The sequence below is a fragment of the Protomyctophum parallelum genome, assembly GCF_964188405.1.
Source record: "Protomyctophum parallelum genome assembly, chromosome: 17".
Taxonomy (NCBI): Eukaryota; Metazoa; Chordata; class Actinopteri; order Myctophiformes; family Myctophidae; genus Protomyctophum; species Protomyctophum parallelum.
The window spans coordinates 44695601-44767689 of NC_139719.1; the positions used below are offsets into that span (position 1 = coordinate 44695601).

General features: G+C 42.5%; 1 protein-coding gene across 1 annotated transcript; it reads right to left on the minus strand.

The window, feature by feature from the left end:
* Positions 1-28559: 28559 nt before the first annotated feature.
* On the minus strand, positions 28560-30860 carry LOC310874791 (caspase-8-like; the record flags this gene model as incomplete). Its single annotated transcript, XM_083787655.1, has 4 exons — positions 30753-30860; positions 30341-30468; positions 29658-30043; positions 28560-28686 (listed from the first exon to the last, which is right to left on the minus strand). The coding sequence occupies exons 3-4, from the start codon at positions 30014-30016 to the stop codon at positions 28560-28562; spliced, it is 486 nt and encodes a 161-aa protein (XP_083643781.1). The 5' UTR covers positions 30017-30043; positions 30341-30468; positions 30753-30860.
* Between the last annotated feature and the right edge of the window lie 41229 nt (positions 30861-72089).

Sequence of the window (72089 nt, forward strand, 5' to 3'; positions counted from 1 at the left end):
AGAGCGACTTACATTAAGCAAGAACAAAAAAGCATGGGAATACATCACATAAAACATTTATCATGAAACATGCGTAAGCTAAGAAAGTAACAGTGGAATATCTATATAATGAAACTATACATGTAAACTATACATCTATACTACTATGCTATACATCTGTACTATGACTACATACAATGCAATTATAGTGCAGTCTACATAACATGCTATAAGTCTGTATCAAATGCTATCTAATTCTACAGAAATGCTATCTAAGGGGGTGGGCTAAGTGCTATGGGCCATGATGGAGTCTGAAAAGGTGGGTTTTCAGACTACGGCGGAAGATTGGGAGTGATGCTGCAGTTCTGACTGCAATGGGACGTGCATTCCACAGTTTTGGAGCCAGAAGGGAGAAGAGTTTGGGACGCGTGGAGCGTTGTCCCGGCGTTTTTAGTAAGGGTACTTCCAGCTTCCCTGCGTTGGCTGATCTGAGTGCGCGGGAGGGTTTGTAGGGTTCGATCATACTTGCAAGACATCCATGATCACAGCATTAAACACACAGCTTGAATAACATCCATGATCACAGCATTCAACACAGCTTGAATAACATCCATGATCACAGCATTAAACACACAGCTTGAATAACATCCATAATCACAGCATTAAACACACAGCTTGAATAACATCCAGAATCACAGCATTAAACACAGCTTGAATAACATCCAGAATCACAGCATTAAACACAGCTTGAATAACATCCATAATCACAGCATTCAACACAGCTTGAATCACATCCAGAATCACAGCATTCAACACGTAGCTTGAATAACATCCATAATCACAGCATTCAACACATCTTGAATAACATCCATAATCACAGCATTAAACACAGCTTGAATAACATCCAGAATCACAGCATTCAACACAGCTTGAATAACATCCAGAATCACAGCATTAAACACACAGCTTGAATAACATCCATGATCACAGCATTAAACACACAGCTTGAATAACATCCAGAATCACAGCATTCAACACATCTTGAATAACATCCATAATCACAGCATTCAACACAGCTTGAATAACATCCATAATCACAGCATTCAACACAGCTTGAATAACATCCATGATCACAGCATTCAACACACAGCTTGAATAACATCCATAATCACAGCATTCAACACAGCTTGAATAACATCCATGATCACAGCATTCAACACAGCTTGAATAACATCCATGATCACAGCATTAAACACACAGCTTGAATAACATCCATAATCACAGCATTAAACACACAGCTTGGATAACATCCATGATAACAGCATTAAACACACAGCTTGAATAACATCCATGATCACAGCATTCAACACAGCTTGAATAACATCCATAATCACAGCATTCAACACACAGCTTGAATAACATCCAGAATCACAACATTAAACACACAGCTTGAATAACATCCAGAATCACAGCATTCAACACACAGCTTGAATAACATCCATGTTCACAGCATTCAACACAGCTTGAATCACATTCATAATCACAGCATTCAACACAGCTTGAATCACATCCATGATCACAGCATTAAACACACAACTTGAATAACATCCATGATCACAGCATTCAACACACAGCTTGAATAACATCCATGATCACAGCATTCAACACAGCTTGAATAACATCCATAATCACCAACATTCAACAAACAGCTTGAATAACATCCATAATCACATTATTCAACACAGCTTGAATAACATCCAGAATCACAGCATTCAACACACAGCTTGAATAACATCCATGTTCACAGCATTCAACACAGCTTGAATCACATTCATAATCACAGCATTCAACACAGCTTGAATCACATCCATGATCACAGCATTAAACACACAGCTTGAATAACATCCATGATCACAGCATTAAACACACAGCTTGAATAACATCCATGATCACAGCATTAAACACACAACTTGAATAACATCCATAATCACAGCATTCAACACAGCTTGAATCACATTCATAATCACAGCATTCAACACAGCTTGAATCACATCCATGATCACAGCATTAAACACACAGTTTGGATAACATCCATGATCACAGCATTAAACACACAGCTTGAATAACATCCATGATCACAGCATTAAACACACAGCTTGAATAACATCCATAATCACAGCATTAAACACACAGCTTGAATAACATCAATTTACAATTTAGGCATTTAGCAGACGCTCTTAATCCAGAGCGACTTACATTAAGCAAGAACAAAAAAGCATGGGAATACATCACATAAAACATTTATCATGAAACATGCGTAAGCTAAGAAAGTAACAGTGGAATATCTATATAATGAAACTATACATGTAAACTATACATCTATACTACTATGCTATACATCTGTACTATGACTACATACAATGCAATTATAGTGCAGTCTACATAACATGCTATAAGTCTGTATCAAATGCTATCTAATTCTACAGAAATGCTATCTAAGGGGGTGGGCTAAGTGCTATGGGCCATGATGGAGTCTGAAAAGGTGGGTTTTCAGACTACGGCGGAAGATTGGGAGTGATGCTGCAGTTCTGACTGCAATGGGACGTGCATTCCACAGTTTTGGAGCCAGAAGGGAGAAGAGTTTGGGACGCGTGGAGCGTTGTCCCGGCGTTTTTAGTAAGGGTACTTCCAGCTTCCCTGCGTTGGCTGATCTGAGTGCGCGGGAGGGTTTGTAGGGTTCGATCATACTTGCAAGACATCCATGATCACAGCATTAAACACACAGCTTGAATAACATCCATGATCACAGCATTCAACACAGCTTGAATAACATCCATGATCACAGCATTAAACACACAGCTTGAATAACATCCATAATCACAGCATTAAACACACAGCTTGAATAACATCCAGAATCACAGCATTAAACACAGCTTGAATAACATCCAGAATCACAGCATTAAACACAGCTTGAATAACATCCATAATCACAGCATTCAACACAGCTTGAATCACATCCAGAATCACAGCATTCAACACGTAGCTTGAATAACATCCATAATCACAGCATTCAACACATCTTGAATAACATCCATAATCACAGCATTAAACACAGCTTGAATAACATCCAGAATCACAGCATTCAACACAGCTTGAATAACATCCAGAATCACAGCATTAAACACACAGCTTGAATAACATCCATGATCACAGCATTAAACACACAGCTTGAATAACATCCAGAATCACAGCATTCAACACATCTTGAATAACATCCATAATCACAGCATTCAACACAGCTTGAATAACATCCATAATCACAGCATTCAACACAGCTTGAATAACATCCATGATCACAGCATTCAACACACAGCTTGAATAACATCCATAATCACAGCATTCAACACAGCTTGAATAACATCCATGATCACAGCATTCAACACAGCTTGAATAACATCCATGATCACAGCATTAAACACACAGCTTGAATAACATCCATAATCACAGCATTAAACACACAGCTTGGATAACATCCATGATAACAGCATTAAACACACAGCTTGAATAACATCCATGATCACAGCATTCAACACAGCTTGAATAACATCCATAATCACAGCATTCAACACACAGCTTGAATAACATCCAGAATCACAACATTAAACACACAGCTTGAATAACATCCAGAATCACAGCATTCAACACACAGCTTGAATAACATCCATGTTCACAGCATTCAACACAGCTTGAATCACATTCATAATCACAGCATTCAACACAGCTTGAATCACATCCATGATCACAGCATTAAACACACAACTTGAATAACATCCATGATCACAGCATTCAACACACAGCTTGAATAACATCCATGATCACAGCATTCAACACAGCTTGAATAACATCCATAATCACCAACATTCAACAAACAGCTTGAATAACATCCATAATCACATTATTCAACACAGCTTGAATAACATCCAGAATCACAGCATTCAACACAGCTTGAATAACATCCATAAGCACAGCATTCAACACACACAGCTTGAATCACATCCAGAATCACAGCATTCAACACACAGCTTGAATAACATCCATGATCAAAGCATTCAACACAGCTTGAATAACATTCATAATCACAGCATTCAACACAGCTTGAATCACATCCATAATCACAGCATTCAACACACAGCTCGAATCACATCCATGATCACAGAATTCACATCCATGATCACAGAATTCACATCCATGATCACAGCATTCAACACAAGCAGAAAATAAAATGATAAACAAGGTTCGTACCCTGAGCTGTCTGACACCACTGATGACAGTGGTGTCAGTGATGACCAGGGTCAAACTTCGGGGGTCGACTCGTACCAACGCGCTGTGCTGCCAGCCAGGGCTGCTGGGTGTGTTCCGGTCTTCTTCTTCTTCCGTGTGTCATCACCAGGATGTCCAGCTCAGTAGCGTACAGCCATGGCCTCGTCTCAGGTCCCGCATGGAAGAGGCCCGGCCTCCCTCCGAGGGTGCTTTATACAGGGAGGGGACAGGCCTCCGAGGGTGGTTTCTACAGGGAGGGGACAGACCTCCGAGGGTGGTTTCTACAGGGGACAGGCCTCCGAGGGTGGTTTCTACAGGGGTCAGGCCTCCGAGGGTGGTTTCTACAGGGGTCAGGCCTCCGAGGGTGGTTTCTACAGGGGTCAGGCCTCCGAGGGTGGTTTCTACAGGGGACAGACCTCCGAGGGTGGTTTCTACAGGGGACAGGCCTCCGAGGGTGGTTTCTACAGGGGTCAGGCCTCCGAGGGTGGTTTCTACAGGGGACAGGCCTCCGAGGGTGGTTTCTACAGGGGTCAGGCCTCCGAGGGTGGTTTCTACAGGGGACAGGCCTCCGAGGGTGGTTTCTACAGGGAGGGGACAGACCTCCGAGGGTGGTTTCTACAGGGGACAGGCCTCCGAGGGTGGTTTCTACAGGGGTCAGGCCTCCGAGGGTGGTTTCTACAGGGGTCAGGCCTCCGAGGGTGGTTTCTACAGGGGACAGGCCTCCGAGGGTGGTTTCTACAGGGGTCAGGCCTCCGAGGGTGGTTTCTACAGGGGACAGGCCTCCGAGGGTGGTTTCTACAGGGGACAGGCCTCCGAGGGTGGTTTCTACAGGGGTCAGGCCTCCGAGGGTGGTTTCTACAGGGGTCAGGCCTCCGAGGGTGGTTTCTACAGGGGACAGGCCTCCGAGGGTGGTTTCTACAGGGGTCAGGCCTCCGAGGGTGGTTTCTACAGGGGACAGGCCTCCGAGGGTGGTTTCTACAGGGGACAGGCCTCCGAGGGTGGTTTCTACAGGGGACAGGCCTCCGAGGGTGGTTTCTACAGGGGACAGGCCTCCGAGGGTGGTTTCTACAGGGAGCTGCGGGGAAGACCAGGGCTTGTGTGGAGATTGGAAGCACCTTGGCGGAGGCACCCCAGCTGGTACCAGCGAGACGTCGGCTCGGTGTGTTAGCCTGGGGAAGGAAAGAAAGAAAGAAAGAAAGAAAGAAAGAAAGAAAGAAAGAAAGAAAGAAAGAAAGAAAGAAAGAAAGAAAGAAAGATCATGATTGTTTGTAGTGACATGTACAACGTGAATATTTAGGCTATTCCTACAGTTTGTCAGACAGTTCGTGGCTTCATAATTGAGTAAACACCTTGACAAAAATGCAAAGACATATCATCAGACATATCTCCCTCTAACAGGTGATAACTGATTATCCCCTCAATTATTTGCGTCGGGCGCGTCGTGTGTGCGCACGCACTCACGCACGCGCGCACACACACTCACACAGTAGGCTATGGCTTTAAGTAGGCTTCTTCACAGAGATATACTGTCATAATACATTGAAAAAATGTGGAAATGCTACACGAACAATTAGACCAAACTTGAATGACACACTTAACCCTTTAACAGTTTACTCGACCAATTGGTGGAGCACATTTTAAGTCACTATTTCTCATTGAAAACAATGTTAGAAACTGAACTCAACCTGATTGAGCCATTTCTACCATTCAGTTAAGGTGTGTTATGCAAACAATATCCACTAGATGCCACTGTGGCGTCACACACCATGCTTTACAAGGCAGGTGGCAATAAGGAAGTCAGACAGAGAGAAATCACTCCTGACATCTAGGATCTGTTTTGCCACAGATTTATTTGGCATATTATCATCGCAGAGATGTTACATGATTATGTAACTTCATACAATAAAAATAATGCTCAAATAATTTTCATGCAAAACATGCTCTACCAAAACGGGTAGTGCAAGTTCAGTTTTCTTGCACGGTAAAATGATTTAATCTCCATCTGTTTAAAGGTATATTCAGTGATTTCACTCAAAAAACCTTAGGTTTGTTTTTGGCTGTGGGACCCAGCCTTTCGTCCAATCAGGATAGAGTCAAAAACGAAACCTAAGGTTTTTTGACCCCCAGGGGTTAACTGGGGGACAGGGAGGAACTCCTTATATGGCCAGCACACTCTATAGTAGGGAGGATTATCACAACAAAACAAAAAAAATAAGTGATATTTGAATTAAGTGAAATCACTGAATATACCTTTAAACAGAAAGAAAGACCTATAGGTAATAGCAATAGCGGATGTTCAAAAGCTTTTCTTTTGTTGTGATTTCAGTCATTATTATAATACTGATGCTATATAAACCCAGGCTTGTTTCCATTCCATGCCAGCTTGGAAAATCAACAATGGCAAAGAAAGTGGAAATGTAAGTTTGGAACTGAAGACTGAAGAGGGGGAGGGGGGGGGGGGGGGGATTATAAAGAAAGCAGGGTGATACTGATGACATCACGCGTACGACCAAATCAGTTGAGCTGTTCCTGAGAGCAATTTCCATAAATGCCCCTATAGGCCTATATGATGAGAAAGACTGATTGTGTGGGGATAGAAAACACATAAGGGAGCCCATTTTTATTAGGTCCTTTAATGTTTGTTTGTTTACTTTAGAGTACGTAATGGCGTAAATCGTTTGCCAGCCAAGTCTATGGACTTGTTTTTGATATGTAAATGAGGTGGGCTTCAAATTGGTCATCCATGTAAACAGTAAATTATAAATCACACAAATACCAACAGTTTGAAGTTTTAAGTTTCTCCAAAATAAACACATCTAAACTAAACTGTGAAAGACATGGTTGGCCCGCGCGGGATCACATGCTGGACAACCACTGCAGTGGTCCATGGACCACCTTTTGAAAACATCTGCTTAACCCATTCTGACCTGAGATCAGATTCACACGAGGTTTCCACTGGACACACGCTGGTCTAATTAACCCATTCTGACCTGAGATCAGATTCTAAAAATGTCAGTCGTTCTTCGATTTTTCAAAAATGGCAGACCTACAAGCTCGTATCGCGCCACTCGGTGGCGCGATATGAGCTTGTAGATCTGCTATTTTTCAATAGCTAAAGCACGACATGATGCCAACACCAAAATGGGTGCCCGTTCAGAATGGGTTAAATGGGTGCGAGATGGATGGATGGATGGATGGATGGATGGATGGTGTGTGATAGGTGTGTGTATTGTATAAAGAAGTGATGCCAGTATTGTATTGTATTGTATTGTATTATATTTCCTGTAAAGGTTTGGTAGTGTAATGTATTGTATTGTATTTATTCTTTTCTTGTCTGGTTTTGTTTCATTTGTTGTCTTAATTGTTTGTATGATTCTTTTATGTACATTCTCAGTTATTCCTTTGTGCCAAACTGAAAAAGCAATACAAATTTTAATCATGACAAAAAAGAAGTGAAGCCATATGAATGAACCGATACAGACACCCAGCTGTCACACCTCAAACAAGAAACACACACACACACACACACACACACACACACAGAGTGAAGGCTGTCACGTCAGAGCTGGAATCCTCTACAGTAGTTTGAACCTTAAAGGAAATGCAGTAGAAAACCACACACACACACATAGCTGTACCACCGCACCCTGTTTAGAGCTCAGTTTAACTTGGACACCATGCAGCCACAACAGGCATAACATAATGTAGGCTGTTGTGTGAAACACCAGCAGACCTCGATGGCGTCGACTGACTTTAAAGGGAATAGAAAACTCAACTCGCTACCTTCCAACAGCAGAAACAACACAATGCACAGACACGCTGTAGATTCACATCAGCCTTCCTTCAATTCCAGAGCAGAACACTGCATGGGCCCCAATATGACAGAAGTAGTGTAAATATTTTACCTAAAGATACAGCATGTCACGAGGAAAACTGGAGAGAATATTTGTTTCCATTATTAGGACAGACTGAACTATGCAGGGAGTTCAAACTACTTCCCTCTGGTAGACGGTACAAAGTACCAAAAGCTAACCGTAACATTCTTTTTAATTCCTTCATACCAAATGCCATTAAGGCACTAAATGATACCATGTCTCGCTAGATTTGTTGTTTTTCCAGTGTATTTGCCACTGTTGTCCTGCACTTTTTTTGCCATGAGAAAATAATTGTGTTAAGTGTTGTTGCTGTTGTTGTAACTGTTTGTTTTTTACACACGTGGACAATAAATGAAACTAACTAACTAACTAACATACATCCCGGAACATTCACCAAAAATAGCCTTTCTAGATCTGCTATTTTTGTTGAAGAGACCCATTCTGACCGGGCACCCATTTTGGTGTCAGCATCATGTTATGCTTTAGCTATTTAAAAATAGCAGATCTACAAGCTCATATCGCGCCACCGAGTGGCGCGATACGAGCTTGTAGGTCTGCTATTTTTGAAAAATTGAAGAGCGACTGACATTTTTAGAATCTGATCTCAGGTCAGAATGGGTTCATCAGACCAGTGTGTGTCCGGCGGAAACCTCGTATGAATCTGATCTCAGGTCAGAATGGGTTAAACTGTACATAGAACACAAGCAGCAGCAGCAGAGAATAATAATAATAAAAAACGAGGTTCCTACTTTGAGCCGTCTTCATCAGTGGTGTGAGTCTCACTCCTTTGGACTGGAACCCATACAGAGAGATGTGGACGGTTCTGGGTCTTCATCAGTGGTGTGAGTTGGACTGGAACCCAGACAGAGAGATGTGGATGGTTCTGGGTCTTCATCAGTGGTGTGAGTTGGACTGGAACCCATACAGAGAGATGTGGATGGTTCTGGGTCTTCATCAGTGGTGTGAGTTGGACTGGAACCCAGACAGAGAGATGTGGACGGTTCTGGGGCTTCATCAGTGGTGTGAGTTGGACTGGAACCCAGACAGAGAGATGTGGATGGTTCTGGGTCTTCATCAGTGGTGTGAGTTGGACTGGAACCCAGACAGAGAGATGTGGATGGTTCTGGGTCTTCATCAGTGGTGTGAGTTGGACTGGAACCCATACAGAGAGATGTGGATGGTTCTGGGTCTTCATCAGTGGTGTGAGTTGGACTGGAACCCAGACAGAGAGATGTGGATGGTTCTGGGTCTTCATCAGTGGTGTGAGTTGGACTGGAACCCAGACAGAAAGATGCGGACGGTTCTCGCTCTGTCGACTCGCTCCAGGGCCGGGGGGAGAGAAGCCATACGCCTTGAGTATCTGAAAGAAAGAAGTTCATCATTAATGTAACATTACAATGAATGTAGGACCCCTGGGGGTGCCCAGAACCCACTTTGAGAACGACTGGACCCATGTAGAGCCCGACCAATGTCATAGTTCTGAGTCCGATGCCAGTCTCGATTTTGCAGAGTCCTATAGACCCCCGATGTGCAACATTAGCTAATCAATTTGAAAGAAATCTTAAATTTGTTTGAGTGAAGATTGTTTTTGACAACATCTAACTAGAATAGCCGATACCGGCTCACAATTGTGAGCTGGAAGATTTGCTATCTTGGAAGCGTAAGCTATGAACATTTTCACAAATTACATGCCCGAAACATATCATATCATATCATATCAAAGTGGTGCTAAAAATCATCGTCAATGCGTTTACTAAACCAACTTTGAACTAAAGACAAACATCAAACCTGTGAGCTACTGTAGGCTGCCTGCTTCACTGGGGCTTAACCCATTTTGAACGGGCACCCATTTTGGTGTTGGCATCATGTTATGCTTTAGCTATTGAAAAATAGCAGATCTACAAGCTCATATCGCGCCACCGAGTGGCGCGATACGAGCTTGTAGGTCTGCTATTTTTGAAAAATCGAAGACACTTTTAGAATCTGATCTCAGGTCAGAATGGGTTAATAATGAAACTGTCAGGATGTAATAGACATTTTTAGAATCTGATCTCAGGTCAGAATGGGTTAATGTTGTGTCAGCATGGCATACATCACAACCTATAGCCCTCCAAGCAGGACCCAATGCTACTGAAGTTTCTGACTTTTTGACGACACAGAGCATTGCGTCCTGTTGCAGCAGTATCCTGCCACCTGGTACGCAGACTACATAAAACATAAACAACGTGTTTATGGCCTGTCTGCGCTCTTTGACGATTTGTTTTCGTGTGAGGGTTTCTGAATCTGTGAAGTATAAGTACCCATACATGCCGCTGCGAATATCTCCTGTGGCGCGGAAGCCGTTAAGTATTTTTAATCTTTGTTTGACCGATTTGGTCGCTTTGATTCTTCTCTTCCTTCCTTGTTTATTGACACCTCATTGTACCGCCTATCTGGCTAGCTAGTGGCGCTATAGCTATGACAGAGCAGATCAGAGGCAGGGATGTAGCCGCACAAGCCAACCGCACACCGGGAGGCGGTACAATAAACGGTGAACAAACAAGAAGAAATAAAGCGACCAAATCGGTCAAACAAAGATTAAAAATACTTAACGGCTTCCGCGCCACAGGAGATATTCGCAGCGGGATGTATGGGTACTTATAGTTCACGATTTCAGAATAACACAAACAAAAAAAGGACGTCAAACGCCGCGGATACGATCTCAGAGAGAATATTTACGTCCGCGTTCCAGAATTCCCATACGAACATATAGTCATGAACAGGGACCCTACATAAAACTCGTCCAAATTTCAGAAAAGCTTTATGGAGGGTCCCGAAAGGGGCTAATCACAACCAAAACACAGCTCAATGCAACACTATGATTCACTTCACAACATCACACAAGAATGCTTCATCCTGATGAACGTGTTTTTGCTTCACCATTCCTCTCAATGTTTGACCCATTTTGGGTAGCAGATCTACAAGCAGATCTAGAAACATATCTTTTTCAGAAAACTGTCAGGATGTAGAAGGCATTTTTAGAATCTGATCTCAGGTCAAAATGGGTTAAATAACAAGGGTGAAATAAGACACAGATCACCTCTATTGCCTGTAGGCCTAAAAGTTCATGCTAAGCAGCTAACTTATAGGCAGGTAGAGGTAGCTCACCTGGAGAGAAACCAGCAGACAGACAGCATTTGTCATCATGCATTAACTTCTCTCCCTAATTATCCATGCAGACTCAGTCACACTGGACACTTTTCACAGTCTGGTACAACAACCACAACTCTACTGCTTTCTTGTGGTATGGAACGTTAAATTAGAAGTGGTTTGTTATAGACTTCCAAATCAGACAAAGCTTGTGTACAAACGTCTGTCTGTCTAGAGCAGGGGTGGGGCTGGAAACAGGATGTCATCTGGACACATCAATGTAAAAATAATGCCTATTTTGTTCAGAATGGTAAAAAATATAATAGTTGGAAAATGTAAAGTAGCCTATATACATGCTTAACCCATTCTGACCTGAGATCAGATTCATACAAGGTTTCCGCCGGACACACACTGGTCTGATGAACCCATTCTGACCTGAGATCAGATTCTAAAAATGTCAGTCGCTCTTCGATTTTTCAAAAATAGCAGACCTACAAGCTCGTATCGCGCCACTCGGTGGCGCGATATGAGCTTGTAGATCTGCTATTTTTAAATAGCTAAAGCATAACATGATGCCGACACCAAAATGGGTGCCCGTTCAGAATGGGTTAATATTAAGGTCTAATATTTCTACAATTCCTACAGTTAAAATATGATTATTATGGGGGGGCCTCACCCCTTTTGGTGTTTCAGTTACCTTATGTTATACTTTAGCTATTGAAAAATAGCAGATCTACAAGCTCATAGCGCGGCATAGAGTGTAGGGCTTGTAGGTCTGCTATTTTTGAAAATTCGTGAAATGTGGCCCAGATGCTTGAATGATTTTAACTCAAATCTTTGCTTCTTTTTAACTCAATTTTTAACTTAAATCTTAACTCAAATCTTTGCTATCTTTAAAGATAAAGAAAACTTTATTGTCCATTAAATTGACATAAAATGGAAATTCATCTTTGGCACACCGGCAGTCATGTTACAACAATAAAACATTACAAAAAGACACAGGTGCATTAACCCATTCTGACCTGAGATCAGATTCATATGAGGTTTCCGCCGGACACACACTGGTCTGATTAACCCATTCTGACCTGAGATCAGATTCTAAAAAATGTCAGTCGTTCTTCAATTTTTCAAAAAATAGCAGACCTACAAGCTCATATCGCGCCACTCGGTGGCGCGATATGAGCTTGTAGATCTGCTATTTTTAAATAGCTAAAGCATAACATGATGCCGACACCAAAATGGGTGCCCGGTCAGAATGGGTTAAAATACTATATACAATGCATTCACATTAACACAGCAACAGTGATCATGAGCAGTGGGGATTAGACTATTTAAAAATATATATATTTAAAATGTCCACAGCAGTTGGCACAAACAAAGTTTTGTAACCCTTCTTTTTAGCAAATTTTTCCCTAAGCCCCCTGCCCGATGGCAACAAGTCAAATTCAGAGTGAAGAGGATGGGTAGAATCATTGTAAATCTGAATTGATTTTTTGGTTATATATATATATATATATATACAGTTGCAATTGTTTGTCTCCAATGATCTTACTTGCAAATATTGCAAAAAGGCATGGGCTATGAACTGCCCACAGCCCTCCTATGAGACAGAAGACTGAGTAGAAAAAAATGTGGTATTTCATCATGAACATTAGTGAGGACCAATTATATGAAGATAGGTTGAAAAGTGGTGAAGTGGTCCTTTAGGCAGTGTGAAAACTCTTCATTCACCTTTCATAATATAGAGACCTGCCATACTACATACATTTTTCCCCTTTTGCTTCCTTTATGATGAATTCCTGTTCTGTTCTTTAACTACATAGAAGTGTCTATTTGTATGTCTCTAAATGTTTTGATGAATTGAACAATGTGGACCCTGTTGTAAACAAGTGTAATGCTTAATTGGGTCGTCCACTCACAGTTAACAGTCTTTGTATTGAGTTTGTGCTTGAAATGTACTGTAATTCTACAAACTGTTAATAAATATTTAAATCAATCAAAAAACTACTGCACTCCACCCCGCTTCCCGCTAGGTGGCAGCAGAGTATCTCTCATGACGGGGCAGTGGAAACATAGCCTGGTTACCAGACTGGCAGGCAAATCTTTTTTTGCCAAAGGCTGATTCGGTCTGGTTTATTAACCAGGCTAGTGGAAACATTGCATGATCATTGTAACGTCTTCTACTTTATCTTATCACTTTGCTTGATCTACCGTATATTAATATTAATGAAATTGATTGAAAACCACATGCTTTAGACACACCAGTGCAACCAGTGTCATGTTGAATGACCACTTTGACCACTGAATAAATGTGTCTGTGATAAATGTAGGCCTATACGGCCTAAAATGTACACCAATAGCAGTCTAATAATAATAATAACATATCAATAATATGAATTATTAAATAATATTATAATAATGTGTTTACATTGTCCAAACAGAGTCAAGAGTGCTGCGTTATGTCAAGTTTCTTCTTATACATTATGGCTTTCCTTCTCTTCTGTATAATTATTATGCTTTTAAGGAGAACCTCACCCAAGTTCAGCTGTTCAGACGACTGAAAGGCATGAATATACTTAATTAATGCCATAAGTCCCTTCATTTATGGATATATAGAAGCTATAAACTCAACTTGTTAATCTTAACGAGCTGGCCTCGTGCAAGCAGGTGGTGGTGTGTGTTTGTTGCGCAGTTACAAATTGGCTCGCTGTTGTTCTCCATTCGTCGAGTGCTTTAATTATGTTTATGGAGAAAACATTTAAAATTAAAAGTTATCTTTTTAATAACTGACCTTTATCTCCTCCTCTGCTCGCACGGTGTGTGTTTTCCCTCTTCATTTCCGCATCTTTTCTTCTCTTCTCTTCTCCTCCTCCTGAAACATCAAACAAATAAACTTCACTGAAGGAAAGTGGCAGGCGAGACGAAAACATCAGAGCTACAAGCCTACAGCGCGCAGCGCATACAACGCTGCGAGGGCTTGTATGTCTGTGTTTATTAGGCACGCAGCCAGTGAAAACCTCGCGAGTTTTAATATCTTTGTACAAAAAAAGGGGGGGAAATAAATAGGCCTAAAGGACAAGGCACGTCCACCACCTTGCCATGAAAGTATAAAACGATGTAATATAGTTATTATAAATGTTTGTATTTTTTATCTATCCCTCCCAAAGTACACTATATTGCGATGTATACTTCATTATATTAATTAATGAACCGTGTATGTCATTGTATTGGGTCCCAGAGGGGCACTAATAAAGTGTTGCCACAGAGATGTGGTCCGTATAGGCTACTCTGTAGCTAGCCAAAAATATATGTTATTGAAATGTAAAACCCCCAAAAGGGTTACCGTCATAAAAGTTAGGCTTAAGGTGTTCAATAGGCCACAAAACATTCAATAGGCCACAACTTTTTTTTAAACTCACGTCTTTATCTCCTCCTCTGTTCGCACGGTGTGTTTGTAAAAAGAAAAAAGAAAAAAAAAGCCTAATATAGGCATAAATGTACTGCATTAATGTCATAAGTCCCTTCATTTATGGACTCAACTTGTTAAACTTAACGAGTGCATGGTGGTGGTGTGTTGTTTGACTCACGTCTTTATCTGTGTGTTTTCCCTCCTCTTCTCCTCCTCCTCCTCCTCTCTGCATCAAAGTGGTGGTGGTGGCGGCGCGAGAGACGAAAAACATCAGAGCTACAAGCCTACAGCGCGCAGCGCATACAACGCTGCGAGGGGCTTGTATGTCTGTGCTTTTTAGGCGCGCAGCCTGAAAACCTCGCGAGCTTTAATATTGTCGCGTATGTGGTCAGGTTGAACTGACACACATCAATCAAGGGTATATGCAATGCAGCTGCGCAGGACCTAAGAGCACCCATAGCACAAGGCAGAGTGGTCTGCCACATAAAGTAGTCCCTGGAGAAGCAATGCACTACAAATATCTTTGTAAAACGATGTATGTAATAGAATAATTATTTTAAGTATTTCAGAAATGCTGCAGCTTCTTTGCTATTTGTGTTTGTTTTATTGTGTAGGCCTATAGGTCTACATTTATCATACAGTAGGCCTACATTTATTTCTATGCAATATTTAGGTCCAATATATTCATAACAAAAGCTTGCAGCTAAAGTTTAAAAGCTCAATCTTTTCTGATGTAATAAAACCATGTATGTCATTTGATTGGGTCCCAGAGGGGCACAAATAAAGTGTTGACACAGTCACACAGAGATGTGGTCCTTGTATGTGCCAATTGTCAATGTTTTTATGTGTAAGTGAATTCATGAGTAAGGTTGAATAATGTTTTTTTGTAAAAAGCTATGCTGGTTATTTGATTGCATCTCATGAGTGTCATGTGTGTTTAAAAAGGTCTCGGTGACCTGACCTGAGTGTGACCTAATTGTCCTTTGAAGTTAATGGGAGCCAATTTGGACCCGTTTGAGGCACCTGTGTGTATTTCTGTCTTGTAGTCAGTTGGAGTCAGACACAGAAGGAAGCAACACAGTTTATTTGACCATACATTGGACTCTGTAACTGTTGGTGTTTTTTTTCCCAGTAAACCTTTTTAAGAAAAGTTATTTTTGTCTTGTCGTTTGCGTACGAACTACTGTTTAGTGTTTTCATGAGGTCTAATCCACCAAGTGGAACATTTAGAGGGAGTTCCACTACAGTCCTCATAGGCTCAATGTCACTGTTCACTTTGTGGGCCACTTACCAAACAGTTATGTTGTACTGTACATGGCTAGCCAAAAATATAGGTTCTTGAAATGCAAAACCCCCCAAAAGGGTTACCGTCCTAAAAGAGTTAGGCTTAAGGTGCAGGTATTTATTTTTTACTTTTATGTTTTTCAATGTATTTTTTACAATATACGATACAGCCTGAGGGGCTGACAGACAACACAACAATAACCAAATAAAGAAATGGACCTACTCAGCAACACAATCAATACTAGCCCATTCTGACCTGAGATCAGATCCATACGAGGTTTCCACTGGACACACACTGGTCTGATTAACCCATTCTGACCTGAGATCAGATTCTAAAAATGTCAGTCGTTCTTTGATTTTTCAAAAATAGCAGACCTACAAGCTCGTAGCGCGCCACTCGGTGGCGCGATATGAGCTTGTAGATCTGCTATTTTTCAATAGCTAAAGCATAACATGATGCCGTCACCAGAATGGGTTCCCGTTCAGAATGGGCATAAACAAAGGAGGACAACTGGACAAGCAAAAATAATTAACACTAATTAGCCCCTGTTAGGACCCCTGTTTATAAGATATTAAGATATGCCAGGGACCCCCATGAGAGAAAGCTCTATTCAGTGATTCTCAACCAGTTTAATTTCAAGGACCACCAGCTTGACATGCATTAGCCTACGGACCCCCTAATGGCATTTATTTTCCTAACTCTGTGACGGTGGGAGTTTATAATCAATGTTAATTTAACTCTGAGAGTGTACAAATGGACCCGGCCGTTATGGTCCTTTTGGTTCCATTTGTACACCATCTGAGTTACAAGACCCCACGAGGGTCCATTTGGTTCCTAACTATCATTTAGCTGGTCCCCCTTGAAAGCGAGGGAGGGAGGGAGGGAGGGAGGCTGTCATTACTTAAGCCATTATCATAGAGAAGAAATCTTTCCCACTTCAGTGGAACTGGTCTGTTGATCTGTTGCTCATTCATCATCATGGAACTGGTCTGTTGATCTGTTGTCCATTCATCATCATAGACCTGGTCTATTGATCTGTTGTTCATTCATCATCATGGAACTGGTCTATTTATTGATCATGCATTTTGTACGTTTGGGTCCCATGATATAGAGACCAAACGTCAGGATGTGTTTTATTTTGTAGTGATATTCACGCCCTGTAGTATAGCTATACGGTTAATTAGGATATTAGTTTTTACTTCACTGTTTTCCTTTTATTTTGTAGTATCCTGGTGTCAGGTTCCTGGTGTCTGCCCTATAGTTACTGGCTACGTTTACATGAAGGGTGATCATTCCGAATAAATATTTCCGAATAAAATACATCCGATGTAATGTTTTTTGCCGCGAGTTTACATGGGAAATGGTCATTCCGAATGAGTGTTTATATGGAGAAGTGATAGAAGACATGATACATGTTAATTCACGTGAAACTACGCCATCTGTTGGACACATAAAATATAGGCAGTTCATTCATTGTGACTTTCAGACGAAAGACGACACTTTGAAATCCCATCATTTCATTCCGCAGTAGTTTTGAGGCTGCTGCTTGGATAGGGACGGATATACATAATTATTATGTTTACCGTCTTTTTTTCCCCACCTGCTGCGGCTCCCCTTCTCCGCTGGGAAGGTGATCATCTCGTTTTTATGTGTAGCCTACTTTATTATCTACAGCACGGCCAGGGCACGCAACACACTGATTATTATTGTATCGGGTCGCTCGTTATTTTTGAGAGAGAGAGAGAGAGAGAGAGAGAGAGAGTGTGAGAGAGAGACCGTTGAACACACACACACACACACACACAAAATGCACGAAATAACGCGCTCTATGTGCAAACTCCTCGGCGCGCCTTGGATATGAGGCTTATGAGCGCCTTGGAGTTGGAGCGCAATGGAAATGAGCATGCTCAGAAAGACCAGAATGAATTTACATCCGAAGCAGTGTATACATGAGTCCAATTTTCTTTCAATCGCATTGAACATCGGAGTAATCCGGCCAGTGACATCGGAATGGTTTTTAGATCACATCGAGCCCTTTCATTCGGATGTAAGTTTTTGTAGGTGTTTACATAACAATGTTTAATAGGATTGAACTTCTATTCGGAATGAAAAGGGGATTTAACTGCTCATGTAAACGTAGCCACTGTTACCATTGTCTCGCCTCCCTGTGATTACTATCAGTTATCTCCACCTGTGTCTGGTTGTCCCCAGAGACAATTTACAATTTACAATGTAGGCATTTAGCAGACGCTCTTAATCCAGAGCGACTTACATTAAGCAAAAAAAGCATGGGAATACATCACATAAAAACATTTATCATGAAACATGCGTAAGCTAAGAAAGTAACAGTGGAATATCTATATAATGAAACTATACACTATACATACACTATACATATAAACTATACATATTTTACTACTATGCTATACATATGTACTATGGCGTGCTATGACTATATACAATGCAATTATAGTGCTGTCTACATAACATGCTATAAGTCTGTATCAAATGCTATCTAAGCCAACAGAAATGCTATCTAAGGCGGTAGGGTAAGTGCCAATCCCTGTGTTGATTGACAGCTGTGTTCACCTGTGTCGTCCCCAGAGCCAATCCCTGTGTTGATTGACAGCTGTGTTCACCTGTGTCTGGTTATCCCCGTGTCTATATAAACCCAGCTGTGTTCACCTGTGTCTGGTTATCCCCGTGTCTATATAAACCCAGTTCTTTGTGTTCTCTGTTTGCCACTTCTCTAATGTCCTGCTGCTGCTCTCTGTTCTCCTGGTGTTTCCAGCATTCTCCTGCAAAGGTTTATTCTCCTATGTGGGGGGATAAGGTTTATTCTCCTATGTGGGGGGATAGCATCTTTGTTTCCAATTCCTGACATTGCTCAGACATATATATATATATATATATATATATATATATATATATATATATATATATATATATATATATATATATATATATATATATTTCATTTATATTATTTCACAATTTAATATTTAGAAAATATCTTTGCAAAGAAGTCCTGGCCTGTACAGTATGTGTGCAGACAGTGAGTGGTCCAAACAGCCCTTCATTACTTAATTACAAAGGTTCATCCATGCAGTCTAATACTGTACAAAGGTTCATCCATGCAGTCTAATACTGTACAAAGGTTCATCCATGCAGTCTAATACTGTACAAAGGTTCATCCATGCAGTCTAATACTGTACAAAGGTTCATCCATGCAGTCTAATACTGTACAAAGGTTCATCCATGCAGTCTTATACTGTACAAAGGTTCATCCATGCAGTCTTATACTGTACAAAGGTTCATCCATGCAGTCTAATACTGTACAAAGGTTCATCCATGCAGTCTTATACTGTACAAAGGTTCATCCATGCAGTCTAATACTGTACAAAGGTTCATCCATGCAGTCTAATACTGTACAAAGGTTCATCCATGCAGTCTAATACTGTACAAAGGTTCATCCATGCAGTCTAATACTGTACAAAGGTTCATCCATGCAGTCTTATACTGTACAAAGGTTCATCCATGCAGTCTAATACTGTACAAAGGTTCATCCATGCAGTCTAATACTGTACAAAGGTTCATCCATGCAGTCTAATACTGTACAAAGGTTCATCCATGCAGTCTAATACTGTACAAAGGTTCATCCATGCAGTCTAATACTGTACAAAGGTTCATCCATGCAGTCTTATACTGTACAAAGGTTCATCCATGCAGTCTAATACTGTACAAAGGTTCATCCATGCAGTCTAATACTGTACAAAGGTTCATCCATGCAGTCTTATACTGTACAAAGGTTCATCCATGCAGTCTAATACTGTACAAAGGTTCATCCATGCAGTCTTATACTGTACAAAGGTTCATCCATGCAGTCTAATACTGTACAAAGGTTCATCCATGCAGTCTCATACTGTACAAAGGTTCATCCATGCAGTCTTATACTGTACAAAGGTTCATCCATGCAGTCTAATACTGTACAAAGGTTCATCCATGCAGTCTTATACTGTACAAAGGTTCATCCATGCAGTCTTATACTGTACAAAGGTTCATCCATGCAGTCTAATACTGTACAAAGGTTCATCCATGCAGTCTTATACTGTACAAAGGTTCATCCATGCAGTCTAATACTGTACAAAGGTTCATCCATGCAGTCTAATACTGTACAAAGGTTCATCCATGCAGTCTAATACTGTACAAAGGTTCATCCATGCAGTCTAATACTGTACAAAGGTTCATCCATGCAGTCTTATACTGTACAAAGGTTCATCCATGCAGTCTTATACTGTACAAAGGTTCATCCATGCAGTCTAATACTGTACAAAGGTTCATCCATGCAGTCTTATACTGTACAAAGGTTCATCCATGCAGTCTAATACTGTACAAAGGTTCATCCATGCAGTCTCATACTGTACAAAGGTTCATCCATGCAGTCTTATACTGTACAAAGGTTCATCCATGCAGTCTAATACTGTACAAAGGTTCATCCATGCAGTCTTATACTGTACAAAGGTTCATCCATGCAGTCTTATACTGTACAAAGGTTCATCCATGCAGTCTAATACTGTACAAAGGTTCATCCATGCAGTCTTATACTGTACAAAGGTTCATCCATGCAGTCTAATACTGTACAAAGGTTCATCCATGCAGTCTAATACTGTACAAAGGTTCATCCATGCAGTCTAATACTGTACAAAGGTTCATCCATGCAGTCTAATACTGTACAAAGGTTCATCCATGCAGTCTTATACTGTACAAAGGTTCATCCATGCAGTCTTATACTGTACAAAGGTTCATCCATGCAGTCTAATACTGTACAAAGGTTCATCCATGCAGTCTGATACTGTACAAAGGTTCATCCATGCAGTCTTATACTGTACAAAGGTTCATCCATGCAGTCTAATACTGTACAAAGGTTCATCCATGCAGTCTTATACTGTACAAAGGTTCATCCATGCAGTCTAATACTGTACAAAGGTTCATCCATGCAGTCTAATACTGTACAAAGTTTCATCCATGCAGTCTAATACTGTACAAAGGTTCATCCATGCAGTCTAATACTGTACAAAGGTTCATCCATGCAGTCTGATACTGTACAAAGGTTCATCCATGCAGTCTTATACTGTACAAAGGTTCATCAATGCAGTCTAATACTGTACAAAGGTTCATCCATGCAGTCTAATACTGTACAAAGGTTCATCCATGCAGTCTAATACTGTACAAAGGTTCATCCATGCAGTCTTGTACTGTACAAAGGTTCATCCATGCAGTCTAATACTGTACAAAGTTTCATCCATGCAGTCTAATACTGTACAAAGGTTCATCCATGCAGTCTAATACTGTACAAAGGTTCATCCATGCAGTCTTATACTGTACAAAGGTTCATCCATGCAGTCTAATACTGTACAAAGGTTCATCCATGCAGTCTGATACTGTACAAAGGTTCATCCATGCAGTCTAATACTGTACAAAGGTTCATCCATGCAGTCTTATACTGTACAAAGGTTCATCCATGCAGTCTTATACTGTACAAAGGTTCATCCATGCAGTCTTATACTGTACAAAGGTTCATCCATGCAGTCTAATACTGTACAAAGGTTCATCCATGCAGTCTAATACTGTACAAAGGTTCATCCATGCAGTCTAATACTGTACAAAGGTTCATCCATGCAGTCTAATACTGTACAAAGGTTCATCCATGCAGTCTAATACTGTACAAAGGTTCATCCATGCAGTCTAATACTGTACAAAGGTTCATCCATGCAGTCTAATACTGTACAAAGGTTCATCCATGCAGTCTAATACTGTACAAAGGTTCATCCATGCAGTCTAATACTGTACAAAGGTTCATCCATGCAGTCTAATACTGTACAAAGGTTCATCCATGCAGTCTTATACTGTACAAAGGTTCATCCATGCAGTCTAATACTGTACAAAGGTTCATCCATGCAGTCTTATACTGTACAAAGGTTCATCCATGCAGTCTTATACTGTACAAAGGTTCATCCATGCAGTCTTATACTGTACAAAGGTTCATCCATGCAGTCTTATACTGTACAAAGGTTCATCCATGCAGTCTAATACTGTACAAAGGTTCATCCATGCAGTCTTATACTGTACAAAGGTTCATCCATGCAGTCTTATACTGTACAAAGGTTCATCCATGCAGTCTTATACTGTACAAAGGTTCATCCATGCAGTCTTATACTGTACAAAGGTTCATCCATGCAGTCTAATACTGTACAAAGGTTCATCCATGCAGTCTAATACTGTACAAAGGTTCATCCATGCAGTCTAATACTGTACAAAGGTTCATCCATGCAGTCTTATACTGTACAAAGGTCCATCCATGCAGTCTAATACTGTACAAAGGTTCATCCATGCAGTCTAATACTGTACAAAGGTCCATCCATGCAGTCTTATACTGTACAAAGGTTCATCCATGCAGTCTTATACTGTACAAAGGTTCATCCATGCAGTCTAATACTGTACAAAGGTTCATCCATGCAGTCTAATACTGTACAAAGGTTCATCCATGCAGTCTAATACTGTACAAAGGTTCATCCATGCAGTCTTATACTGTACAAAGGTTCATCCATGCAGTCTAATACTGTACAAAGGTTCATCCATGCAGTCTAATACTGTACAAAGGTTCATCCATGCAGTCTAATACTGTACAAAGGTTCATCCATGCAGTCTAATACTGTACAAAGGTTCATCCATGCAGTCTTATACTGTACAAAGGTTCATCCATGCAGTCTTATACTGTACAAAGGTTAATCCGTGCAGTCTAATACTGTACAAAGGTTCATCCATGCAGTCTAATACTGTACAAAGGTTCATCCATGCAGTCTAATACTGTACAAAGGTTCATCCATGCAGTCTAATACTGTACAAAGGTTCATCCATGCAGTCTTATACTGTACAAAGGTTCATCCATGCAGTCTTATACTGTACAAAGGTTCATCCATGCAGTATAATACTGTACAAAGGTTCATCCATGCAGTCTAATACTGTACAAAGGTTCATCCATGCAGTCTTATACTGTACAAAGGTTCATCCATGCAGTCTAATACTGTACAAAGGTTCATCCATGCAGTCTTATACTGTACAAAGGTTCATCCATGCAGTCTTATACTGTATGGTATACGGTGTGTGTGCGTGCGTGCATGCAGGGCTGTGTGATGCGTAGTGCAGTAGAACTGTAGTGGTAGTGCTTGTAGTTAGTGCATGTTGCATGCTGCTTCTGCTTGCTACTCTGCTTTCAGCTACTGCCGCCGGCTAGCCCTCCTCGCGGGGGGTGAAAAGAGGAGCTGAGTTGCGTAAGCCTCCTCCTGCCGGTACACAGCCTCTCCACCGCCAAGACTTCTGCAGTGCCTCCTCGTGGCCACACACGGTAACTGGGTACTTTGCGGTCCCAGGCCAAACTGTAGGGGATCTCGGAGCAGCAGTGGGCCCCAGAGGTAAGGCGTGCAGGCCCACCGGTGTGTGGACACGCCCTGGCGCCTGCCAACCACTGTCCCAGCTATGGGCAAATAGCATGGGCAGATGGGGCTCATAGCCGTGGAAGGCAAGGCAACCCATCTAGGAGAAGGACACTCTGAATTAAAACCAGGACTGCGAGGAGTTGCGCCCCACAGTCCTTAATTAGCATCGTAAAGCCAACCATGGAGTACAAAGTCATTTCAAATCCTATACTTCCAGCGGCGGGAGTCCGCAGGAACATCGCAGAGGATGGTGGTGCTGGTCCTCCTCCCAGAGGACACCATGACGATAGGACCTTAAACCCGCAAGGGAGGGCCCTGTCCGATCACAGCACCCCGTCCAATGCACTCTTGCGTTGTCGGAGACCATTTGTAATGGGAACCTTCAATGCATGCACAGTGAGAGAAGAAGCTAGACTAGTGGAGCTAGCACACTGTGCTGAGAAGCAGGGGGTGGAGATTCTGGGGATCCAGGAACACAGGAGAGTGCACACTGAAGACCGGATCGTTTACCACAGAGTGGAGAGATGCACACTCATCACTTCATCTGCGTGGCGAAACGAGGCCCAGGCTGCAACAGGGGGCGTAGGGCTAATGCTGGGTTCTCTGGCACGTAAGGCTCTCCGTCGGGTTTACCACCATACCGATAGGATCCTCATCGCAGAGTTCTCAGGCAACCCAGTAACAACAGTCATAGTCGTGTACTCACCCACCAACGTGGCACCATCTGAGGAAGTGGAGAAGTTCTATGAGGACCTTGCAACAGCGGTCCGAGACGTCCCAGCACACAACTTCCTAGCAATCCTGGGGGACTTCAATGCAAGGCTCGGCCCAGAGGACGCACCCTTCCCATACCACGACTCCACTAACCGCAATGGCACACACCTCACCGCCCTCCTCATGGAACATCAGCTCCTGGCAGCGAACACCATGTTCCAGAAAAGAACAGGCAAGAGATGGACCTTCCGAGACCGAGCCACAGGTACTGTACGTCAGCTGGACTACATACTTGTGAGGCGAAAGTGGAGGAGCTCCATCTTAAATGCTGAACCGTTCAGCACTTTCAGCTCTGTGGGCTCTGACCACCGCGTGGTCTCCATGAGGGTGCGACTTAGCCTCAGGGTCCCCAAGCCAAGCCCCAAGATCCGGCACGACTGGAAGGCATTCGCAGCCGACCCAGGCCTGCAAGCCAGGTACACGGAGGAGGTTAGGAAGCGCTTTCGGCAGCTGGACAAGGGAGCTGAGCCCAGCAGCGAATATGAGAGATTCATTGTTGCGAATGAGGAGGCGACCAGGCTGTGCGTGCCAATGCTGGACAAAGCCAGAGTGTCCATGCGGTCCAGACATCCGGAGGTTGTAGCTGCACGCAGCAGGGTGGAGGAAGCACGGCTCAACTTTGAGCGCGAACCAACTGTGGAGAGACGTGTTGTACTGAATGAAGCCAAGCAGTTTCTCTTCAGCACATACGACACCATAAAAGGAGAGGAACTGATGGAGAGTGTACAAAGAGTGCAGGCAGCGCATGGTGAACGACAATATGGGGAGGCCTGGAAAGTCATCAATGAGATGACTGGGCGGAAAAGAGCTAAGGAGGGACAGGTGGAGGGACACAGCCCAGAGGACAGGGTGACTACCTGGTTCGGCCACTTCCAGGGGCTCCTGGGTACAGCAGAGGATGGAGTTGAGGAGGATGTGCCGGCAATCCTCCAGGGCCTGGACATCGAAGATGGTCCCTTTACGACCAGTGAGCTTTCCAAGGCCAAATCCACAGTGAGGGAGGGCAAGAGTGCTGGGCCAGATGGCATAACCCCAGAGGTCCTAAAGAACTGTGACCTTGATGACCTCACCCTGGAGTTTTGCAACCTGTCACTAATGAACAACAAACAGCCTGAAATATGGTCTCTGTCCAACATCATTCCAGTGCCTAAGGCTGGGGACCTCTCAAAGCCAGACAACTACCGAGGCATCAGCCTGACTTGTATCACTGCAAAGATTTACAACAGAATGATACTAAACAGGATACGGCATGCCATCGACCCTCTCCTGAGAGAGAACCAAAATGGCTTCAGAGAGGGGAGAACTACCGTAGCACAGATCTTGGCACTGAGGAGAATGATTGAGGAGGTGAAGAAGGATAACTTGACTGCTGTACTCTGCTTCATCGACTTCAAAAAGGCGTTTGACTCGATTCACAGAGGCACAATGGTGAAGATCCTTAAGGCCTACGGTGTCCCCCCCAACTTGCTCCGGGCAATAGAGTCCATGTATGCAAGAACAAGGGCCAAGGTGGTGACCCCAGATGGTAACAGCGAGGAGTTTGATATCCGGGCCGGGGTAATGCAGGGGGATACCCTAGCCCCTTTCCTCTTCATCATAGTCCTGGACTATGCACTCAGGAAAGCCATCAGGGGGCGAGAGCAGGATCTTGGCTTCACCCTAACACCAAGGAGGTCAAGACGACATCCCAAGGTAGTCCTGACAGATCTGGACTATGCGGATGACATCGGCCTGCTCTCCGACAGCATGGAACAAGCTCAGGAACTCCTGAACAGAGTGGAGCTGGAGTGTGCCAAAGTTGGCCTTAGGCTAAATGCCAAGAAAACTGAGGTTATCACCTACAACATCTCACCGGAACATCCACCTCTCACAACAACAGGAGGCACGGTGCTGAAGGAAGTCAAGGACTTCAAGTACCTGGGCTCATGGGTCAACTCAACCGAGCAAGATCTGAAAGTGAGGAAGGCACTTGCATGGAGGGCCCTGAATGGCATGACCAGTGTATGGAACTCCAATCTCCCCCGACAAATCAAACTCAGCTTCTTCTACGCAACAGTGGAGTCTGTTCTCCTATACGGCAGTGAATGCTGGACCCTGAAGCCAACCCTGCAGAAGTCCCTTGACGGGTGCTACACCAGAATGCTGCGTGCAGTACTTAACATCAGCATGACCGTACATGTCACTAACAAGACTCTGTATGAGGGATTACCAAGAGTGAGCCAGAAAATAGCAGCTAGGAGAATGAGACTAGCAGGACACTGCCAAAGGCATCAAGAACTGCCAGCCAGCAAACTGGTGCTCTGGGAACCAACACACGGGCATCGATCACGAGGACGCCCCACGCTAACATACGTGGATGTACTCAAGAGCGATGCAGGAGTGCAAAGTACCAACGAACTGGCCGGATGTATGGAGAATCGAGATGACTGGAAACGACGATGGAGGGCTCGTCTGAGGACGACCTAGAGAGAGAGACAATGTGACGTCATTTAACTCTGTAGAGCCTACAATGTGACGTCATTTGGCTCTGTAGAGCCTACAATGTGACGTCATTTGGCTCTGTAGAGCCTACAATGTGACGTCATTTGGCTCTGTAGAGCCTACAATGTGACGTCAATTGGCTCTGTAGAGCCTACAATGTGACGTCATTTGGCTCTGTAGAGCCTACAATGTGACGTCATTTGGCTCTGTGTCCACAAAGGCCTGGGCCGTGGCTCAGCGGTCCAGGCACCTTGGCTGGTAAGCCAGTCCGGCAGTGTGCCGCCGGTTCGACTCCCGATCCCGATGGCCCTCACTGCATGCCACCCCCGCATCTCTCTACTCTCTGCCCCTCTTATATAAAAAATATTAAATAATGGCGAAAGCCACAAAAAATACTGTCCACAAATAAGAGGCCCATTAGTAATAATAATAATGTATCGTGTCGTAGTAAATAAGAAAACCCCGAGACTGACATTCAGTAATTGGGTCTTATTTATGATCAAAATAAGAACATTTTAATGGTGTGTAAAAAAATAAGAATAAAATCAGTGAGTCAGTTTTCTTTCTTCTGAAAAACCTCATGTTTCTACATCAGTCGTTCTCAAACTTTTTCATGTCAAGGACAACAAAAGATTATATGTAATTGACTCCAGTCTCAAAATATGTTGTTCCAGGGAAATCGCTCTGGATTAAGAGCGTCTGCTCAAAATGCAGAGTTGTAAATTGTAACCTTACAGAATACATTTCCAATACATCATAGTCTAATTCCACCAATGATTCAATAAGATTTAATTAAATTATCCTTCATTTCAGACCCAGGGGAGCGGAGAATCACAGTTACTTTGTACTGCACGCATTTTGGTCCAAACCCGCCCCCTGGTGGGAGATTGTAGGCCAAGGCCAAGCTTGATATTTGCAGGCCATCATTCTACTCCATATCACAATAAAAACTGAACAATCCAATGAAAATAACAGAAAAAAAAGAGATAAACAGAAAAAGAAAATCATTCAGATTTTTGAGCAGTGCAGTCGCTCCAATGGACAGTCTGTCTGTCTGTCTGTCTGTCTGTCTGTCTGTCGGTCGACATCACCAGACGTCATCATTGTGATGAAAGGCACTGCTCACTTTAAACAATGTAGCCTCGACCATTACCCAAACATGAACCCCAATAAACATTTTCAAAAGTGACATAATCTACTGTATATACATTATAAAAGGACCCAGGATGCTGTTCCTGAAGGAGAAACCCTTTAGTTGTATCTGGTCCTTTAGGGCAGGTCTAAAACGGCTAGGCTTTTTCCTTCATTCTGATTGGCTGGTTTCCGTTTAGTAAACAAATAAAATATGACTCTAATCAACTCCTTAGATCAGTTTATATCAATCACAGGTGTGAGAAAAAGAAATAAAAGATGAATTGAAGAATGTTGACATGAATGGTCTCTACCTTCACCTAAAGCCTGCAGTCACTCCCAGAAGATTCTACTTGTGACCTTTGAACCCAAACTCCAAAGATCAGGTACATTTCCTTATGGTATAATAATATTAATATGGTCATAGAAACAAGAAGGTATATTTGTCATTATTACACGGCTTGGTTGAATGCTTGATTCTGATTGGTCAATCGCTGAATTCAGAGGTGTGTTATTGCTGTGTGTCCGGGATTCGTCACTGACAAGTCATGATTATGGTTAAGGCACTTTTTTAAAAACAAGACCAGGGTTCCCACTTCATAAACAAAAGGAATATGAAGCATCTAGTAGAGAAATGGTCAACGTGTGGTCATACTTGGAAGCTGTACAGTCTCGCTGTCTCAGATGAATTTGAGGACGAGTGTCTTGGTCAGGGTGTTACGGCGGATATCTGGCATTTGTAGGTTCGACCGTCTGCTTCCCACCTCCCGGTTCACGGCCGTCAGGACTCTGACGATGTCTTCTCCTCTGTCAGGAAACAAACCGTGGAGTAGAACGTTACATTAGGAAAACAGAAATGACTCTGACGATGTCTTCTCCTCTGTCAGGAAACAAACCGTGGAGTAGAACGTTACATTAGGAAAACAGGACTCTGACGATGTCTTCTCCTGTCAGGAAACAAACCGTGGAGTAGAACGTTACATTAGGAAAACAGAAATGACTCTGACGATGTCTTCTCCTCTGTCAGGAAACAAACCGTGGAGTAGAACGTTACATTAGGAAAACAGAAATGCAGCTAAAATCCAGCTCTGGACATTTCATCAATGTTTATTCTGTAGTGAAAATCACTTCTCTGTGTCAGAGCTCATGATAACACAGAGGGAAGAGTGTCCTGTCAGAATGATTTACAGTGCATATATAAAAAAGAGTTCCCTTTAAGACAATTTGAGCAATATTATGTCCCCTTTGGCATGTCGTTGTAATGCATTTATTATAATAATATTATGTCCCCTTTGGCATGTCGTTGTAATGCATTTATTATAATAATATTATGTCCCCTTTGGCATGTCGTTGTAATGCATTTATACAACTCTTTGAGAACCCTCAATCACTAAATAAATACAATTATCTACTGGTATTCTCCTCCCAATGGCGTATTAAATAAATACAATTATCTACTGGTATTCTCCTCCCAATGGCGTATTAAATAAATACAATTATCTACTGGTATTCTCCTCCCAATGGCGTATTAATAATAATACAATTATCTACTGGTATTCTCCTCCCAATGGCGTATTAATAATAATACAATTATCTACTGGTATTCTCCTCCCAATGGCGTATTAAATAAATACAATTATCTACTGGTATTCTCCTCCCAATGGCTTATTTTGTAAACAAAATAATAAAAGAAGGAAGCGTTCTACTTAGAACAGATGAACATTTATTGTTAAAGGCTTGTAAAGTCAAGCTGACAGACGTTGAAACCTCCGTCTCACCTGACTGCTCGTCTCTGAAGCTGTTCACACAGCTCCTGGATGTAGAAGGAACCTTCCTTAGCGTGCCGGAATGATTTGCAATCCTCCACGGTCGACATGCCCATCAGGAAGTCTGCGTCGTCTGGAACCATTTCGTCCTGGGGCACCGAGACAGAGTCTTCCTGTAGTGTGTCGCCCTGTCCCCCGCTGGGTGTCGGGGGTGGCAGCAACACCCCCCGCTGGTAGACGCTCCCCTGGCTCGCCTGGATGAAGAACAGCTTGGGCTTCCCTGCCAAGGTGGGAGCGTTCCTGCTTCTGAAGGGCTGAGTCAACTCTCTGAGCGAAACCTTCTCACCATCCGAACCCAACACGCATCCCATGATGCCGTGAGACAGCACACACACCACCTGATGTCAATGAAAGAGGCACAATGAAAAGTGTGGAAACAGGCCAAGGACTGACACCTCTGTATAGATGTTCAACACCTCCTACCAAAGCATCTGCCAAGGACTGACACCTCTGTATAGATGTTCAACACCTCCTACCAAAGCATCTGCCAAGGACTGACACCTCTGTATAGATGTTCAACACCTCCTACCAAAGCATCTGCCAAGGACTGACACCTCTGTATAGATGTTCAACACCTCCTACCAAAGCATCTGCCAAGGACTGACACCTCTGTATAGATGTTCAACACCTCCTACCAAAGCATCTGCCTCGCTGAAATCTCCTCCTCCCAGATCTTTCAGCACACGACGGATGTCATCCGCCGTCTGGTCGGAGTGTGTCTCCACCTCAAAGCCCAGTTTGGAGAACACCTTTCTCAGTTCCTCTGTGTCGACTGTGTGACACCATGAGGAGAGAGAGAGAGAGAGAGAGAGAGAGAGAGAGAGAGAGAGAGAGAGAGAGAGAGAGAGACAGAGACAGAGACAGAGACAGAGACAGAGACAGAGACAGAGACAGAGACAGAGAGAGAGAGAAAATATTTTAGAACATACTTTTTTATGACCGCCCATAACTAGTGGTCCAAAGCACAAATCATAGATGACATAGATTGACTTTGATCAAACAGAAATAGATTAGATCAGAACAGGTCACTGAAGCAGGAAAACGAACCCTGGTCTTTCAGAGTTCCTGGTCGGTCATTCAGCTCGTCCACGGTGAATATCTCGTTGTTGATGATCAAACACGTCCCGCGTGGGGTATGAGTCAGTGTGTAGTATTCATCCTGTAGGACACACACACACACACACACACACACACACACACACACACACACACACACACACACACACACACACACACACACACACACACACACACACACACACACACACACACACACACACACACACACACACACACACACACTCCCAACGATTAGATACAGTCAGTAATCTAGGACATTCTATAGACAATAATGGGAGCATGATTTCTTTCTGTCATCGTAAACTGTTGTGCAAAAGGAACGTGCTGATACGGCAGTGTAGATTATTGTGTCAAAACAGCAAAACAACAATTGGCCAAAGTGTGGTGAACTTATGCTCATCTTTTCAGAAATCAATCTCTCTATAGATCGATAATGTCTGTTACTGTAACTTTTACAGTAGGATAACAATGAGAGATGCTCTTCGTTCAAAGTCAAGTGCAAGTACTGTATATATAAATGTATGTGATATATATTTAATACTGACAGGTGTCACTCATCATGACTCCCTACACTAAAGCTGTGGAAAGAATAACATGAGGAATTACATAAATTGATACAATTACAGATTATATTCCATCGCTAATTCGCTATTCTCTCAAATGTTTTACCTCAACAAGTCTCTGCTCTTCAGGGAGGGATGGCGTCGTCTGACCTACAGACAATGAATACAGTTACAATACACTGTAATCTGACCTACAGACAATGAATACAGTTACATTACACTGTAATCTGACCTACAGACAATGAATACAGTTACATTACACTGTATTCTGACCTACAGACAATGAATACAGTTACATTACACTGTATTCTGACCTACAGACAATGAATACAGTTACATTACACTGTAATCTGACCTACAGACAATGAATACACTGTAGTCTGACCTACAGACAATGAATACAGTTACATTACACTGTAGTCTGACCTACAGACAATGAATACACTGTATTCTGACCTACAGACAATGAATACACTGTATTCTGACCTACAGACAATGAATACAGTTACATTACACTGTAATCTGACCTACAGACAATGAATACAGTTACAATACACTGTAGTCTGACCTACAGACAATGAATACAGTTACATTACACTGTAGTCTGACCTACAGACAATGAATACACTGTATTCTGACCTACAGACAATGAATACACTGTAGTCTGATCTACAGACAATGAATACAGTTACATTACACTGTAGTCTGACCTACAGACAATGAATACAGTTACATTACACTGTAATCTGACCTACAGACAATGAATACACTGTAGTCTGATCTACAGACAATGAATACAGTTACATTACACTGTAGTCTGACCTACAGACAATGAATACAGTTACATTACACTGTAATCTGACCTACAGACAATGAATACACTGTAATCTGATCTACAGACAATGAATACAGTTACATTACACTGTAATCTGACCTACAGACAATGAATACAGTTACATTACACTGTATTCTGACCTACAGACAATGAATACAGTTACATTACACTGTAATCTGACCTACAGACAATGAATACACTGTAATCTGACCTACAGACAATGAATACAGTTACATTACACTGTAGTCTGACCTACAGACAATGAATACAGTTACATTACACTGTAATCTGACCTACAGACAATGAATACAGTTACATTACACTGTATTCTGACCTACAGACAATGAATACAGTTACATTACACTGTAGTCTGACCTACAGACAATGAATACAGTTACATTACACTGTAATCTGACCTACAGACAATGAATACACTGTAGTCTGACCTACAGACAATGAATACAGTTACATTACACTGTAATCTGACCTACAGACAATGAATACACTGTAGTCTGACCTACAGACAATGAATACAGTTACATTACACTGTAGTCTGACCTACAGACAATGAATACAGTTACATTACACTGTAATCTGACCTACAGACAATGAATACAGTTACATTACACTGTATTCTGACCTACAGACAATGAATACAGTTACATTACACTGTAGTCTGACCTACAGACAATGAATACAGTTACATTACACTGTAATCTGACCTACAGACAATGAATACACTGTAGTCTGACCTACAGACAATGAATACAGTTACATTACACTGTAATCTGACCTACAGACAATGAATACAGTTACATTACACTGTATTCTGACCTACAGACAATGAATACAGTTACAATACACTGTAATCTGACCTACAGACAATGAATACAGTTACATTACACTGTATTCTGACCTACAGACAATGAATACACTGTAATCTGATCTACAGACAATGAATACAGTTACATTACACTGTAATCTGACCTACAGACAATGAATACACTGTAATCTGACCTACAGACAATGAATACACTGTAGTCTGACCTACAGACAATGAATACAGTTACATTACACTGTATTCTGACCTACAGACAATGAATACAGTTACAATACACTGTAATCTGACCTACAGACAATGAATACAGTTACATTACACTGTATTCTGACCTACATACAATGAATACAGTTACATTACACTGTATTCTGACCTACAGACAATGAATACACTGTAGTCTGACCTACAGACAATGAATACAGTTACATTACACTGTAGTCTGACCTACAGACAATGAATACACTGTATTCTGACCTACAGACAATGAATACACTGTATTCTGACCTACAGACAATGAATACAGTTACATTACACTGTATTCTGACCTACAGACAATGAATACAGTTACATTACACTGTAGTCTGACCTACAGACAATGAATACAGTTACATTACACTGTAGTCTGACCTACAGACAATGAATACAGTTACATTACACTGTAATCTGACCTACAGACAATGAATACAGTTACATTACACTGTATTCTGACCTACAGACAATGAATACACTGTAATCTGACCTACAGACAATGAATACAGTTACATTACACTGTAATCTGACCTACAGACAATGAATACACTGTAATCTGACCTACAGACAATGAATACACTGTATTCTGACCTACAGACAATGAATACACTGTATTCTGACCTACAGACAATGAATACACTGTATTCTGACCTACAGACAATGAATACAGTTACATTACACTGTAGTCTGACCTACAGACAATGAATACAGTTACATTACACTGTAATCTGACCTACAGACAATGAATACAGTTACATTACACTGTATTCTGACCTACAGACAATGAATACAGTTACATTACACTGTATTCTGACCTACAGACAATGAATACAGTTACATTACACTGTATTCTGACCTACAGACAATGAATACAGTTACATTACACTGTAATCTGACCTACAGACAATGAATACAGTTACATTACACTGTAATCTGACCTACAGACAATGAATACACTGTAATCTGACCTACAGACAATGAATACACTGTAATCTGACCTACAGACAATGAATACAGTTACATTACACTGTAATCTGACCTACAGACAATGAATACAGTTACATTACACTGTAGTCTGACCTACAGACAATGAATACAGTTACATTACACTGTAGTCTGACCTACAGACAATGAATACACTGTAATCTGACCTACAGACAATGAATACAGTTACATTACACTGTAATCTGACCTACAGACAATGAATACAGTTACATTACACTGTAATCTGATCTACAGACAATGAATACAGTTACATTACACTGTAATCTGACCTACAGACAATGAATACAGTTACATTACACTGTAGTCTGACCTACAGACAATGAATACACTGTAATCTGACCTACAGACAATGAATACAGTTACATTACACTGTAATCTGATCTACAGACAATGAATACAGTTACATTACACTGTAATCTGACCTACAGACAATGAATACAGTTACATTACACTGTAATCTGACCTACAGACAATGAATACAGTTACATTACACTGTATTCTGACCTACAGACAATGAATACAGTTACATTACACTGTAGTCTGACCTACAGACAATGAATACAGTTACATTACACTGTAATCTGACCTACAGACAATGAATACAGTTACATTACACTGTAGTCTGACCTACAGACAATGAATACAGTTACATTACACTGTAATCTGATCTACAGACAATGAATACAGTTACATTACACTGTATTCTGACCTACAGACAATGAATACAGTTACATTACACTGTAATCTGATCTACAGACAATGAATACACTGTATTCTGACCTACAGACAATGAATACACTGTAATCTGACCTACAGACAATGAATACAGTTACATTACACTGTAATCTGACCTACAGACAATGAATACAGTTACATTACACTGTAATCTGACCTACAGACAATGAATACACTGTAATCTGACCTACAGACAATGAATACACTGTAATCTGACCTACAGACAATGAATACAGTTACATTACACTGTAATCTGACCTACAGACAATGAATACAGTTACATTACACTGTATTCTGACCTACAGACAATGAATACAGTTACATTACACTGTAGTCTGACCTACAGACAATGAATACAGTTACATTACACTGTAGTCTGACCTACAGACAATGAATACACTGTAATCTGACCTACAGACAATGAATACAGTTACATTACACTGTAATCTGACCTACAGACAATGAATACAGTTACATTACACTGTAATCTGATCTACAGACAATGAATACACTGTAATCTGACCTACAGACAATGAATACAGTTACATTACACTGTAATCTGACCTACAGACAATGAATACAGTTACATTACACTGTATTCTGACCTACAGACAATGAATACAGTTACATTACACTGTAGTCTGACCTACAGACAATGAATACAGTTACATTACACTGTAATCTGACCTACAGACAATGAATACAGTTACATTACACTGTAATCTGACCTACAGACAATGAATACAGTTACATTACACTGTAGTCTGACCTACAGACAATGAATACAGTTACATTACACTGTAATCTGACCTACAGACAATGAATACAGTTACATTACACTGTAGTCTGACCTACAGACAATGAATACAGTTACATTACACTGTAATCTGATCTACAGACAATGAATACAGTTACATTACACTGTATTCTGACCTACAGACAATGAATACAGTTACATTACACTGTAATCTGACCTACAGACAATGAATACAGTTACATTACACTGTATTCTGACCTACAGACAATGAATACAGTTACATTACACTGTATTCTGACCTACAGACAATGAATACAGTTACATTACACTGTAATCTGACCTACAGACAATGAATACAGTTACATTACACTGTATTCTGACCTACAGACAATGAATACAGTTACATTACACTGTATTCTGACCTACAGACAATGAATACAGTTACATTACACTGTATTCTGACCTACAGACAATGAATACAGTTACATTACACTGTAATCTGACCTACAGACAATGAATACAGTTACATTACACTGTATTCTGACCTACAGACAATGAATACAGTTACATTACACTGTAATCTGACCTACAGACAATGAATACAGTTACATTACATTGTCTAAAACTAAGTTTATGCATAGGCTTATTGGGAAGACAGGCAACGCAGAAATATATGGGGACGCTACACTCACCCCAAGTGTAATAATATAATGTATAATAGTCATATATACTCTAAGGGGGAAACTTGCAAAGCCTGCAGCCATGATTCCCATTGTGGTCGCATGTGCGTCCCTTCCCATCCCATATATTTCTGGGCCTGGCGGATTTGCGTTGCCTGTCTTCCCAATAAGCCTATGCATAAACTTAGTTTTAGACTACTTTCATTAACAAGCATGCTGTAGGAGTGCCGGTGTAGGCAGAGAGAAGAGGGAGATTTATTCTTCTCGGATTGGAAAAGCCAACGATGGTGGCACTCCGTTTATTTTAGAAAAGAGAGAGAGGACAACAAACTTGTCGCATAGATAAATACGTCAACTTGTCACTATGTGTTTCTTTACTCTTAAGGTAACACACTATGCCTTGCATTAAGGTGAGAGGATCAACCATATAAAACATGGGCAAGAACGCAGTGAATTATAAATGTCATCATTAACTGTTCAGTGTGTGTCTATCCACCACAATGCCATATATTCATCACAATATTCCTCCAGTCCAGACACTTTTTCTGGACTGGATTTTAAGAAATTATCTCCCCACACTGTTCACATATCGTCACATTTTATTTAGTGCTCTAAACAGACATTTAAAATGTACCCACAGACATGATTATTGCATAGCAGATCTACAAGCTCAAGAGCTTAATTGTTTACCTATTTTCACTATTTTTGTCCACCACCATTGTACAAAGTATATTACTGGGTTAAGCGGTTAATAACACGTTTATCATGTTGGTTAATTGATCTAAGAAAAGATTTAAAAAAAAACGTGCTTCTCAATTATTCGGTTAAGTCTAACTGACGTTCATGGCCACATGGCCCGATTTTAAAAGCCGACATGTTAGGAGCCTAAACACTAGTATAAGAGATATAATTTATAATTACCACTTTCCTATCCATCAGTGGACAGGACAGACGATTGTAGCGCCGAGATTTAAAATAATTGTCTGGTATCTGAGTTCCCAGTGTCCTGTATTTCAGGGTAATCATACAATTGTCCTGTATTTCAGAGAAATCATATAATTGCTAACTAGGTACGACACAGAGACCTGCTGTAACATATAGCCTAACAGTAACTTATACTGCATGTATGCTTTGGCAATGCAAAACATGTCATCATGTCAATAAAGCATTTTGAATTGAATGGACACACAAAGACAGAGAGACAGACATAAGGACGTTACAGCACAAGGACATTTCTACATGTCCCTCCATCCAAATCCTAGAGCAGGGACGTGCACACAGCACACATAGACATCAAAGGGGGCTTCAGCCCCTGCCCTTTTACCAGTCTGTAAATCAACTGCCCTCTCCAGACCACGAATGCAGCATTTAATTACTATGGTGAAAGAAATGCAAATGCCACTCCTTTCCATGCCAGATACACTGGAAGGCAGCATTCAGGAGAATTGCGTTTTTTCCCCTGAACTTGAACACAGCATTTTGAGTTGAACTAATTTGTTTCTAAATTCATGTCGTCACACGGCATCTCCACTAGATAAAGAGTGATGGGTTGCGCCCCAAAGAATGCTGATCTAACACTCTCTCTCTGCATGTCCCTATAGTAGAGGATAAGATCAGTCATGTCGTGGCCCACAGAAATGTCTTGATCTGACCAGCCAAATTAATCTATTTGGTACAGATAAGGAATTTTCATAAAACTGTGGATGAGCAGCAATGACTAGAACATTAGAAACATCCCCCGATTGTTGCTACAGACAGACCAGCTGGCTTGTGCTCCACTTCTATGGTCTGTGGGCTTATGAAAGGGGAATAGATTAGATGGGTGAAGCCCCACATTTTACTACAGAACCCTCCATAACAAATGGCATCCAAGCCAACACTGCAACTTTCAACAGAGAAACGTAACCACAACGTAACCACAACAAACAAGAAGCACAATCCTGAGTCCAGAATCTACAAAACAAAAAGTGGTAAAATGTATTTTGACTATTTTGAACAAACAACCCCATTGCATTCAGCAACTCAATTAAGACATAGATTAGAGGCATTACAAGTAAAATAATTACAATTGAGAAACCTGAATATCCTGGTGGAGATTCATCAATCACTAACAATCACTGTTGTTTTAATCATTTATAATTACTACAGGTCCACAAGTAAAATCCTCCCTAAATTAAAATAAAAACCTGCGTTGTCTGCGGGACAAAAATAAATATAAAATGATGACCATGATCTGTTTGAGCAATTAACTATTTTCTTCCCTTTTCTTGTAGGCCAATTCTTTTTTGGAAGTTAGGTAGGATTTATACATTAGCAGAAAAAGAAAAACTGTTAAATAATATACAAATGAAATGCCATGATGTCCATCACTTACCAGCAGGTCTTTCTGGACCCGATCTCACAGCATCTGGTCTCTGGCTGTCATCAGTGCTGGTGAGACAACTGACAGGCTGTCCATGGTTCTCCTTAACAAGTTGACCCAACCGTGTCAACAGCTCTAGGCGGTCAAGGTTCTTCCGCTGTATGTGCCTGAACCTACATTTCATGATCATGGCTCGTAGTGAAGGATTCTCCACATAGTTTAACAAGAGACCTGCACTCTGCTGTCTGGGTGTTGAGACTAATACAAGTGAATGATCAAATGAGCGAAGACTGAGGGTTTCAAGAACGATCTCTAATGTGATTCTTTGTCTTATAGTGAAGTCTTCAGGCTGAAGCACCAGTAGAAACACGTGAGGTCCAGGATCAGAACATCTCACACAGCTTTGGATCTTCTCTGTCAATTCTGGAAGTAAGATCTTGGGATCTAGCAGGTCTGGAGTGTTGATGACAACCATCTGACTGTTCTCACCTACACCACCAACTCTTATAGAGTCTTTGAGATGACCACTGAACACAGGCTGTCCCAGAAGGAGGTTCCCAACTCTGTTCCTCTCTGACTGCTCATTCCCTAACAGAACAACCCTCACCTCAGACACTGAAATGGAGACATTACATGAAAACATTACATGAAAACATTACATGAAAACATTACATGAAAACATTACATGAAGACATTACATGAATACATGTATATAATAATAATTAGGTTCCCACTCCATTGGGGTATTTTTGTTACTGTATGTGCACAAAGGCTACTGTATGAATGCAAATCAGGGAGACCTTCATGGACTTAGAGGACACATTATTATGTTACTGAAAATATAAATACGGTAATCAAATATTATGGTCTCCCCGTTCACTAGAAGCACAATATCACCAGCATCCTTCAATTAGTTTTATCTGACATGGAGTTTGAAATTAAATGGGCTTACAAGGGAGCATGTCTGATCAAATGTGTATCAAATATCTAACAATTGAACCAAGCAACTCAAAAACATGTCTCAGGGGGTGCTAAACAGAAATGTTTTAACGTTAATTACCCCTTTAAGATGTTCATTATGTCCCACAGAGCCTTACGAAAGGTTCTTTACATCTTGTGAGATAATCTGTGTCAGATTAAAGTATTACAACTATATGTGCTGAGTGATAACTTCAAATATTCATATAGAATATCGCAAACATATCAAACCTTTATCAAAATTAAACACCAGTAAGTTGTGATTCAGTTCAGTTAAACTCACTGTTAGGAGGTAGCAGCTCGTAGCTATCGGTGCGTTTCAGAGGTTTCCCCTGCAGGCCTCCTGCAACAAAGATATGATACAATACACTTATTAAAAATCACATCATAAATAAAACGATTTGAAAATGTTTCAATGTCATTGTATTTCTCACACCAGCTGCACGCATGTGCACACACACTCTTTTCCTGTTATGTTATTTATTATTAGTATTATTTTATGTACATTCTATTGCTCATCACTTTAACTAATCAGGTCAATAACTCAATATAGATTATAAACCCTTTTATTGTCATGTGAAAACGTGTGACTGGCCTTGAGTAACTACAGTTCAACTCGAAGGAATTCAATAATTAAACTTGGATAATTAAACACCCACACAGAGAGAGAGAGAGAGAGAGAGAGAGAGAGAGAGAGAGAGAGAGAGAGAGAGAGAGAGAGAGAGAGAGAGAGAGAGAGAGAGAGAATTGTGCCACCTACCAAATTAAAAGGGACTCTATTCTAAATGCAGATGTATGTTATATTCACTTGTTGTTACTGTATGTCTGATACCCACAAAAACGTGTCATTGTTGTGTATTTTGTCAATGTGTTTGTGTTACTGTATGTGTATGATAATTAATTTGACTAGGCATGTAGGGTTTGACAGAGACCAAACAACAGCCAACTACTGTCAGTAGGGGGCAGTGTAGGTCTGTTCACTCTGGGGAATCTCAGCATACTGATTTAGTTTCCTGAGAGATCTAATCCCTGTGTCCTGTATTTCAGAGATCTAATCCCTGTGTCCTGTATTTCAGAGATCTAATCCCTGTGTCCTGTATTTCAGAGATCTAATCCCTGTGTCCTGTATTTCAGAGATCTAATCCCTGTGTCCTGTATTTCAGAGATCTAATCCCTGTGTCCTGTATTTCAGAGATCTAATCCCTGTGTCCTACAGTATTTCAGGGTAATCATATAATTGCTAACTAGGTACGACACAGAGACCTGCTGTAACATATAGCCTAAAAGTAACTTATACTGTATGTTTGCTTTGGCAATGCAAAACATGTCATCATGTCAATAAAGCATTTTGAATTGAATGGACACACAGACAGAGAAGGGAGAGACAGAGAGACAGAGAGACGGACGTTACAGCACAAGGACATTATTCTACATATCCCTCCATCCAAATCCCTGTAATAAGAACACACACTAGAGCAGGGATGAGCACACAGACATCAAAGGGGGCTTCAGACGATGTATAGAAAATAAAATTGGCCTTTTGGCAGTTGAGTAACTGGTATAACATTGTTATTTATACCTGAAGGTCATGAATGTATCTTAAATATTATAAAATGAATTGAAGCTCATTGAAGCTAATTTAAGTATATTAGCACGTGTTCGCCACTAGCTATGAGTTCGGTAGTGTCATATCCCTAATATGTATGGCATTCATTAAATTAATTAAGACATAGATCAGAGACAGTCTGATTTCTACAAAGGTTCTACTAAGTGCATTAGGCTATTTTTTTACCACAGTATCACAGTCCCTCAAAGGTTGCAATTTGAAATGGAATTATAAATATACACTGTATAATTATAGTTATATTAACTCTATAGTGCTTTAAAACAATCATAACACTTTAAAAATCTATAATGACTTATAAGGTCAAGTTATTATACTTCATCGTTGATTCTCTCACAGCACTTTTTGGTAAGAATCATAGTGCATTCTAAGTAATAAGTAAATAGTTAGAATATATTATATTGATCTTATAATGTATTGTGTTGAATGCCATGATGTCCTACACTTACCAGCAGGTCTTTCTGGACCCGATCTCACAGCATCTGGTCTCTGGCTGTCATCAGTGCTGGTGAGACAACTGGCATGCTGTTCATGGTTCTCCTTAACAAGTTGACCCAACCGTGTCAACAGCTCTAGGCGGTCAAGGTTCCTCTGCTCTAAATGCCTGAACCTACATTTCCTGATCATTTCATGTAGTGAAGGATACTCCACATAGTTTAACAAGAGACCTGCACTCTGCTGCCTGGGTGTTGAGACTAATACAAGTGAATGATCAAATGAGCAAAGACTGAGGGTTTCAAGAATGCTCTGTAACCTGATTCTTTGTTCTTCAGTGAAGTCTTCAGGCTGAAGCACCAGTAGAAACATGTGAGGTCCAGGATCAGAACATCTCACACAGCTTTGGATCTTCTCTGACAGTTCTTCATGTGAGATCTTGGGATCTAGCAGGTCTGGAGTGTTGATGACAACCATCTGACTGTTCTCCACTACAACACTACCTGTCATACATTTTCTGAGAGCACCACTGAACACAGGCTGTCCCAGAAGGAGGTTCCCAACTCTGTTCCTCTCTGACTGCTCATTCCCTAACAGAACAACCCTCACCTCAGACACTGAAATGAAAACATTACATGAAGACATTACATTGACAATTATTACGCCATTCGCGTTGATCTACGTCAAATAAAAGCAATTAATTAATGCTACGCTTAACACATAGGATGTGACTATGCATCGTCCAACCTCCTAACATACGATCACGACCGGAAGTGTGGAAATGTGGCTTTTCAAAATAAGAGCTCAACAGGGTAAAATGCTGGAAAATGCTGGCATAGTTTGGGTTAATACATGTATATAATCATAATTAGGACTTAGAGGACGCATAGATATGTTACAGCAAATGTAACTACGGTAATCAAATATTATGGTCTCCCCGTTAACTAGAAGCACAATATCACCAGCATCATGGACTTTTTATTTGTTTTTATCTAAAATGGAGTTTGAAATTGACTGGGGTTACAAGGGAGCATGTCTGATCAAATAACACCTAACTGAACCAAGCAACTCAAAAACAGAAATGTTTTAACGTGAATTACCCCTTTAAGATGTTCATTATGTCCCACAGAGCAAGCGTATCAAACCTTTGTTGTGATTCAGTTCAGTTAAACTCACTGTTAGGAGGTAGAAAAACCTTTATGAAATGAAACACCAGTAAGGTGTGATTCAGTTCAGTTAAACTCACTGTTAGGAGGTATACATTATAACATTATAATATGTATAACGTACATACATACAACAGTATAACATTATCAAACCTTTATGAAATGAAACACCAGTAAGGTGTGATTCAGTTCAGTTGTACTCACTGTTAGGAGGTATCATCTCGTAGCTACCGGTGCGTTTCAGAGGTTTCCCCTGCAGGCCTCCTGCAACAATAATGTGATACAATACAATTATTAAAAATCACATCATACATAAAACTATTTGAAAATGATGTGTGTGCGCACACACACACACACACACACACACACACACACACACACACACACACACACACTTATTATTTTATTTATTATTAGTATTATTTTATGTACATTCTATTGTCATTGTATGAGGGTAAAATAATAACAAAAAAAAACACAGTTTTGATTGATTGATTGATTGATTGAAATATGTATTAACAGTTTTCAGAATTACAGTAACATTTCAAGGACACCTCAATACAAAGACTGTTAACTGTGAGTGGACGACCTAAAGCATTACACTTGTTTAATTCATCAAAACATTTAGAGACGTACAAATACACACTTCTATATAACCAAAGAACAGAACAGGAATTCATATAAAGGAGGTAAAAAGGGAAAAGAAACATATGGGGAAAAAGGGGGCGGGGCGGTGGGATTCAGATTTTACCAGGGGCCAGGTTAAGGTTTACATTTACAAACACCTAGGTTTGTGTTTTCTAGGTTTTTGTCTCCCCTGCCCAGCTCAGCACTTTATCTAACCAGGTCAATATAAATTATGAACCCTTTCATTGTCATGTGAAAACGAGTGTACGAGCCATGAATTGGTTTATTATGTTTGGTCTATGAAATGAGTGGGCTGTCACTGGTGATTAACGTGGATGATTGACGGGCATAGGGGCGGACCTGATTCATTCAATACCTCGCCTAGTTCACCTGCTTCACACACAGTGAGAGAGAGAGGGGTGTGACCGTGTTGTTGACTGCTTTATACCGCTTATTTTGCTTTATTTTATTTACTTTATTTACGTTGGATCGCTGTGACTACTTTGCTTTATGTTTGAGCACCGTTTGAGTTATGCACCTGGCTTTAATAAAACACCATTCTGAATGCAGATGTATTTTATATTCACTTGTCTCTGTATATCTGATGTATTTTATATTCTCTGTATCTGAAACCCACAAAAACGTGTCATTATTGTGTATTTTGGAAACGTGTTTGTGTTATGTGGATGATAATTAATTAGACTAGGCATGTAGAGTTTGACAGAGAGCCCAAACAACAGCCAACTACTGTCAGTAGGGGGCAGTGTAGGTCTGTTCACTCTGGGGAATCTCAGCATACTGATTTAGTTTCCTGAGAGATCTAATCCTTGTGTCCTGTATTTCAGAGATCTAATCCCTGTTTCCTGTATTTCAGAGATCTAATCCCTGTGTCCTGTATTTCAGAGATCTAATCCTTGTGTCCTGTATTTCAGAGATCTAATCCCTGTGTCCTGTATTTCAGAGATCTAATCCCTGTGTCCTGTATTTCAGAGATCTAATCCCTGTGTCCTGTATTTCAGAGTATAATCCCTGTGTCCTGTATTTCAGAGATCTAATCCCTGTGTCCTGTATTTCAGAGTATAATCCTTGTGTCCTGTATTTCAGAGATCTAATCCCTGTGTCCTGTATTTCAGAGTATAATCCTTGTGTCCTGTATTTCAGAGTATAATCCCTGTGTCCTGTATTTCAGAGATCTAATCCCTGTGTCCTGTATTTCAGAGTATAATCCTTGTGCCCTGTATTTCAGAGTATAATCCCTGTGTCCTGTATTTCAGAGTATAATCCTTGTGCCCTGTATTTCAGAGATCTAATCCCTGTGTCCTGTATTTCAGAGATCTAATCCCTGTGTCCTGTATTTCAGAGATCTAATCCCTGTGTCCTGTATTTCAGAGTATAATCCTTGTGCCCTGTATTTCAGAGTATAATCCCTGTGTCCTGTATTTCAGAGATCTAATCCCTGTGTCCTGTATTTCAGAGTATAATCCCTGTGTCCTGTATTTCAGAGATCTAATCCCTGTGTCCTGTATTTCAGAGTATAATCCTTGTGTCCTGTATTTCAGAGATCTAATCCCTGTGTCCTGTATTTCAGAGTATAATCCCTGTGTCCTGTATTTCAGAGATCTAATCCCTGTGTCCTGTATTTCAGAGTATAATCCTTGTGCCCTGTATTTCAGAGATCTAATCCTTGTGCCCTGTATTTCAGGGTAATCAAATAATTGTCCTGCAATTTCAGGGTAAATTTCATTGTTGTTGAATTGAACTGGACTCTATGAGAATCCTATGAAGATAGTTGAGGAGTTTGAGGCCATCAATGACCCACCAACGTCATCGACTGCTCATCATGAGGAAGGACATAACTTGCAAGTAAAGTTTCGCAAGGATGTACTCTCGTTCATCGATGTGGTACAGCAGCTAGGCAACCCCTTCCTTGCTACAAGCCAGGAGCTTATTGCACTCGATACACAGAATGTCATGGAGCCGGCAGTTGTTGCTTCTTTATCTCAAATCCATGAAGCCGGCCAGACCCTTCACACAGCATATGTCAAGGAAAGATTGGAAATGGCTTCAGTACCAGTAGTCTAGGAAAATTGGCCTCAGATCCTGTGCAGCAGGGGCGTGGCCCAGTGCGTTGCGTTTCAAATGAAATGCGAATCAAAAGACAGGGGCGGGTTCCACATGGAGTGGGCACTACATCTAAATAAGACGGAAGGGAAACAATTGCTCCTTGAGCGGTGGTGGCCTACTACAATTACATTTGGAATTGGATTCCCTTCGGACTATTTTCATGGTATGCACAGTGCTTCAGACCGGAAAGGGGAGTGTCCGCTCAGATTCTGAGCGCAACGTACTTCCCTCACAGGGATACGGTCTTTTTTCCCAGAAGTCTTTCTCGCCCGCCTAGTGGCGAAAAATAAAACTTCTGGGAACTCAGATTACAGTACCAGTATCTGATACCGTCAAGCGGAAAAACATGCTAACATTCGCCAACCGAACTGGCCCCAAGAAAAAAGGTACAAAGGACAGTGGCATACAGAAGCAGAACATGGTTTTAATCACACAACTGTTCCTTTCACTCCAGTCACGTCCCAATGCTGACATGACAGACTTCTTTCAATTCGAAAATCAGAGAGAGCCACCGAGCCTGGCGGACAGAGGGTCTCTGCGATCTGGGACAAAGTCTGACATTCTTCAATGTCTCAATGCTAGCACAGGTCATGCAGCTTCTGCCAAACAAGCTACCGTTGTGGTGTTGGATATGGCAGCAGTCATCCACATGGTGCGCCCCACAACAGCAAAGACATTCAGCGAGTATGTCTTGCTCAACATTACACCATTTCTGGAGGCCCAAATGACAACTAGTACCCAACGCATTGATGCTGTATGGGACAACTACCCAGAGGAAAATAACCTAAAATATCTTACACAGAAACGGCGTGGGAATGGTTCACGGACAAAAGTCGGTGATGGTAGCACTCCAATCCCTAAGCATGAATGGAGTGGCTTCCTAAAAAACAACAAAAAAGGAGCTCTTCTCATTCATCAGCACACAGATCTCAAAGAATGACATGCGTGGAAAGCTCCTTCTGACTACCCGCTTTGAGACTGTGCTCTCCAACATGCCTTGTGATGTCACAAAACTACAGAAGTGCAACCATTCTGAGGCAGACACCAGGATCCTCCTGCATCTGGCACATGCAGCAGAGCAGGGTCATACAACAGCCTTTGTTCGCACCGTAGACAGTGATGTTGTCATTTTGGCAATCCGGTTTTTCGAGACCCTTGGCCTAACCGAGCTCTGGGTGGGTTTCGGTACTGGTCGAAAGTATCGTGACATACCAGTCCATACCATCTACTCTGAACAACTTCCCAGTTTCTTGGATGTGGCAAGAAGACAGCTTGGGCAGCCTGGAGAAGCATACCAGACCTCACCAACACACTAGTTGCTCTCACAAACACCCCTGACCTCTTCAGTCTTGAGTCTGTGCATATGCAGAACATTGAACGATTTGTCGTGCTCATGTACAGCAAGGGGTGTGGTGCAGCTGGTGTCAATGAGGCCAGACATTGCCTCTTCACCACTGGAAGTAGATCACTGGAAAACCTTCCACCTACCCAAGCTGCACTGTTCCAGCATGTCAAGCGAGCGCTACTGCAGGCAAGTTTCTACTGGAATCAGGCAACCTCGGTCCAGCAGGAAATTCCTGACTTCAGTGAGTGGGGCTGGCACAAAGATGGCACTGGCACATGGCAACCACTGTGGACCACTCTTAGTGATGCATCAGCAGCATGTGACCTTCTTGTGCGCTGTGGCTGCCTCAAGGGATGCATGGGAAGGTGCAAATGCCACCGTATCGGTGTCCGATGCACAATCCTCTGCAAATGCGAAGGTGGGTGCCTTAATAATGAAGATGACAGCCAGTAACTCCACACCTTGCAAGGGATGGAGACACAAAGAATGTGAAAGACAACATTGTGATCTAACTTTTTGATTTTAGCAAGTTTTACGGAGTAACTATTTTGATTACATTGTCCCCTACTGTTGTTTACTGTTGTTGAAGTTGGACTTGTATTAGTTTGTTGTTTATAATAAACAATCTACTGTTTTGAGTTGTGAAACATTGATACATATACAACTACAACTTATAATGGAAAATAAATAACTTTTTGGGGGTAGCATCTGGCATGGCGCACCAGAAATATTGGATTTTACCCCAATATTACCTTTATATACTAACTTTGATGAGTAAACTTGACCTTGAGGGGTAATCTTGACCTCAAATCATTAAAACAACACCAGAATCAGATTCTACGACCCAGAAACCCCCTAAAAAGTGGTATCATTTATGATTCTATGACTTTCCGTTTTTTTCGGGTGGCAGCCATATTGGATTGCGCAATATGGCAGTACCATGGGGCGCCAATCTTGGCACCCATCTTAAAATGATTAAGTACGGTGTGGACAACATCTGTGCCAGATTTGGCGAATTTGCGAGAATCTGAACCAAAAAATCCCCGGGGCCCCCGACTATCTGTCAGAACCACACACCACCCAGCCGGCACACACTGTCAGAACCACACACCACCCAGAACCACACACTACCTGTCTGTCAGAACCACACACCACCCAGAACCACACACTACCTGTCTGTCAGAACCACACACCACCCATGCAGCCGGCACACACTACCTGTCTGTCAGAACCACACACCACCCAGAACCACACACTACCTGTCTGTCAGAACCACACACCACCCAGAACCACACACTACCTGTAGTGTCTATCAAACCAGATGAGGGTCCAGTACTTAGAGTTTTACAACAATTCCAATAAAGCATTTTGAATTGAATGGACACACAGACAGAGAAGGGAGAGACAGAGAGACAGAGAGACGGACATTACAGCACAAGGACATTTCTACATATCCCTCCATCCAAATCCCTGTACAATAAGAACACACACTATAGAGCAGGCATGTGCACACAGACATCAAAGGGGGCTTCAGCTCCTGCCCTTTTACCCGTCTGTAAAACAACTGCCCTTTTACCCGTCTGTAAAACAACTGCCCTTTTACCCCGTCTGTAAAACAACTGCCCTTTTACCCGTCTGTAAAACAACTGCCCTTTTACCCGTCTGTAAAACAACTGCCCTTTTACCCGTCTGTAAAACAACTGCCCTTTTACCCGTCTGTAAAACAACTGCCCTCTCCAGACCTGCAGAAATGCAAATGCCTCTCCTTTACATGCCATAGGCTATAACGGAAGGCAGCATTCAGGAGAATTGCTTTTTGTCCTCCCAAAATCCCCTGAACTTGAACACAGCATTTGTTTCTAAATCCATGTCGTACACCTGCATCTCCAGTAGATAAAGACCGAAAATAGCTGATCTACAAGCTGATCTGTAAAGACCACCTTAGTCCCAGTCATCCTCAGTGTTCTGGCAGGTGTTGCCAAGTTTTTTGCAACTGCACGCTTCAAATTCAATGCACTGCATGAGTCCTTTCCTGCTTCAATGCACTGCATGAGTCCTTTCCTGCTTCAATGCACTGCATGCATACTTTCCTGCAGCCGCAGCGTTGACTGAGACACCCCTTTGTGCAACTGCATGACGTGATCTCCCTGCGTGCTTTTGGCATTGGTGGCAGGGAAAGCAGCCGTGGCACCAACTGACCATTCAGGACTCAGTTAAAGATCTATAAGGGTCCATTTGGTTACTTTCTATCATTTAGCTGGGGACCACCTGGATCCCCCTCAAGGACCACTGGTGGTCCCCGGACCACTGGTTGAAAACTATCGCTATAGTGTATCCTGAAGTACTAGAATAGGCTGAGACCAAGTCTCACACAGGAAGAGGTAGAGTTAATTGTTTTTTTAATGCAGCATCAAAAAATGTGTCTGACACAGTGGTAACCAATTTGTGTGTCATATCCCTAATATGTATGGCATGGTGTAGTACAGTTGAGTTTGGGTTTTGCACCCCAGCCTACTGACAGGAAATATGCTGAGCTGTGCATCGGACGGTTATTCTCTTGAAACCACATGGTTTCATGGAAATCATAAACCTACATTTCTTATCTCTTTACACAACTAACAGTAATACAACAGGGGAGAACATTACGTCACTCAGTCAGAGTATCAGATCTAATTGGGAAAGTACAACTGAGGTTAACGTTGTGTGTGTGTGCGTGTGCGTGTGCGTGTGCGTGTGCGTGTGCGTGTGCGTGTGCGTGTGTGTGTGTGTGTGTGTGTGTGTGTGTGTGTGTGTGTGTGTGTGTGTCACCTGCTTTCACCCACAGCCAAAAAGGAGGAAGATCAAAGTCTAGACATTAAAATGCATGACAGTGAATAATAATGATATGCTGTTGGAGGACAAGCTTAAAAAGTCTGTACAGTACTGACTACACTACAGTATGTGGACCATGGTGACATTGATCAATTCTTGATAAAATAACTTCTAATATATTATTTAGGCCCCAAAATCTATACATCTCAGTCACACTATTAAGGCAACCGGCCGGTTCCACACGCTGCACAAAGTGCCCCTTTTTTCACTTGAGCACCTGCCCCTCAAAATGTCTGTGCATGTCACTGTCCTGCCCCTCTAAATGTCTGTGCATGTCACTGTCCTGCCCCTCTAAATGTCTGTGCATGTCACTGTCCTGCCCCTCTAAATGTCTGTGCACGCCAATGTCCTGCCCCTCTAAATGTCTGTGCATGTCACTGTCCTGCCCCTCTAAATGTCTGTGCACGCCACTGTCCTGCCCCTCTAAATGTCTGTGCATGTCACTGTCCTGCCCCTCTAAATGTCTGTGCACGCCAATGTCCTTCCCCTCTAAATGTCTGTGCATGTCACTGTCCTGCCCCTCTAAATGTCTGTGCACGCCACTGCATCCAGTCCCAGTATTTCATAAATAACAGACCTCACTCTTGGTCATCTGAACTGACTTGTATATTACACATTGAGAAAATGTGTTATGTTATGATGGATAAATGTGAAGTTGGTGGGTCAAACGACAAAATATGCTACATCTAAAACAATACCATCACACCATCAGAAAAATACACCACACAGCAAACGTCAACTAACTGTAATTGAGGAGTCCATTGTTAAATAAGTAAAATGAAATGCAATATTCAAGTATTTATTATTTGTTTGTTGTTGTGGCACTGTTCTCTAGCCTACATGAAAAGAGAAAGAAAGAGGGCAGCACATAAAAGTTAAACAACCACTGTCTTCCCGCCGGCGCCCAGGCTGGCCCAGCTCACCACTTTATCTAACCAGGTCAATAACACTTTTATTGCCTTTTATGTGCAAACTTGTGACTGTACCTTGTGTAACTACAGTTCAATCCAAGGCATTCAGTTAATAATTTATTTGAGGACAATAGCGTAACAATATGCTGTCCCAGGAATAGTCTAGATGAGAGCAGCCATAGAGAGTGTTCATGATGTGAATGTCCAAAGAGTTCCACTTTAGTCTTAATACCTTATGGTAAAAAGGAGCACAACTTTAGCATTAGGGAACTATTGCTGCTCCTCCACTGCTACAGTAAGCCACTGTTTTGGTGGGATTCACTTGTACAGGACCATAACTTTATATGCTAGTGAAATGCAGGTGAATTATGACCGGGGCCGTTATACTTTCCACAGCCAGCTCACGTCATATATCTTCTGGTTTATTGTCATTGTATAATAAAACAATAAAACTTGGTTCCGCATCAGTCCACTTCCTTTTACCCTAGAACACTAAACACATTGTTGTCACACCGTCACTAAACATGGACCATAGATTTACCCAATGTAAAATATTACATAAAAGGTACAGCAATACGTGGCAACTGTAGCCTACTCTTCTTTAATATTTCATGATGACTTTTCACAAGAAAATAATAATAGATATATCATGGGGGTGGGCAAAATCAATGATTATTTTTTTTGTTTTAATATTACAAAAAAGGAAATGGAGCTGGGATATTCTCCTTTGCTCCACCATTCCTGGGACAGTGTAGAAAAGAGAAGAAAAGAAAGAAAGTCCATTGTGGGTGTATGAGATTTTTCTCTATCACACTATCACTAAACTTCACCCAAACACATGCCTGTAGAAAAAACACCTGCCTGTAGAAAAAAAACAGGGATGTGGGCACGGAAACAAACCTACTTTCTCTGACATCAGCAACATTATGATGTCACTGAGCATCATGAAGGCACTGAAAGACCCGCCCACCTCTGACATAAAATAATTAATACAAAGAGGGAAATGAGTAACAATGTGACCAACCGTGACGAGGGACAGATTATTGTGCCGTATAGGAAAAAGAAGATTCTGTGGAAAATATAAAACCAAACTTCCTGTGTGAATATGAAAATGTTTAAATAGTAACTTGGACACAATAGAATAGAATAGACTAAAGGTATAGCGTTAGTCCACCATAGAAAATGCCTAGCAGAAACCCTAACCCTGATTTAATTAATTAATCATTTCAGTCATATTCTGTAGGTGTACATGGGCTGCAGTGGCTCAGGGGTAGAGAGGCCGAATGGGAACCACAAGGTTCCCAGTTCAATACGTGGCTCCCCCAGAGTTAGTGACTCTGAACCAGGGCCGGTTCCCCCAGAGTTAGTGACTCTAAACCAGGGCCGGTTCCCCCAGAGTTAGTGACTCTAAACCAGGGCCGGTTCCCCCAGTGTTAGTGACTCTAAACCAGGGCCGGTTCCCCCAGAGTTAGTGACTCTAAACCAGGGCCGGTTCCCCCAGAGTTAGTGACTCTAAACCAGGGCCGGTTCCCCCAGAGTTAGTGACTCTAAACCAGGGCCGGTTCCCGCACAGTTAGTGACTCTAAACCAGGGCCGGTTCCCCCACAGTTAGTGACTCTGAACCAGGGCCGGTTCCCCCACAGTTAGTGACTCTGAACCAGGGCCGGTTCCCCCACAGTTAGTGACTCTAAACCAGGGCCGGTTCCCCCACAGTTAGTGACTCTGAACCAGGGCCGGTTCCCCCACAGTTAGTGACTCTGAACCAGGGCCGGTTCCCCCAGAGTTAGTGACTCTAAACCAGGGCCGGTTCCCCCAGAGTTAGTGACTCTAAACCAGGGCCGGTTCCCCCACAGTTAGTGACTCTGAACCAGGGCCGGTTCCCCCAGAGTTAGTGACTCTGAACCAGGGCCGGTTCCCCCACAGTTAGTGACTCTGAACCAGGGCCGGTTCCCCCACAGTTAGTGACTCTGAACCAGGGCCGGTTCCCCCACAGTTAGTGACTCTGAACCAGGGCCGGTTCCCCCAGAGTTAGTGACTCTAAACCAGGGCCGGTTCCCGCACAGTTAGTGACTCTAAACCAGGGCCGGTTCCCCCACAGTTAGTGACTCTGAACCAGGGCCGGTTCCCCCACAGTTAGTGACTCTAAACCAGGGCCGGTTCCCCCACAGTTAGTGACTCTGAACCAGGGCCGGTTCCCCCACAGTTAGTGACTCTGAACCAGGGCCGGTTCCCCCAGAGTTAGTGACTCTAAACCAGGGCCGGTTCCCGCACAGTTAGTGACTCTAAACCAGGGCCGGTTCCCCCACAGTTAGTGACTCTGAACCAGGGCCGGTTCCCCCACAGTTAGTGACTCTGAACCAGGGCCGGTTCCCCCAGAGTTAGTGACTCTGAACCAGGGCCGGTTCCCCCAGAGTTAGTGACTCTAAACCAGGGCCGGTTCCCCCAGAGTTAGTGACTCTAAACCAGGGCCGGTTCCCCCAGAGTTAGTGACTCTAAACCAGGGCCGAACCAAGGTCTAAAGGTGGTTGCAAACTGGGCAGCTAAAAATCAGAAAACGCATCCAGTGTGCAAGGACCTTTAACGTCCGAAACAAACGTATTGATTTTTAATTTCATTAAGTGTCCTACATCAAACTGTGACTATCAGCGGTCGAAGGACAGCGGTGAAGCAAGACTTTTATTGCAATCATTTTTATTGACGTGGACAGTCAATAAAAATTAACAATTACTTGATTACAGTATTTCATAATAAGTTTGTTTTGGCCTTGCATGAACTTTATGCACCTCACTGAGGCGCTGGACAGACTCACAATTCATACACAGTATCTTATTTTTTTCCTCCATTCATTTATGATTTCTTACTTTTAATCAATGCTAAATATCTCTGTATTCCAATATCCCGGTAATCATTTCTGAGTGTATCTTGTGCTGCCCACCTCAGACATCAGCAACAATTACAAAAATATAATTGTCCAGGTGAAAATCACCCGTGTTTAGTGTTCTAGGTTTTAGCAGCATAAAACATAAAATAATTAATACAAAGAGGGAAATGAGTAACAATGTGACCAACCGTGACGAGGGACAGATTATTGTGCAGTGCACATATTATGTCGTATAGGAAAAAGAAGATTCTGTGAAAAGTATATTTGGTCAAAAATGACTAATCATGTCTATCAAGACTATCATTCAACTAAACGCCAAAACCAAAATGCCTGTGTGAATATGAACTTGGACACACTAGACAGTCACGTTAGTCTTTCATAAAAATGCCTAGCAGAAACCTAGCTGCCAGTGCCCTGATTTAATTAATTAATGATTAATAAGTTCAGTCATATTCTGTAGGTGTACATGGGTGGCAGTGGCTCAGGGCTAGCGTGGCGTGGAGTGTGTGAATGTAAAGTCAAAGACGTAAAGTGCTTTGGATAAAAGTGCTATAAATGCACCATTTACAGGTAAAAAGCAAGAAAAAAGGCCTCGAGTAGATTATCCTGTGAGTGTTTTCTCTCCACCAAGTAGAGCTGCTATACTGAGATTCATTCATGAAGTTTAACATGGACTCACCACCATGTGCTGCTTCAGCCATGACGTCACTCTGCTGGTCAGACACCCAGGAAAGATGAACTCAGACTGTAGGGGGAGGGAGACAAAATAAGGCAATTAACGAGGTCCAATCACAGAATAAGTTGATCAATATGAGAACGGGATTAAATCAAATGCAAAAAGTGGGTCTGTAAACTGTATGTAACATATATAATCAGTATACAAAAAATATAAATGTAAAAATATGTATATATAAATCAATAAAAGGCTATTTTATTTGTCACACTCTGTGTCTCTGTTGTGTGAGCAGCAGCTGTACTTTTGTACCCAGTTTATGAGTAGTTTGTCGTTCAAACGGCGTGTGGTCAGAGACTGTTGCTGCGTTGCTATCTTCATGGAGCAAAAGGTCATTATAATTGCTCCTTATTACTAATGCCTATTATGAGACGCACCATCGCCGGTACCTCTCTTTAATCACACTGCTATCCTCTTGTCACGCTCTAGATCATCTCAGCCTCACACTACGCGCTCGCTGTGTGTGGCGATGACCTTAGATCAGAGCTGGGAATTACACGGCCCAATTTTCACCAATAAATCTGCAAATTATTCACACTATCACTGAAACACGGGTGAAATTCACCCAAACACCTGCCTGTAGAAAAAATCAGGGATGTGGGCAGTGAAACTAACCTACCTTCTATGATGTCACTGAGCATGCGTGCGTGTGCGTGCGTGCGTGCGTGCGTGCGTGCGTGCGTGCGTGCGTGTGCGTGTGCGTGTGTGTGTGTGTGTGTGTGTGTGTGTGTGTGCGCGAGTGTGTGTGCGTGTAATGCATGTGAAGCGCTTTGGATAAAAGCACTATAAATGCACCATTTACCATGTAATGTAAAAACTAAAAAGCAAGAAAAAAGGCCTCGAGTAGATTATCCTGTGAGTGTAGAGCTGCTATACTGAGATTCATTCATGAAGTTTAGCATGGACTCACCACCATGTGCTGCTTCAGCCATGACGTCACTCTGCTGGTCAGACACCCAGGAAAGATGAACTCAGACTGTTAGACTGCTGGTCAGACACCCAGGAAAGATGAACTCAGACTGTTAGACTGCTGGTCAGACACCCAGGAAAGATGAACTCAGACTGTTAGACTGCTGGTCAGACACCCAGGAAAGATGAACTCAGACTGTTAGACTGCTGGTCAGACACCCAGGAAAGATGAACTCAGACTGTTAGACTGCTGGTCAGACACCCAGGAAAGATGAACTCACACTGTTAGACTGCTGGTCAGACACCCAGGAAAGATGAACTCAGACTGTTAGACTGCTGGTCAGACACCCAGGAAACATGAACTCACACTGTTAGACTGCTGGTCAGACACCCAGGAAAGATGAACTCAGACTGTTAGACTGCTGGTCAGACACCCAGGAAAGATGAACTCAGACTGTTAGACTGAAAAGAGACAAAATAGGACAAATTAATGAGGTTCAATCAGCAAAAGGTGAATTATTGCTCCAAGGTGCAAAAACATGTTCCAAGTCATTATAATTGGTCCTTATTACTAATGCCTATTATGAGACGCACCATCGCCGGTACCTCTCTTTAATTACACTGCTATCCTCACAGCCCGGGGGCCACATACAGCCCTGACTGACCACAGCCTGGGGGCCACATACAGCCCTGACTGACCACAGCCTGGGGGCCACATACAGCCCTGACTGACCACAGCCTGGGGGCCACATACAGCCCTGTGACTGACTGACCACAGCCTGGGGGCCACATACAGCCCTGTGACTGACTGACCACAGCCTGGGGGCCACATACAGCCCTGACTGACCACAGCCTGGGGGCCACATACAGCCCTGTGGCTGACTGAACACAGCCCATCAAAGGTTACATGGAAATTACAAAATAAAATGTTCTTTGAAATTTTACCTTATGCATGGACTAAAACTGCATTGCTTTTATTTAGAAGAATGTTTATTCACGTATACTCTGGTGAATTGCGTGTGATTGACAACCTGTTACCTTCCTCGTCAACCCTCAATAATATCTGCTCATACCAAAAAAAGAAAAAGTTGGATGCCGAATGCAGAGGTTTCAACACAATATGGACTATGTATACTGTATACTGAAGTCAGAATAATAACAACATACAGTATACTCTTACCAGACTTGTCAAAACAATGCCATTTACTGCTTTTTATATTAAAATACATTTTATATTATGCAGAATTGAGTTCAGCCTTTTGGCCCGGCCCTGTTCTGTTGCTCGTTTGGCCCCTTCTGAAAAATATTGTATTGTATTGTATTGTATTATTAATAGTAAAACATTAAAATTAATAGTAAAACAAATGTATAGAATTAAATTAAATTAAATTAAATTAAATTAAATTAAATTAAATTAAATTAAATTAAATTAAATTAAATTAATAATATAAATTAATTAATAATATAATATAATATTATTATATTATTAGATAAGTACCTAAACCTTCCTTAGATGATCACGCTGGCACCCCCTGTCATTCGTGCACCTGACCTATCTGACCATTTCGCACTCTGCATCGTTTATGCTGTGCACAGGGGTCACCATCATGCTACGCTTGAGGTGGACATTTTTGTCAAAATTGCATTTTTGCCAGACATACAAATGAGCGGACAGTAATATCACTATAAACACATAACGAGCTATAGCTCTGAATGACCATAACAGGTCGGGGGTCCTTGTAAATGAAACATCTGAGAACCACTAGTACTAGACTTGGACTCCTAATAATGTATGCCATAGTGTCGTAGAAAATAAGAGTATTCTTGACATTCAGTAATTGGTCCTCATGATCAAATTAACAAAATACCGTTCCACGGACCAAGTCTTTGCCACAGACACATTAATCTGTGTACGGACATGTTGATGACCCCTGGTCCTGGACGTGCCCATAAATGGCCAAGTTTATTCAATAGACAACCCTAAACCTAGTTCTGTCTAATGCTTGGTCTTTCCTAGTGAAAGCACATTTAAAAACAACTGATTAAACGGCTGATTAAAGTGCTGTACATCAAAATTAAAAGCATTGAATACAGAACAAACAACTCCAAAACCAAAAAAGCATCAAATATACTAAACCAACAAGAAGACCAATAGCTTTGTTTGTTTGTTTGCGTTTTGAGTCTGTTTTTAAAAATATCCAAGGAGGGTGCCAATATCAATATCAATATCAATATCAATATCAATATCAAGCAGAAATGGTATAATCTTATGAGCATAGTGAAGACCAATTACATTCACATTAACTTAACTTATATAAAATTAAACTAAAATAGCCTAGATGTAGGTGAAGTCCTTTAACCTTCAATGCCACATGCGCTCAGATTGATTCCAGTCAGCATAAAATTCAATATAGTTATACATCTCTTTTTCCTAGGCTAGCGTCCCAAACAATATTTGCCACTTCTCTTGGCCAGTTCACACTTCAGAGTCAAATCTCAATGTGGCTTTTACTGGATAAATAAAGGATGAATTAAATAAAATATCATCATCATCATCATTGCAACAATATAATGGAAATATTATCGATTATCTATGAGGTTCTGATGAGGCCCTGGTGAGCCGTAGCAGGTTCTGATGAGGCCCTGGTGAGCCGTAGCAGGTTCTAATGAGGCCCTGGTGAGCCGTAGCAGGTTCTGATGAGGTCCTGGTGAGCCGTAGCAGGTTCTGATGAGGTCCTGGTGAGCCGTAGCAGGTTCTGATGAGGTCCTGGTGAGCCGTAGCAGGTTCTGATGAGGTCCTGGTGAGCCGTAGCAGGTTCTGATGAGGTCCTGGTGAGCCGTAGCAGGTTCTGATGAGGTCCTGGTGAGCCGTAGCAGGTTCTGATGAGGTCCTGGTGAGCCGTAGCAGAGCCCGGCTCACACCGACACCCTTTAGCTCAGGGTAACCAAAAGGTAGATCACAATCTACCAGTAGATCACACGTACGACATGTCCATGAAGAATATTTAATTTAAATATTTTAAAATAAATCAGCCAGTCAGCTCAAACCCACAATGCTATATTTTGTTTTCAAGAGTGTCGGTAGCATTATTACAAATACTATACAAAAAATATATATATACCGGTATATATATATATACCTATTCCATTTCCCATTCCAAGTGCATTTGTCTTATTATGTAACGCCATCGCCGCTATGCCAAAGCCCCATCAGGTACATATTTAAACTATTTTCAGCAATGGTATAATAACTTTGAGTGATCTTGCTGAGCTGGTCCTTTTGAAAGTAGAGCTGAAGTCTAAAAGGTGTGGTCACCCCTGCTTTAGCTACGGCCCCTGGTAGCTCTGCTACTGTTCATTACCACCATCTTACAGTAATAGTACAATTCACACTCATACCGTTTATATGGTCAAAATGTAACGCCATCTAATGTGTACAGCCTTACCCGTCATGACTCCACGGTCCTTGTCGGTGTAGAGATCCAAACTCAATTGTTGAATGTGTTGGAGTTGAACTGTAACCCGACCTACAGTATGCTGCTACAATGTCTGAATTAATCTGGAACACAGTGTCAGATAAAAGTATTTTATACACGATAATAAAAGGATGAAGAGGTGAGTTTTAGCCTGGCAGGGTTGTCAAAACCACTCACATCGATAGCTGATCGTGCACGGGACATGCACTTGACACTTGACATGGAAAAGAATAGTGCCCAAACTGTCCATCTCCTCCTCTCTCCCGCTCCTCCCCCTCCCTCCCCCATCCCCTCCCCTCTTCCCATTCCATCCAATCCACTGTATGTATAGAAGCACATTTCAAACAACAGTGTTGAACATGTTGGGTTGGGTGGGTTCATTATGATCATATCTCATGGGTGTGATAGTAATGGACACTGTATGGACTGTGGACTCACCCACGCTCCAGTAAGGCCTGCATGTCATAAACTCCACATCTAGGGACAGGGACCACTGTTGTTCTGTCTCCCATTTCGCAGGTTAACTTCCTCCAGCTGAAAATAAAAATAAAATCCTCCAGCTGCAGACAGGGGTGGACTGGCCACAGTCCGGGCCTGCTGCCATTCTGCCAGTGGACCAGTCCGGGCCTGCTGCCATTCTGCCAGTGGACCAGTCCGGGCCTGCTACCATTCTGCCAGTGGACCAGTCCGGGCCTGCTGCCATTCTGCCAGTGCCGTCATGATCATTCACTGTACCTAAATGAGAAAAAGAGGCTTTCAGTGGAGTGCCAGACCCAAATCAAGTTTACATCAAAAAATAGGAATTAGGAAAAATTCCAAAAAGGTAGCACATCCAAAAATTAAACAAGCAGCCTTCAGTGTACCTGTATCAGTGAGTGACACATAAACCCTCTACAAAGGGTTCTTCATCAGTGTACCTGTATCAGTGAGTGACACATAAACCCTCTACAAAGGGTTCTTCATCAGTGTACCTGTATATCAGTGAGTGACACATAAACCCTCTACAAAGGGTTGTGTAGTTGTCTGTTGATACTGTACCTGTATCAGTGAGTGACACATAAACCCTCTACAAAGGGTTGTGTAGTTGTCTGTTGATACTGTACCTGTATCAGTGAGTGACACATAAACCCTCTACAAAGGGTTGTGTAGTTGTCTGTTGGTTTGTATCATTCTTGTTGTTCTGTAAAAGTGGTGATATTATTATTAGGGCTTGTTTGTATGTTTGTTTGTGTCTCGACGGAGCGGGCGGTAGAGTTTCTGCTATCTGCGTGCTGGTTGTGGTGGGCCGGCCGGTCTGGGCCAAATTCGTGCGAAAATGACCCGAATTTTTGCCCTGCAGTCCAGCTCTGGCTGCAGATCAAGAGTCTGGTGTGACTGCTGACCATGGAGCACGGCTGTGGATCGCTACGATTTACTGTATTTTTAAATTAACGTTCTTATACTATACCATTATATAAATGTTAAATAAAATAGCATGCTGAATAATGACGATAGGGATGATATGGATTAAGCTAGATTTTCCCGGCAACAACACTGGACTCGACATAATAAACTTCATGGAAAACTTGTCTTATTCTCTGCTGACCTCTGACCTCTCTGACCACTCTGTTTCCCATTCATTTCTTAGGAACGCTGCTCTCAATGAGGACATTATTTATCACCCAAGGCCAGCTAGGTTACAGATCACTTCCCAGAAACTATGTCACACAAGTCCTGACATCTCTGCACATCTCTCTGCTATAGTACACCAGTTGATGTTGTCGAATTCTCCAAATCAAGTTTCCATATTTATTCATATTTGGTCTGGAAACGGGCCTCCAGATCCCCAAGGCCCCAGTGTGACAGGAAAGGGACCCTATACTGATCTCAGTACCTACAGCCTCCAGGTCCCCAAGGCCCCAGTGTGACAGGAAAGGGACCCTATACTGATCTCAGTACCTACAGCCTCCAGGTCCCCAAGGCCCCAGTGTGACAGGAAAGGGACCCTATACTGATCTCAGTACCTACAGCCTCCAGGTCCCCAAGGCCCCAGTGTGACAGGAAAGGGACCCTATACTGATCTCAGTACCTACAGCCTCCAGGTCCCCAAGGCCCCAGTGTGACAGGAAAGGGACCCTATACTGATCTCAGTACCTACAGCCTCCAGGTCCCCAAGGCCCCAGTGTGACAGGAAAGGGACCCTATACTGATCTCAGTACCTACAGCCTCCAGGTCCACAAGGCCCCAGTGTGACAGGAAAGGGACCCTATACTGATCTCAGTACCTACAGCCTCCAGGTCCCCAAGCCAGCAAAAGCAGAATGGTTAGTTAGAAGTACATTAGAAGTACATTTCAACTACTATATTTGTTCGCAATGTTGCAATAAAAAAATCTAATATAGTGGAAACTGCATGGAGAGTAGGCCTACACCCCCCCTTACATCATGGACTGCTAGTGTGTGTGTGTGTGTGTGTGTGTGTGTGTGTGTGTGTGTGTGTGTGTGTGTGTGTGTGTGTGTGTGTGTGTGTGTATTTATGTTATCAAAGGTTATCAAAATAATTTCACAGAGAGGATTGTGTGCCTATATTCAGGCCAGCTGCTGGATGTCAGGCATCAAGGCAAACATCAAGGAAGAACATCCACGAGAATTACTTTATTTTAAGGCAACGAATTGCAACGTTTGGACCGACTAGGTCATATTTGCCTGATGAAGACCTAGTCGGTCGAAACGTTGCAATTTGTTGCCTTAAAATAAAGGATATCTACGATATCTACGATGTTATTCCTCCTTGTTGATATCAAAATATCATGCAATATGCAGAGCAATCTCTCTTGGAGGCTGGACAAACAACCTGCAGCTTGAATGGGTCAACGATGTTGAAACGTAATCTAGTCTCGAGTGTTTAAAAAGGTTGAGATTTTTGAGCGGGTAAGCTTCTCCTTTCTGGAACACATTTAGATTTAGGGAGCGACAGACAGCAACAGACAGCAGTAGGACAGTAACAGACAGCAGTAGGACAGTAACAGACAGCAGTAGGACGAACTAGCTAGCTGAGAGGACATCTTTCCAGGGATTCTTTCTACACATCTCTGATACCAACAGTTTACTGTAAGTTTGAATAAACAGGCTTTTAAAGAGAGTCAAAAGGTGCAAATGAGAACAGCTGCACTAATTGGCATCGTTAAGGCGTGCATGGCAACAGTTTGTGTTGCGTGTGATGTCACACACGGAATATATAAGATGATGCCTGTTGAAAATGACTGTAGATGTCGAGACAGACAGACAGACAGAGCGATGCTTTCTTGGACCGTTGCCAAAACAGGAGGACCAAAGCTACCCGATGCTGCTGTAGCAGTGAGGAACAAACTTTATTCCTTTGGAGACTGTGATGGAAGGATGGATGTCCATGTCTTCAACACAATGTCTTTATGCTGGAAGAAGTTACCTCCAGTGAGTCCTGGAAGAGGAGACGGTCACCTTGAGGTTCCATCCAGGCGCTTCGGCCACACAGCTGTGTTGGTAGAAGATACAGTCTACATCTGGGGAGGCTGCTGGGGAATGGAGTACTACAATGAGCTTTATGCATTTGATGTGGACGCCCACATGTGGTTGAAACCCAGCAGGGTTTCTGGAGCTGTTCCAGAGGAGAGGTGGAGCCACTCAGCCTGTGTGTTGGAGAAGGTCATGTTTATGCATGCAGGATACACCAAGCTGACTAGATGGACTAATGACATGTACAAGTTGGACACCAGCACAATGGTCTGGTCTTCAATTAACACCAGAGGAACTCAACCTCCTTCTTCATGGTTTCACTCTGCTACCATCATTGGGACAAAGATGTTTGTATTTGGGGGCTGTATGGGGGGTCGGTGCCACAACACCATCAGAGTGTTTGACACAGAGACCGACCTCTGGCTGAACACACCTTCTCCACAGCTTCTTCCAGAAGGACGCAGGGATCATTCAGCCTTTAACTACAATGGAGAACTGTACATATTTGGTGGCGGAAACCAGAATCAGACCTTCAATGATCTATGGAAATTCAGTCCAGAGACCTTCTCCTGGAAGAAGGTTGAGCCCAAAGGGAAAGGTACGGTCCCAATGGCTGGTATGTGCTGTTGCATTGTGGGAGAACGCATCATCTTCTTTGGAGGATACAAACACTACAACCGCTCAGGTCACATAGGTCACATGCCACTCACTGATGAGCTGTACGTCTTAGACTTGAGTCCTAGCCTGAAGACATTATGCAAGCTAGCGGTTATTCAGTACGATCTGGACCAATCAGAGCTCCCACACGACATCAGGTGGGAACTGGTAGCCATGACAACCAACAGTGTGCTCACTGCCAACAAGGTCACGAAATGAAGGAAAAACAGAAAACATTGAGTCAACTAAACCAGGCCCCATGTGACCAGTCTATGACATCACTCATGCGCTGTATGACATCACTACTATGACACCAGTCATCTCCATATATAGTGGAAACTGCATGGACAGTAGGCCTACACCCCCCTTACATCATGTGTGTGTGTGTGTTGCTGTGTGTGTGTGTGTGTGTGTGTGTGTGTGTGTGTTGCTGTTGACACTTGTTTTGTGCTACCTGTCGCCAAGTGCACCTGGGGGAATATGGGGGGCTCCGTGTCTGCATGCCTACCTGCTGGGGGTGAATGGGGGGCTCAATGTCTGTGTACCCCATGGGGCTCTCTGTAGGATCATGTCTCCTACCTCCAGGGTAACTGGGGCTCTCTGTAGGATCATGTCTCCTACCTCCAGGGTAACTGGGGCTCTCTGTAGGATCATGTCTCCTACCTCCAGGGTAACTGGGGCTCTCTGTAGGATCATGTCTCCTACCTCCAGGGTAACTGGGGCTCTCTGTAGGATCATGTCTCCTACCTCCAGGGTAACTGGGGCTCTCTGTAGGATCATGTCTCCTACCTCCAGGGTAACTGGGGCTCTCTGTAGGATCATGTCTCCTACCTCCAGGGTAACTGGGGCTCTCTGTAGGATCATGTCTCCTACCTCCAGGGTAACTGGGGCTCTCTGTAGGATCATGTCTCCTACCTCCAGGGTAACTGGGGCTCTCTGTAGGATCATGTCTCCTACCTCCAGGGTAACTGGGGCTCTCTGTAGGATCATGTCTCCTACCTCCAGGGTAACTGGGGCTCTCTGTAGGATCATGTCTCCTACCTCCAGGGTAACTGGGGCTCTCTCCTCTGGAGGATAGAGGTAGCAGAACTCTAGCAGAACTCTGTAAAAGTACATCCTAGGATGTGTAGCAAGAGATACATTTTTTTTTGTAAATATGAAATAAATGCTTAAACATGTAGCTATAGGTGTAATGTTAAGAGACCACAGAAGTGAACCTTTCAAACCCGTTTTCTGAACTCGCTGTTTCTCTGCAGACATTACTCTATAAGCCATATCTCCAAAACTGGTCAAACTGAACAACCAATATGAAGATTCACTGCATCAACAATGTACTTTTTGATTGATTGATTGATTGATTTATTGAAGTATTTTTCAGAATTACAGAACATTTCAAGCACAACTCAATACAAAAACTGTCAACTGTGAGTGGAGGACACCATAAAGCATTACACTTGTTTACAATAGGGTCCACAGTTTTCAATTCATCATAACTTGCTTGCATGTGTATCTGAAATTAATTCAAATTATACAATTAAATTAAAGCTTTTTTTTACCATCAAGATCTCTTCAAGGAATCTCCACAAACACAGGTTACTTATTTCAGTGTAACCCTTGACCCCCAGAAAATGGCACTCTTAAAGTGACAGTGCCACCTGGTGGATTTACATTGAACTGCAGGCATATTCAGGCATTAATAGATATTGTTCTTGAATGGTTTGGCTGGTTGCAAAAGGAGTGAAGTAAGTGGCCCTTTAAAGATGGAGTGCCGTGATTTTTGTATTTTTATTTTGTTTGTATTTGTTTGTGTATCTGTGGAGTTAACATTACTCTAATAGACCCCCAGGTAGTGGTTATAATATGCAAATGTATTCCTTTGTATTTTTGGTTTCTTCCTGAAAGCTGAAAGCCTTTTCCAAATAATGATTTGGCGATCACAGTTATCTGAAATTGACGGAACACAATGCCTGTGTTTATGCAGATATATTATGACAACTTTACTGACTGAATTCCTACTTTTCTTTCTGCAGGACTAAAACGCGCTCCTGTGCGGCCAAGCAGAGCGACCAGACGCATCCCCATCTCAGGTTGGTTGGTTGGGCCAAGCAGAGCGACCAGACGCATCCCCATCTCAGGTTGGTTGGTTGGGCCAAGCAGAGCGACCAGACGCATCCCCATCTCAGGTTGGTTGGTTGGGCCAAGCAGAGCGACCAGACGCATCCCCATCTCAGGTTGGTTGGTTGGGCCAAGCAGAGCGACCAGACGCATCCCCATCTCAGGTTGGTTGGTTGGGCCAAGCAGAGCGACCAGACGCATCCCCATCTCAGGTTGGTTGGTTGGGCCAAGCAGAGCGACCAGACGCATCCCCATCTCAGGTTGGTTGGTTGGGCCAAGCAGAGCGACCAGACGCATCCCCATCTCAGGTTGGTTGGTTGGGCCAAGCAGAGCGACCAGACGCATCCCCATCTCAGGTTGGTTGGTTGGGCCAAGCAGAGCGACCAGACGCATCCCCATCTCAGGTTGGTTGGTTGGGCCAAGCAGAGCGACCAGACGCATCCCCATCTCAGGTTGGTTGGTTGGGCCAAGCAGAGCGACCAGACGCATCCCCATCTCAGGTTGGTTGGTTGGGCCAAGCAGAGCGACCAGACGCATCCCCATCTCAGGTTGGTTGGTTGGGCCAAGCAGAGCGACCAGACGCATCCCCATCTCAGGTTGGTTGGTTGGGCCAAGCAGAGCGACCAGACGCATCCCCATCTCAGGTTGGTTGGTTGGCAGAGCGACCAGACGCATCCCCATCTCAGGTTGGTTGGTTGGCAGAGCGACCAGACGCATCCCCATCTCAGGTTGGTTGGTTGGCAGAGCGACCAGACGCATCCCCATCTCAGGTTGGTTGGTTGGCAGAGCGACCAGACGCATCCCCATCTCAGGTTGGTTGGTTGGCAGAGCGACCAGACGCATCCCCATCTCAGGTTGGTTGGTTGGCAGAGCGACCAGACGCATCCCCATCTCAGGTTGGTTGGTTGGCAGAGCGACCAGACGCATCCCCATCTCAGGTTGGTTGGTTGCCTCGCAGATCCAACGGCATGTGATTTATTTACACGTGAAACATCTTGTATGTCCATCATGACGTACAGTATGTTAGTTAAAGGAGAATTCCATACTAAAAGGCTTTCTTACCTTTCTTTGTAGTTGTTACGTCCCCACCAAAGAGGTCCAGGTGTTTTTTGTAGTTGTTACGTCCCCACCAAAGAGGTCCAGGTGTTTTTTGTAGTTGTTACATCCCCACCAAAGAGGTCCAGGTGTTATTTGTAGTTGTTACGTCCCCACCAAAGAGGTCCAGGTGTTATTTGTAGTTGTTACGTCCCCACCAAAGAGGTCCAGGTGTTATTTCGTGAAAAAGCTCCTTATTGGCTATTTCCCCTACCATAAGCCCTAAATGAATTGCATTGAATTGAATGGGATGTATGGGGTGTTGTGCGAATTCGCTTATTTCCATCGAAATAAGTAGTAAAGTGTGCCGCTTGGGATATTATTTACATTATGAAGAGAGGATATATACAAAAAATATATAAATTTGAGCGATGGAAATAAGCGAATTAGCACAACACAACATACATCCCATTCAATTCAATGCAATTCATTTAGGGCTTATGGTAGGGGAAATAGCCAATAAGGAGCCTTTGCACAAAATAACACCTGGACCTCTTTGATGGGGACGTAACAACTACAAAGAAAGGTAAGAGAGCCTTTTAGTATGGAATTCTCCTTTAACAGTAATGTTTGTAACGTCAGGTCCGGGTCTGTGTCTGCTGCCGGCGATCTGCAGCTGACCATGCGCTCGTCTCAGGGAAAGGTACGTCCTGGATATAGTCTGAACTCTGCTGTAGACGTTGATTGGATGTAGTCTGAACTCTGCTGTAGACGTTGATTGGATACAGTCTGAACTCTGCTGTAGACGTTGATTGGATACAGTCTGAACTCTGCTGTAGACGTTGATTGGATATAGTCTGAACTCTGCTGTAGACGTTGATTGGATACAGTCTGAACTCTGCTGTAGACGTTGATTGGATACAGTCTGAACTCTGCTGTAGACGTTGATTGGATACAGTCTGAACTCTGCTGTAGACGTTGATTGGATACAGTCTGAACTCTGCTGTAGACGTTGATTGGATATAGTCTGAACTCTGCTGTAGACGTTGATTGGATATAGTCTGAACTCTGCTGTAGACGTTGATTGGATACAGTCTGAACTCTGCTGTAGACGTTCATTGGATATAGTCTGAACTCTGCTGTAGACGTTGATTGAAATATTAACCGTTTCCAGAATTGCAGTATACATTTCAAGCACAACTCGGTACACAGACTATAGCTGTTAGCTGTGTGTGTACGACCCCAATGAAGCATTATACACTTACATGTTTACAAGAGGGTCCATCTTGTTCAATCTCATCAAAACATTTAGAGACGTATACAAATAGACCCTTCTGTATACATACAGTGGAGGGGGGGGGGGGGGGGCATAACTCCAGACACAATAAGGCACCATATCAAGCTTGAACCCATTTTGGTGTTGGCATCATGTCGTGCTTTAGCTATTTAAAAAAAGCAGATCTACAAGCTCATAGCGCGCCACCGAGTGGTGCGCTAGAGCTTGTAGGTCTGCTATTTTTGAAAAATCGAAGAGCAACTGACATAGAAGACTTTTCTTTTTTTTAGAATCTGATCTCAGGTCAGAATGGAAAACTGTCAGGATGTAGAAGACTTTTTTTTTTAATCTGATCTCAGGTCAGAATGGCTTAAAATCATGAATGATATCAATTTCAAGAATGGTGGTAGAAAATGGACCTTGCTTGATCCCTGCCTCGATCTGAAACTCATGTTGCAACCATAGAGTTATATATCTATAGAGAAGACACCCGAGTTCTCCTCCCATCCACTTGCATTAAGTTGCTCAAAAGCGCATGAGGCGGATTCACTCCTCCTTCCTGGTAGGAACAGAGTGCATTCTGGGACGGTTTGGTTACAAACACATGAACGCGCTGCCGTTGACTATCATTGTGCCGTTTGTGCGCGTTCACGTATGAAACATTCGTTCATGTGTCATGGCCCCAATCACATGAACGTGCGCAAGGATAGTCAACGGAGCAGCGCTGGCTCGAGCTGCACTACCAAATCCGGCCACTATGTCCATTTCGCCTCAGGGTTTCCTCTGGGTGCCTTCTCTAGAAATATATACTCTAAGGTTGCAACGCATTCTCTACTCTACTGTAGGCCTACTTCATGAATGCAGTGTGTGTGTACAGTGTGTGCAGTGTGGTTGATATTATGTGTAATTGCTGTACCGTCTGCTCTGAACAGAAGGTCTGTCTGACGGAGGAGAACGTGGAGGACATGGACCTCAGTGAGCTTGTAGATCTGCTATTTTTCAATAGCTAAAGCATAACATGATGCTAACACCAAAATGGGTTAAGGCAACCAGCCGGTTCAACGCGCTGCACAAGGTGCCCTTTTTTTTCACTTGAGCACCTCCTGCCCCTCTAAATGTCTGTGCACGCCCCTGGCGCTGCGTCATGTTGAAGTATTTGCATCGTCTAATCGACCGGCCGAAGCTATATCGGTGTCTGTTTCCAGTTTGGCTACACCTGTAATGAAACATGTATAATATGACTCTTTAGAACCCAAAGCTTTGTATGTCAGGGACCCCCAAATTGACACTAATTAGCCTGCGGGACCCCCAACTTATGAAAAGATATGCCAGGGACCCCCCATGAGAGGAGATATTTACGTCTCTAGCAGTGATTCTCAACCCGTTTAATTTCAAAGACCCCCAGTTTGGCATGCATTAGTCCAGTGGGGTCTGTCCGGGGACCCCCAGGGGTCCTTGAGGGAGTTCCAGCTGGGGGTACCCAGCTAAATGATAGTTTGGAACCAAATGGACCCTTATGGGTCTGTAACTCTTGAGTGTACAAATGGGTCCATTTGCACACTCTCAGAGTTTCATTGATTTTACAATATAATATTGGGTCCAAGAGCTTGCTGTGTTTATGTGAACGTATTTTATATAGTAGGCTATTTTAATGCATCTGTTCTCTTTATCATCTTTATCGTTTCCTACAGCGTGTGATAGATTTCTTGGCAGGGAAGATCAATCTGCCTAAGAAGTGACCTATTGACCTAGTGACCTATTCACTGAACTGCCTAGTATTCACAGAACTGCCCAGTATTCACTGAACTGCCCAGTATTCACTGAACTGCCCAGTATTCACTGAACTGCTTAGTATTCACTGAACTGCCTAGTATTCACTGAACTGCCTAGTATTCACTGAACTGCTTAGTATTCACTGAACTGCTTAGTATTCACTGAACTGCCTAGTATTCACTGAACTGCCTAGTATTCACTGAACTGCCCAGTATTCACTGAACTGCCCAGTATTCACTGAACTGCCCAGTATTCACTGAACTGCCTAGTATTCACTGAACTGCCCAGTATTCACTGAACTGCCCAGTATTCACTGAACTGCCCAGTATTCACTGAACTGCCCAGTATTCACTGAACTGCCCAGTATTCACTGAACTGCCTAGTATTCACTGAACTGCCCAGTATTCACTGAACTGCCTAGTATTCACTGAACTGCCCAGTATTCACTGAACTGCCCAGTATTCACTGAACTGCCCAGTATTCACTGAACTGCCCAGTATTCACTGAACTGCCCAGTATTCACTGAACTGCCTAGTATTCACTGAACTGCCTAGTATTCACTGAACTGCCCAGTATTCACTGAACTGCCCAGTATTCACTGAACTGCCCAGTATTCACTGAACTGCCTAGTATTCACTGAACTGCCCAGTATTCACTGAACTGCCCAGTATTCACTGAACTGCCCAGTGTTCACTGAACTGCCTAGTATTCACTGAACTGCTTAGTATTCACTGAACTGCCTAGTATTCACTGAACTGCCTAGTATTCACTGAACTGCTCAGTATTCACTGAACTGCCTAGTATTCACTGAACTGCCCAGTATTCACTGAACTGCCCACTGTTCACTGAACTGCTTAGTATTCACTGAACTGCTTAGTATTCACTGAACTGCCTAGTATTCACTGAACTGCCCAGTATTCACTGAACTGCCCAGTATTCACTGAACTGCCCAGTATTCACTGAACTGCCCAGTATTCACTGAACTGCCCAGTATTCACTGAACTGCCCAGTGTTCACTGAACTGCCTAGTATTCACTGAACTGCTTAGTATTCACTGAACTGCCTAGTATTCACTGAACTGCCTAGTATTCACTGAACTGCTCAGTATTCACTGAACTGCCTAGTATTCACTGAACTGCCCAGTATTCACTGAACTGCCCACTGTTCACTGAACTGCTTAGTATTCACTGAACTGCTTAGTATTCACTGAACTGCCTAGTATTCACTGAACTGCCCAGTATTCACTGAACTGCCTAGTATTCACTGAACTGCCCAGTATTCACTGAACTGCCCAGTATTCACTGAACTGCCTAGTATTCACTGAACTGCCTAGTATTCACTGAACTGCCTAGTATTCACTGAACTGCCCAGTATTCACTGAACTGCCCACTGTTCACTGAACTGCTTAGTATTCACTGAACTGCTTAGTATTCACTGAACTGCCTAGTATTCACTGAACTGCCTAGTATTCACTGAACTGCCCAGTATTCACTGAACTGCTTAGTATTCACTGAACTGCTTAGTATTCACTGAACTGCCCACTGTTCACTGAACTGCTTAGTATTCACTGAACTGCTTAGTATTCACTGAACTGCCTAGTATTCACTGAACTGCCCAGTATTCACTGAACTGCCCAGTATTCACTGAACTGCCCAGTATTCACTGAACTGCTTAGTATTCACTGAACTGCTTAGTATTCACTGAACTGCTTAGTATTCACTGAACTGCCTAGTATTCACTGAACTGCCTAGTATTCACTGAACTGCCTAGTATTCACTGAACTGCCCAGTATTCACTGAACTGCTCAGTATTCACTGAACTGCCTAGTATTCACTGAACTGCCCAGTATTCACTGAACTGCCCAGTATTCACTGAACTGCCTAGTATTCACTGAACTGCCTAGTATTCACTGAACTGCTTAGTATTCACTGAACTGCTTAGTATTCACTGAACTGCCTAGTATTCACTGAACTGCTTAGTATTCACTGAACTGCTTAGTATTCACTGAACTGCCTAGTATTCACTGAACTGCCCAGTATTCACTGAACTGCCCAGTATTCACTGAACTGCCCACTGTTCACTGAACTGCCTAGTATTCACTGAACTGCCTAGTATTCACTGAACTGCCTAGTATTCACTGAACTGCCTAGTATTCACTGAACTGCTCAGTATTCACTGAACTGCCTAGTATTCACTGAACTGCCCAGTATTCACTGAACTGCCCACTGTTCACTGAACTGCTTAGTATTCACTGAACTGCCCAGTATTCACTGAACTGCCCAGTATTCACTGAACTGCCCAGTATTCACTGAACTGCCCAGTATTCACTGAACTGCCCAGTATTCACTGAACTGCCTAGTATTCACTGAACTGCCTAGTATTCACTGAACTGCCCAGTATTCACTGAACTGCCCAGTATTCACTGAACTGCCCAGTATTCACTGAACTGCCTAGTATTCACTGAACTGCCCAGTATTCACTGAACTGCCCAGTATTCACTGAACTGCCCAGTGTTCACTGAACTGCCTAGTATTCACTGAACTGCTTAGTATTCACTGAACTGCCTAGTATTCACTGAACTGCCTAGTATTCACTGAACTGCTCAGTATTCACTGAACTGCCTAGTATTCACTGAACTGCCCAGTATTCACTGAACTGCCCACTGTTCACTGAACTGCTTATTATTCACTGAACTGCTTAGTATTCACTGAACTGCCTAGTATTCACTGAACTGCCCAGTATTCACTGAACTGCCTAGTATTCACTGAACTGCCCAGTATTCACTGAACTGCCCAGTATTCACTGAACTGCCTAGTATTCACTGAACTGCCTAGTATTCACTGAACTGCCTAGTATTCACTGAACTGCCCAG